The sequence below is a fragment of the Manacus candei genome, unplaced genomic scaffold (genome assembly GCF_025592945.1).
Source record: "Manacus candei isolate 608988 ecotype Guabito, Panama unplaced genomic scaffold, ASM2559294v1 h1tg000002l, whole genome shotgun sequence".
Taxonomy (NCBI): Eukaryota; Metazoa; Chordata; class Aves; order Passeriformes; family Pipridae; genus Manacus; species Manacus candei.
Window position 1 is genome coordinate 6109174 of NW_026138050.1, and position 71461 is coordinate 6180634.

General features: G+C 44.1%; 1 protein-coding gene across 7 annotated transcripts; it reads left to right on the top strand.

Moving 5' to 3' along the window:
- The first annotated feature begins 4455 nt into the window (after positions 1 to 4455).
- PDGFA (platelet derived growth factor subunit A) lies at positions 4456 to 40221 on the top strand. 7 transcript variants are annotated; one of them, XR_007903899.1, is made up of 8 exons: positions 4866 to 5385; positions 6508 to 6604; positions 13889 to 13993; positions 16119 to 16306; positions 23446 to 23572; positions 31468 to 31641; positions 37813 to 38065; positions 38389 to 40221. XR_007903899.1 is itself a non-coding variant. In XM_051783185.1 (7 exons), the coding sequence occupies exons 1-6, from the start codon at positions 5323 to 5325 to the stop codon at positions 31599 to 31601; spliced, it is 714 nt and encodes a 237-aa protein (XP_051639145.1). In that variant the 5' UTR covers positions 4867 to 5322; the 3' UTR covers positions 31602 to 31641; positions 38389 to 40221. The 7 variants fall into 7 exon arrangements, 3 of the variants coding, with proteins under 3 accessions (XP_051639145.1, XP_051639264.1, XP_051639383.1); XR_007903914.1 differs by lacking the exons at positions 31468 to 31641; positions 37813 to 38065; positions 38389 to 40221 and adding exons at positions 25228 to 25310; positions 26303 to 26416; positions 26524 to 29744 and having other exon boundaries at positions 4874 to 5385; XM_051783185.1 differs by lacking the exon at positions 37813 to 38065 and having other exon boundaries at positions 4867 to 5385.
- Positions 40222 to 71461: the final 31240 nt, after the last annotated feature.

The window sequence follows — 71461 nt, forward strand, 5'->3', positions numbered from 1 at the left end:
GGCTGCCAGTTTGTGCTCCAGCCCTGAAGGTGAACTGTGTCACTCAGCAGTGGCTCCAGCAGCAGGGAAGGTCAAACAGCCCCTTGCTTTCGGCTGCGCTGCTGAACTTCCTGGGTAAGAAGCAGCTGGGGAGGGGGGAGAGAAGAGCACATTAACAAGAGCATTACTAACTGTCTTTCTCAGCTATTAGACCAAACCATTTCTCCAGGGAGAGTTGGGTCTAACCCCCTCTGAAGTCAAAAGGGCAGTTTTGGGTGGAGGATCAGCTCTAGAGGGACCCTGCCCCATTCACTGTAGGGCAAAGCATCTTCAGAAATATTGTGGTTTTAAGAGTAAACCCATGTAGGTGGATGTTGGCCATAGCCACCCTCTGTGTTCAGGGAAAGGACATCATAAATCTTTTCCACACCACTTCTGATCACTCCATTTAGCTGAAACCTTGTAGCAGATTTGCATCTCATGACTATTTAAGAAAGTTATCAACCGTGAAAGCATCTGGAAAGCTGCACCAACAAAAGTTTCAAAGACAACAAAGCTCAGCCAGAAGGACAGAGCCAGTGCAAGGATCCAAAAGGAAGAGCTGAGAAAGAAGGAAATCGTGTTTGTAGGTGTACCAGCTGGAATAGCAACTGCCTTGCTTGTTCTTCTTGCAGCTTTCCTTGTTGCTCTTTATGGGCTAAGATTCAGGAAAGGGAATGGTGTGTTTGCCATCAGTGCTTTCTGCATTTGTAATTCCTTGCCTGTATGTCACCTGCACCTGTGCCAGCCTCGTGCCTGTTAATGCAGGTAGGCAGGAACTGAGCTGCAGAGTGGGAAAACAACCTCCCCCCACCATGGCCACATGCCCCTCTGAAGCTACAGGCCAAAGAAATGTTCAAAACCAGAGAGGAACTACCCAAAGTGGGTCAGATTCCTGTCCAGCTTTCTGGATTTTATGTTCTGAACTTTTATCCTGTGTTATACACTGTGTGGCACTGACACAGAACAGTGCAGGTCCAAATCTGAGACCTGAGACCTGGTCCCTTTCCAGAGCCAGGACACTCTTGGCTCCTGGTCCTTTCTCAGCTCTTGTGGTGGGATATATCCTGTAGAACATACCGAGCCACTTTGGCCAGCCACAAACACAATAAAAAACAATAAAAAAAATAAAAAAGCCCCAAACACTACAATAAAAACAGGCCACTCTTCCAACAAAACCCTTCACCCATATTCATTGTTCTGTTAATTTTAACTGGACTATTTATGAGGCAAAATCCCCACTAAAATCAAGTCTGAAAAACACTCAGACAGGTTTCCCAAGACTCCCTCAGTAGGAATGTCATGAAATGCAATGAAATGATTCCTCTTGCAACCTCAAGACTTGTCAGGAGAGCCAAGCAAGTGTGGTTTCAGCCTGACATCTGAAACAGAAGCCAAGGGCTGAAGGTACCATTTTGGAGCCAGCCCAGTGCCCCCCATGGTACTTGACTCCAAGTAACGCAGTGCCCACCTTGCTGCCCATCCCTGCACTGCACTTTTCCCAGTGACCTTTCCACAGCCCCTGTGCATGGCAGCCTGGCACACGTCTGTGAAACATGAGTTGGTCCTGCTACATGGTTTGACCCGAGTTTCTAACAACTGAGCCAGCAGAGATTTAAATGAGCTCTGTAGTGGGTGCTGGAAGCCTGATTTGGGGCACCCTGGCTTCAGGTGACACTGTTCGCAGAAAGCACTGGTGACACTGAAATGGTTTCATTTTGTGTCAAAGAGCTTCTGCATCCCTTCCCCCATGCCAAGTGCTTTGCAAACCCTGGGAATCCTCCCTCTCAACGCTCTGTCATGGTGTAATTCTATTACAATTCCTCACATTTGAGGGACTTCTAACAGTACGTGCTTTAAATTAGACAAGGCAATATCTTGCTTGCTGCTCTCAGATAAATAAAGGAGCGCAAAACCTAATATTCTGGTGCTCTGTTCTTCGTACTGATTTTCTTTTAAACCTATAACTACCATCCTGTCACTCTTTCCTCATGCATGGTTTGTAGGTGTTACATAAAAGATGCTGTTTCATGTCTGGCGCACACGTGTGTGATAGATGTGCAGGCTGCAGGAAGGTGCCACGCTGAAGCAAACATGCACTGGTGTGATGTTTTTCACTCAGCCATACCTTTGTGTGCTTGTAGGGACTTACGGGGCACAAACACATTTTTAGATCAAACAACAGACAAGGACAAAATGTGTTTTGTAAGCAAACACACAACCCAAGTATAAAGTTGTTTGCAGAATCTGTGTGAATTTTATTTACGTTCCTTGGTCTCTGCTCTCTCCTGGGATCTTACATATTTTGCATTATTATCAAATATTTGCAATGATCCCCATAAACAGTCTGATGTTAAAAGCTACTCCAAGTGTAACTTGACCCAGAGGAAAGATGCTTATCTGAGCTCCACAATGACAGATTTAAAAAAGATGCTGATGCAGTAGTCTCTTGTAAAATGAGAGGAAGGTAAGAAAAATCAAAACTGAATAGATTTTTTTTTTATCAATAGATAAAGCAGGAGTTATCTTTGTTGGTTTTCACAGTGGAAGATCACTTGCAAGAGCTACAAATACCCAGCACTTCTGATCCCAAACACTCTAGCCAACCAAGGAAGAAAGGAGAGGAGTAAATGCTCAGCCAGCCGGTACTGTCAGAATCTATTTCACTGTTTGGTAATTATTTTTTTTTATTACTATGACAACACAGAGCATAAGAATTGTTTCTTTAACCCCAGCAAATGATAAGTGCAGATGAGATTTTTTTTTTTTTTAACTGAAGTCATCACTTTTTACTTCTGCCATGTAAGAAAGTGATGGCACTATGAGAGTGCCCTGCCCTGCCCTGCTCTGCCTCCTCCTGCCCTGCATGGATGGCTCTGTTGCAGTGTCAGTGTGGCACTCGGGTCATTTTTTTTATATCAGGAGGCATTTGAGAATGGTTCCACACTGGCTCAGCATTTTCTGTCTCAAAAAAAAAAAAAAAAAAAAAAAAGTAGCAGCATTTTGCTTTTTAAAGTGCTTCCAAATCTTTTACATCTCTTTTCCTTTTCTCTCTTTTCAAACCCCACCTTTTTTTCCCCCCCTTGTGGTCCTGGAGACCACCCTGTAAGCCTACATGACATCATGAGAGAGAATTAAATGTACTTGAAAGGCCACTTCTGTTTTGGTGGGAACTTCTATGCAATTGCAAAGTGCCCATTAAAGCACAGGTTGTTTCCTAGAAGCATGTCCAAGCCAGTAGCGTGCAAACCCCTTCAGGGCTTCTAGAAAGCATTCGCTTTTGAAATGCTGAAGGAAATTCAGAGATGAAAGGATAAGTCTCCCTGGCTGTGCATTTACAGTCTATTGTCTTCCATGAAGGATAGTATCACTCCTCAGTTGTGTTATTGCAGTTAATCCACTTAAATGCTATTGGATTTTCAGATGAGCTGAATTCTTTGCATCTGCTATTAAGAAGCTTTGTTTAGATGAGAAAGGCCTGTTATTTAAATCACAATGAGTTCAGGGAGATGTCAGGGTGCAGCAGGCACCTTGTGCCAATCTGCGCCGGGGAGCAGGGGGCAGTTTTCTCGCCGGGGCAGCGGGGAGGCAGGATGCGGAGGGAACGACAACGGAGCAGCGGGGCCGGACCGGGGCCGGCTGCGGGGTTCGGAGACAGCTCGGCGAGGGTGCGGGGTGCCGGTGCGGTTGCGGGGGGTGGGTCCGGCTGCGGCGGAGCCCCGGGGCGCCGCGTCCCCGCGGCCGCGGCGGGGAGCCCCGCGCCCGCGCTTGCCGCAGCCGGGTGCCGCAGGGCGGAGGGCGCCGCTGCCCCCCGCTCCCCCCCCCCCCCCCGCCTTCGTTCTTTTTGGGGGTGATTTTGTGTTCCTTAAGGGGTGTGTGTGTCTCCGTGTGTGCGTGTTCTCCTTCGCAGTGAAGGCTGCGCCGCAACAGCAACGTTAAAACCCCCACACCACAACCCTCCGCCGCTCTGCTGCCCCTCCCCTTCTGCAAAAGGAAAGCCCCTTAAACCCCCCCCCCCCCCGCTAAAAAATAATAACAACGGTAAGAAAGCGCGCACACACACACACACACACACACACGATCGCTCCGTGGCCATGGCGATCCGCTGTGCCTTATGTAAAGGCAGGGCACACGGCCGATCCCGCCAGGTTACACGCCGGCTGCTGCGCAGCAGCGCCCGCCTCCCCGCCCGGTGCCGCAGAGGGCCGGCGGCGGGGGCTGCCCTGCTCCCCCCGGCCCCTGCCCGCCGCCGGCTCCTTATTTTCCCCTCGCAGTGGGCAGAGCCCCCTCGCCCTCGAGCAGGCGCCGCAGCTGCCGGCACCCCCACGACTTGTTGTTGGTGGGTCTGGTGCCGGAGCACCCGGGAGGAGGGGCGGGGGCGGCGCACGGCGGGGCGGGAGCGGTATATGCTGCTCCTCGCCGGGGCCACCCTCCAGACCGGCCACTGCTCCGGAGCGAGCCCGGAGCCTCTCTCCGCCTGGAGTTGCAGTTCGTCTCCGATCCCCTTGGGATTTAAACCTTCTTGCATATATATATTTTTTTTTCCCCTTCCTCCTCCTCCTCTCTTTTTCTCCCGTGCAAAGTGGAGCAGGAACTGCACCAAGGCAGCCCGCGAGATCCTGCAACACTGCTCCGATTTAATTCCCTGCTATTATTCCTAATTAATTATTATTTTTGACCTCGCCCCCCCCCCCTCCTTCCGCCGGGGAGGGAAGCGGGACCATTCTCGGCAAGAGAAACATTTCGCTCCGTATCTATAATAAAGATTTTTGATTTTTCCCCTTTCCGAGGAGGGGCCGGGTGGAGGGCAGGCACGGCAGGGGGGGGCCGGCCCTCGGTGGAGAGCGCAGCCCCGCGGTCCCGGCGCGGAGCGCGGCCGCGGCGGCGGGGGGAGGCGGCCCCAGCGCCGCCCGCGAGAGGGGGGCAGCCGCCCCAGACAGGTGATGGGCGTTTCGGCTGCGCTCCGGATCGACTCCTTGGGTTTCACTTTGGTCTGATCTAAGCAAATATGCAGAAGTACCGGCTGGTCTAGTCCTAAGAGCCAAGAGGAGCGAGCGAGAGCGGCAGAAGGGAGAGCAGCCACGCTCCCGTAGCGAGGGGAACGTACAAACAGCGGCCGCGCCGTCATTAAGCTACCGCCGCCCCGGGCAGCCCCGACCCACCCCTGGATGCGGAGGACCCCCGAGCCACCCCGCTGCCTTTCCCCTGAGGGATGGTACTGAATTTCTGCGCGGCAGGAGCCGGCCTGCAGCTCCTCTCCATCAGCGTTGCCTTCCCTCCGTGTCTAAAGTGCACTAGACCGCGATGAGGACCTGGGCTTGCGTTTTGCTGATAGGTTTTGGCTACCTGTCCTTTACCTTCTCCGAGGTAGGTGAGAGCGGCTCCCTGCGCTCCTGGTCCCCGGGGCACGGCCGCAGCCGGGGGTCGGGGCGAGCCGGGGCGGAGGGCAGCGGGGAGGGAGCGGGCTGCCCACCTGGGCTCCGCGGGCATCCCCGCGCCCCGGCCCCGCCGGCAGCGCTGCCCTGCCCCGGGCCCTGCGCGGCCGAGGCTTGGGAGCAAGTTGCCATTTCACGCATGGCAGAGGCGAAGGGGAATGACCGTGCATTCCGCTCCCAGGCTACTGGCTGCCTTTAAAAAATTATATATATGTATATAATACATATATTATATATATTATAAATGCATGGTAAAATATCCACGCCCCGCGGGTGCCAGCGGGCTGCGGCTGTGTGGGAGCCGAGGGTGCGCGGAGCCGCCCGGCCCGGCGCGGCCGCCCCCGCGGCGCCCGGCGCTGCACCGCGGGCACAGCCAGTGCCGAGGGCAGAAGTTGGGCGAATCCCCCCCCCCGCCCCAAAACGCCCCTCCCCGGTTTGCGAAGCTCCCCCGGAGCAGCCGAGAGCCAGCCAGCCTGCCCGCCCGCTGGGGACGGAGGGGGCGCGGAGCCGCGTCCTGGGGCTGCTACAGGTGGCCGCGGTCGGGGCGAGCGCGGTGCTCGGCGCTGCTCGGCGGCTGTAACTTTTCCCGGGACCGCGTCTGCTTGGCACTGGGAGCCGCGACGTGGGCGCTGGTAGGATGGCGGCGGCCCCGTGGGACGCGGTCCTCCTCCTCCTCCCCGGGTCGGGGGAGCCCGCGCCCGCGGGGGACTTGGCACCCGCTCGGGCGAACTTCGGCAGCCGCTGCCCGGGGTGGGCTCCAGCCGCCGAGCGGGGCGCGGGGGCACATCGCTGCCGGGCACACGCCGCCCCGGCCGGGCCGTGCGGGATCGAGCCGTGGCGCAGTCGGGCGCGCAGGCGGGGGCGGCGGGAGCGCTCCGTGGAGCGGGGGTGGGTGTGTATGTGCGTGGGTTTTTCTCCCGCTTAGTCCGAACGCGTCCCGCGAACGCCCCGCGCCCTCCCTGAACCCCCAAAGCCCCGCCGCGCCGAGCGCCCGGAGCTGCGGGCGCGCCTGGCGGGGGCTGCGCGGTGACCCGCGGTGTGTGTGTCTTTGAAGGAGGCCGAGATCCCGCAGGAGCTCATCGAGCGGCTGGCGCACAGCGAGATCCACAGCATCCGCGACTTGCAGCGCCTCCTGGAGATTGACTCCGTAGGTAAATTAGTCCCGTCCTCCTTCCTTCCGCGCCGTCGGCCGCCGCCGCCCCGGGGGGAGGCACCGCGGGCGGCCCCGCGCCCCGCTCCGGCCCCCGCACCTCGGGGCGAGACCCGTGCGGGGACCCGGCCTCGGTGCTGGGCTTCTTGTCGGAAGGGAGGCGGCGGCCAAGGGGCCGATCGGGAATTAAAACTTCGGGGGGTTCAGGGTGGAGAGGGACCCAGTGACCCCCCGTGTTTTCAGACCTCTCCGTCTCTCAAGCGGAGAGAGGAATTTCCCTGAGGTTTGTTGTTGGGTCTTGCAATGCTCTGTTATCTTTAAACTACTGTCCTAGAGGTATTTAAAATATTTGAAACAATATTTATGAATGAAGTAATGTCTCTTCAAGCGCTGGGCTTTATTAAAAGGAAAATAAACCGTCCGCGCTGATTTTAAACAGGAACCTGCATATGAAGCTTACCCTGAAAAATACACTTCTTTTTTTCTCTCCAAAAGAAAATAGTGCAGGGTTATTTTCTGCATCATTAGGCATGCAAATGGGTGTAGTGAGAACGTGCAGTTAAACAGATCGTTGCAGCAGTAAATCAGATCTAGAAGCACTGTATTGCTGGGCTTCTTATCATTTGGTTTCACTTGATGCACTTTGTTCCTGATGATTTCTTCCCTCAGTTGAGAGAGAAACCCGGCACCTTTGATATGCCCAAGGGAAACCTGCATCTTGCTGAAGCACAAACATGGAGAAAAATGAATGAGTTCTTGCTTGCATTGGTACTGGGCCATCTCCCTTTAAACCATATGCTGTGTATTTTTGTAAAGTCTGTGCCAGGTTCAATCACCTTCATTCAGTGTTGCAGGATCCTTCTAGAGTTTTAACTCACTGCTTTTTGTACAGTGCTCTATTAATGAGCAGGAATGCATTATTTTGCAGGCATAGCTTTCAATTTTCATGTGATTAGGGAGCAAACGGTTTCCCATTACACTGAAAATGGGAATATTTCTCTAGAAGCACAGACACTTTACCATAGAGGCTAATTACTATTTACCCGATTGGCATCAGTTTAGTATTTTTGGAGAGTGGTGCTTCATCATTGTTGTTTATCACTGCAATTAAAGAAACTTTCACAACAGGGAAGGGGTATGCAGTACATATTTCCCCAGTGAAGGCTGTTTTGGACCAGACAAGTGCACTACTGCTAAAATCTTTCCCAGTGAACTCAGTAGAGTTGGCTGCTGTTGCAGAAGGGCTGGATCTGAGTGCTCACATTTTAAAATAATGCATGCTGCTTCTGCCTTTGAGTCAGGGTTCTGTGGCTACCAGAATACGTTATTTTTTCAAATACCTCAGTGTAAGAAGCACATGCTTCATTTTTAAATACCACTTAGAAGGAGAGCAAAAGTTCACGTGGCTCCATTGCAAGAGAATCAGGCAGACAAGTGGAGCAATGGCAGGAGCTGAACAAATTGGTAGATGGAGCAGAGAAATTTATTTTGGAACATAATTATTTACCTCGTGGCGAATATTAACCAGGGGATGCAAGACCAAAAATGGAAGAGGTCAGCCACGAGTTTACCATTTCATTTTGCTGTTTTCTTGCAATTTGTCAGTTTAGAAACCATTAGAGAAACAAGACACATAAATATTTTACTATTTCAACATGAAACAGTAATTCCTTAAGACATGAACTCAAACAATATTAAAAAATAAAACCAAAATATTCAGCCTTTCACCCGGTTCTTGCTTATGTGAGTGCTCCCTTTGCCCATGTGCTGAGCTGTACTCTGAGCTGCACAGGCACGATTGGGTCTTTTCAGAGTAACCTGTCTTTACTACCAGCATTTGCATTTTCTGGGCACAGTCCCACGGGCTTTACTGTCATGAGTAATTCTTACTAAGGGCTTATCAGAGTGACTAATCAAACATTGAAATTGCCATGCTTTCTTCAGTAAACAGGATCAGGCCTGTTTACTATATTTAGTATTAGCTTCAATTAGCAAATCAAATGCTTTCTGGTTGTCCCTGATAAATTGATATTTATGAAATGCATTTCCTTAGGGCTGCAATTGCCTTTAGGGAAGGGCTAGTTCAGTAAGGGCTTGTACAGTAGGTATATTTCTCTTCTATAGCATATACTCATTTTAAACTGAGGCTCAGAGCAAAATCACTCCAGTGACTGTTCTCTCCCTCATTTTAGTGTATGGTATTGCCAGTCCTTCTGCATGTGAGTAGCCCTGTTTAAACTCTGTGGGTGGACTTGAGAATTAAGAATGATCTTGTAGGCTAAGAGTTTGCAGGATCAGGCATGCATGCAGAAAATGTCTGATATTCCTGAGTAACAAGGCGGAATCTGTGGAAAATGAAGGAAGAACAGTCATTTTCTCTCCTGCAGTGCAAAACATATATTTTTAATTGGAAAAGTAAGTTCTGTAAGTCAGAGTGGGCAGGTTTTTCTTCTATTCTGACAGATTTGGTCTCTATATTGTAGCGCAGAGATGACTGATAACCCCCTTCATAAAATTAGAAACCACACCCCCAGACCATCTGGCATATTACTTAAAGAAAAACACTACCCAACATTGTATTCAAAAAAGAAAATCCAGGCCAGTTTGTCAGAGCCCAGTGCTGCATGTCCAAAGAGGCAACGTGAAAATTCTCTCTTTACATCAGAAAATAGGGGTCTTGTACTGATTTGCTGTGGTTGGGACCCATCGGCAGTGGCAGAATTGCCTTGGCATGAGGGAGAGCAGAACCTGACCCCGTTTGAAGGAGAGACCATGCCCAGCCCAGGAAGTAGGCAGCTCTAGTGTGCAGAGTACAGTTTTACTACGAGCAGACTAAACCACCGAAACGGGGGCATTTCCCATGTTCTGCCTGTGAAGTTCTCTTCGGCTCAGCAGGGTGGTTTTTCTCCTCGCGCTTCACCTCTCCCAGTCTGTCCTGTGGGAGGTAGAGTTCGTTTCATCACCTATTATGTTTGCCTCCCGCTGGGAACAGATTTTTCCCCCAGTCATCTCCCTGCGTGGGGAAAGGCAGGGCTGAGTGTGCTTCTTTGCATGGTTTAAGGGCATCCACCGCAGGGTCCCCTTAGGCCATGTGAATTTAACGGCCTGTGATTAAGAACCAGCAGAGCAGCTTTTGTTAAGTGGAGAAATGTTCTAAATTAGCAGTAATACTTTCATGGAGAAGCCTTAGATTGCTGCAGAGCTCAATCTATTGGAAAATCTGCTGTTGACTTTGTGGCTTTTGGTGTGGTGCTCAGATGGAGGATGTTACAGTGCAGTGTGTTGGCTTTCCTTGCACCTCTTAGACATGATGAGAGGAGGGCATCTGCCATGTGTGTCCTGTGTTTTTCCTGAGACAGATGAGGGAATACTCCTCCTCCTTTACAGATGGTTGATCACATCTAGGTAAAAGAAAAAAAAAAACAACAAAACAGGATCTTGCAGGCTGTTACTTATATTTCCTTCAATAGATCAAAGTTGAAAACTTAATGACATCTATCTCTGCAGTTGGATGTCAGAAGGGTGTATTTTGAATCAGCCAAAAAGATCAAACAAACAGTCTGATGTTGCCTTGGGCTTTCTGGCTCTAGGACCGATTTGTAAGACAGACCATTTCTGTTTATTGTACCTTACATTGAATTCCTGAAAAAAAAAAGAGATAATGAGAATTTCCTAAACTGCTGCTGTTGGTACTAGAAGTCTTGGATCTGTACTTTCTGGATGCACATCAAAGTGACGTCTAGGAGGGTTTGTGTTGAGACTGCATGTATTGGGGGTTGTACCTCACATAAAGTAGTTTGGAAGGAAGATGGTAATGCAGAAGTATAAATTGATAAATATAAAATAGCAGTAATCTTAGGATGCTTTCCACATGCTTCTTCAGGGAGAAAGAGTAATCACGTATTGGCAGCGTCACAGAAACTCTGTGATTTATACTCCATGACCCAGTGGAAAATTGCCAATCTGACAAAAAAGAACAATTTCAGCTACACTAATGGATTGACCAAGGCTAATTGCAAGAGTTTTTATGCCCATCATTGATATGTTGTCAGTACATAAAAGATTACAGAGAAATTTCTTGATCGGCTGCCACGAAAACATTTTTTTATTATTAAAACGTTAAAAGAGAGCTGCATTAATCTGGCTCTGTGCAGCATCCTCCATCTTCACTTGGTGACAAGCAGTGTTCGATTTCTAAACTAAGAACCACCCGTTTCTAGGCTTTCTGCTCTGAGCCTCATTTTGTGAGGCGCTAAGCACCCATAAACTCCCATTTCCTTTGCTAAGAGCTCATCCTTATCCTGCAACTAAATCAGTACATCAGGGAGAAAAAACTGATGCAAATTAGGTATCAGCCTTCCTTAAGTCAAACTAGAGAGTGCTATTTGTAGCATTGTAGTTTAGATGAAATAAAAGTAAGTCTTCTGGCCATACATCCAGGGTCCAGTGTGAGTTTCAAAACTTACTGGGTGATTTTTCAGTCCTGCTTGGGCAAGACTCCTGTTGACTTAGGGATTGCTTGAAGTGCAATGATTTTCCCATTGACTTCACTGGGAAATGGAATTTCTTCCAAATGCCTGTGGGGATCAGGGGGATGCCAAATGCCTTTAGCATTTTAGTGTCTTCTGGCTCCAGCCATGTGCTCTGTAATTCTGTTTATTAAGAAAAACCCAACATGGATGCTGTGTCGATAGAAATAATACAATTTGTGTTGCATAATGCACTGAGGTTTGACTGGAACTTGTTTTGCAGTCTGCTGTGCTGGCTTTGTAGATCTCTTTTTTTTTAACCCTCACAGAAGAGACATGAACTTAGGAAATGATATACATGTTTGAGATATGTAGTGAGACAGTGAGATGCAGTATGAGCCAGGGGCCTTCTTCACCTTAAAAATCATCTTAGAAGCAACACATGGTCCTCAGCGTGTCATTTTGCTTTGTAAACATGACGATGGAGAATGTGGCAAATTGCAGCTGAGTTGAGCAGTTATATATAAGCACATGGCTTAACATATTGGTTAACTGATCATACTAGTCCTTTAGTCTAACCAGTTTCTTTAAACAAGACAGCAAGAAATCCATCATGGTAAAAGGGAGCTATGCCAGCGTGTTGAGTGTGGGATTAGGACCTGTGGCCCAGACCTGCCATACAACTGGCAGCATCCACAGTTTCTCTTTTCAACAAGGATGTGTGTGCCCACCAAGCAGTTGGGATTAGGGGGGTTAGTTTTGCGTTTAATCCCTTTTTAAACACTGTTTGCTTGTGGACAGAGATGCTTCTTGCTCTGAGCCTAGCTTGGATCTTAGGCTGAGCAGAATTCATGCTGCTTTCTTTTGAGTATCACTTCATTGCCTCAGATTGAGGGAGAGGTTATGACAAGTCGAAGCTGCCAAAAAGGAGGTCAGTATGAAGGTGTTGGGTGGCTGAGTGCTAGGAAACAGAAGAGGGCTGGAGACACATCAGAACGGATCCTCATTTTGCATAACACCATTTGGGATCAGGTGGATGGCCTGGTGCCATTGGAATGGGATGTGGGAGACCTGGCTTCACTCCCCAGCTCAGTTGCAAACTTCCTGTGGGATCTCTGGCAAGCCATTTTATTTATCCCACTGATGAGTTTTCTGGAGTATGGGGTACAATAAAAGCAGAAATAAAATCCATTAGTCATTGCTGTGTTACATTACAGGACTGGGACTGCAAATAAGGCCCAATACCAGATAATTGGTCAGGTTCCAAAATTTCCCATCAAAATCTATGGGAAACAGGCACCCTACATAGGAAGTAGGAGCCAGTTTATTTGGGTAAATTGAGACTGGATTTCACAATGACTTATTTCATACAAGGATCTGTTCAGCTGATAAGGAGAATAGGCAGGAGCGGTGGGTGATCCTGGCACTGTCTCTTGGACCTCCCATCATATCTTCTGTTAGCTACCTAAAATAGTATTTTCCAAGAAGTGATGATAAACCCTGAGGCACAGAGCTCTTTCTGAGGTGCTGAAGATACTGCTGTCTTCACATCTTACCTGGCTCTGCAGGTGATTTCACAAGCTCCATGTTCCTTAGGGCACGGTTTCTTGGAGGGAGGAGAAAAGGAGTTGGTTGGCTTGTAGACCAGAGCCTTATGATGTGTGTTCCTAGTAAAGCTGAGAGTAAAACAAGCTCCAGACTCACAGTCATCTGAGTATAGAAAAGGAACTGGAAGCAGTGAGTGTGACAGTGCAGAAGATGGGAGTATAGGATTTTGGTAGCTTGCAGAGAGGGTAGTTGAGTCCTGTGTGATATCCATTTACATTTTTTAGTGCACATCACAGTTTTCTTTGGAGCCAGCAGTGAAACCTTGAAACTCTCCAGTGATGTTACAGAGGACACTCCAAGCAGCAGAGTGCTAAAATCCTTAGTTTTGGTGTACTGGAATCTGTGTGCAGTCCTCTGTTTGCTTACATCTTCCTGATCCTCTGTTTGCAAATTGTGCTGGTCGTTTTCAGAACCCCACTGCATGGGACACGACCTGAACTGCTTCACTTAACAAAACCAAATAGTTGGAGCAGTTATTTTGTTGTTTTTTATGATAAATGAAATGCCAAGTTTTCCATCTTTGCTTTTTCTCATGGCCCTTTAACCCATGTGGTAGGCTTATTTAGGGAACAAGACAAGCCTGGATGCAGTCCCAGAGTCTGCAGTAGCTTCAGATGCCCCTCCAAAGGTTAGGATACTTCACAGGGGATTTGTTCTGCAACAGAGAGGCTAAAAGGAAACCCATGCTAGTTACTTTTTGCTTTTGATTCTGTCCTAGTGCTGCCCTGAAAACCAAGCAAGAGAAAATTTACAGAGGCAGCATTGTTGCTGTTGGGTCTGTAATACCATATTTTCTACTGTAGCCTCATACAAGAACTTCAAAATGCTTGTTAGAAACATTTCACATGCAATATTATTGTTCCTATTTCTACACCTTTCCAGTAAGAAAAGCTGTATTATGCCTTTCACATAAAAATGCAACTGTTTTACTTTAGATGTGGTTCTCTGCCACAGTGTGTGCACTGTTTCAGGGTAAAATGGATATTAGAATTAAATTGTGCATGTTTATACACGACATTTAACTATGTCTGTGTCTTCCCTGCCTTTTGCCCTTGCAATTGCATTAACAAGGGAGTATATTAGACTAATTGCAGTAGGATTTGGTCTTGTGCATATGAACGGCACAGATTTATATGTATGGAACAGCACTGTAGAGACAATGATGCAAATAACATACCTGAGATTTAATATTTTGTTTCCTGTCCTAGGATATGATGATGTTTCAGAAACAAACTTGAGGTCCTATAGTGTTCATTCTGCTAAACATGTGCAAGAGAATCGTCCTGTGCCCATTCGCAGAAAAAGAAGCATTGGTAAGAAACAAGCTGTTTGTACTTTGGGAGTGAAAGCAGAGGGGGTGCTTTTGGTCAGCCAAGCAGGACATTTCACTGGAAAAATGTGACATGCACAAAGGGAAAAAAGGGCATTTCTGGTTTCTGCCTTTCTTTTTGCACAAAATGAGCCGTTGCCTGAGAAGCTGTCTTCTGGAGGATGTCCATAGGAGACAGACAAGCACAAATTCTTTACATTCACTTTCTTGTTGCAGCATGTTCGAAAGCTAGACCTCGGTTAGAAAATGCTGTGATATTCAATGTATAATTCATAGTGTGGGGAACAACTACAGCAGTGTGCCTTAAAAAACATCAACAGTTGGTAGAGTTTTCAGTACAGAAGCTCCACAAAAGGAAACAGCTTGACTCTTTATTCACAAGAAAAATACAGTTTATCCTAAAAATTAAAAACCATTGATGGAAACGCCAGGACATTTGATTTCCATCATTGAGTAGGGCACCAGGCATGTTTACAGGGGATTTTATTTTTATTAAGCGACGATGACGGTGACCCGACAACACCCGAATATAGATTTAAGAGATGCTAGCACAGGGTTTGTATGCGACGCTTGTTCATCTGATTAGGCCTGGGTGTTCTCCCATTGGACTGTGGAAAACATCCATGGTCTTATCTGGGATGGGTAGTTCAGAGCCAGTCTATTTGTGCTCTCAGCTGTGGTGGTACGCAGCGATAGCGCAGCGTGCTGTCAGCGTGGATTGCAGTGTGAATTGGCAGGCGCGCTCGTCACACTGAATGCCTCCGGAGAACAGCGGTTCTGAAACAGTCTGCTACACTTGGCACCTCACCCTGCAAGGTGTTGAATGCCTCCCCATAAAAGTCAGTGGGAACTGGATATGCTCAATAACTTGTGGGAGTTGCCAGCTATCTTGCAGTATTGGATCCGTTAATTTTCTTGAGTTCACGGCGCTGGGGATTGAGAAAAAGAATTTTCACTCTATTTAGTCCATTGAAATGCATCTCTTTCAAAACTGAGCCTAGATTTTCATGTTACAGGCACAGGCCAGGCCTGAACTTCTTGTACTTCAGAAGTAACTGAAGAAGTGCAGGCAGTGTTCCAGTTCCTTGACACATCTAACCCAAAGCTATCACTGCTTCCACTGTAAGGCAAAAAAAAAAAAAAATCCAAGCTGTCTTTGGAGAACTTATCGTCAAACAACTTGTCCCTGCGATTGCTATTTTTTGCTGGACCATTTTGAAATATCAGCTTGACTTCTTAGGCAGTCCCTAGGATGAGAATGATAACATGGTTTGGATCGTGACCGCATTACACAGTAGTACAGAACTATATAATATGTGACTGAAGCTGTGGTTTGCAGGCTCACCTTACCTGAGGCCCAGCAGGATTTGGTTTAGCTGCAGATTTTTTGGTCACGATACTCTTGTGGCTTTGCCTCATTCAAGAAATAATAAATTAAATAAAACCCACAGTGTACAAAGCTTTGATAACTTGAGTAAAAATTGCAATTGCCCTTTGGAATGGTGGATGGACCAGACTGCCTGATGTGGGGATGTTAAGGTTTTGGAAGTGGAAACCCAAATCTCGAAAGGTTCAAGCTGGTGCAGGTTTTCTCCCAGCTGAACCAGTTTGGGTATGACTCAGGTAACATCAGTGGAACCGCTGAGGTGTTACTTGCCAGGTATTGCATGTTTGTGTGATACCATGTGTGTGCAGTGATTGCCACAGTGCTGGAAAACAACAGCCGCTGTTACGCAGTCGCTATGAGGCTGTATTAGAGGGTCATCAAATCTGGAGGAGCCCCTGGCTTACTGTCACTTCTAAAGAGCCAGGATTGTCTTATCTAATGGTATGTGCTCCGAGCTATGTCGGGAGCCAGGCCATTGTAAACCCTCATTTCTGGGCTGGGCTTTTGGGAGTGAGTCAAGCTTCTCCCTCGGGTAGCACACACACAGTTTAGTGGCAGGCAAATAATGCTCAGCACCAACTTGTCCGTAACTGGGGGGAGCTCAGAACACCGTCTCAGCTCACAGCTCAGGGGGTGCCACTTACGGAGGGTGCAAAACATCTGCGTGCTGTGGGGTGAGAGCAGCTGCTCACCTGGAAGTGTGAATTTCTTGTGCCCGCAGAGGAGGCCATCCCGGCTGTCTGCAAGACACGGACGGTCATCTACGAGATACCTCGGAGTCAGATCGATCCCACCTCGGCCAACTTCCTGATATGGCCGCCCTGCGTGGAGGTGAAGCGCTGCACTGGCTGCTGCAACACCAGCAGTGTGAAATGCCAGCCGTCCCGGATACACCACAGAAGTGTCAAGGTGAGCAAATCCTGGCTGCAGAGCCCTCAGAGGGGTCCTCTTCGGTCCGAAAACTCCATATGTATTCTCATGGCTGTGCCGTATGACCCGAATCTTCATTATCCATCCTCCCAGCCCCAGGATCAGATAGAATGCTCCTCTCCGTTTTGAGTGAGCAGATGGCCTTTTCGAGTTACGTGATCCTTGGAAAATCCTGGGTTTGGATTTGATTTTCGCAGGATTCCCTTTAGGTTTTCTTCTTTTGTAATGAAAATAAAGTTGATTGTGTCTTTCCCATGATCTCGCGCAGTACAGATCTTAAAGTTAAGAAGATAAAATGACTCAAGGGGCATTGGACTTAAAAAAATAAATAAATCACAGTATGGAATGCTGTTTTCTTAATTAAATATTATGCAGCCTAAATTGGGCTTTTATATTTGACAACATAACACTTTTGATCTGAAAAAATGTGTTTCAAATTATCTTACCCCAGGGATAGAAGACTCAACAGCTTCATGCTGTATTTACTCATTAGACAAAATCCCTATTGCAACTTTCCAGTAAATATTACGTGAAATATTTATGTTCATTTGGCTTCACTGTGTTCTAGTTTTTATCAGTATTTAAACAAGTACTGTTGATCTACATCTGTGTGTAGGAGATTAGACTTACACTTAGCATTTATATTGTGAAGACTCTAAGTTCTTGTTGTTCTTGTTGCCCTGAGTATTTTAAGAGCAGAATTTAAAAAAAAAAGAAACCACCACACTCTTGAACATAAAATTGCCCAGCACAACACACTGATCACTGTACTTGCAATGGATTTCTTATTTAGAAAAGTACTGTTCACTTAGTGCTGTACGTCCTAGACAGAAAATTTAGGCACCGAAGCCATTTCATTGTTTTTCATATGTGCAGACATGACTCTGAGCAGGATTTCTTTTTCTTTTCTCTTTCTGAATATCTGAAAAATGTTTTCACATCCAAATAAGCCGGAGAAACATCTGAGCAGATTCCCTCGGTGTTTCCAAAAATAATCATACTTTACACTTGCTTTCTGCCTTTCCTTTGTGGGATATGCTTTGCAGAAACAATTAAAAATGAGTTAAAAATTGGGATCAGTAATTATTTGAGGGTTGAGAACAAACTGGGGAAGTTGAATGACTGTAATTGTAAGCCTTTCCAAATAGGAGCTAAACAGCAAAGTGCCTCAGGGTTCAGTGCTGATGCCTTTGGGTTTGATGCAGCTTCCAGTTAGTTTTGTGTAGCAGCTAACACATACAAAGCAGCTGGAAGTGCCCAGCAAAGAGTTGAGATGTGTATTACAAACTTGCTGTTGGTACCTGTGTGTGATACTGCAACCTTGTGCTTCTCTTCCTGCCCCTGCAGTGATGGGGGAGACAACAGATGAGAGAGAGAGATTTGGCTGCCAAAGTCCCCCACTGCTGGGGACACCAAGCGTCCCCTAGAAGCTGCAAACACCCCAACTGGCAGCAGCTTTGCAGGATGTCATTGCTGGGGCTGCTTCCCTCATTCACTTTGCTGATATGGTTGTAGTGCTTTTAGATTTGCATTCATTTTAGTAGGGCACAAGCTAAAAGTAGGCTCAGCTGAGCAGCTGCTTTTCGTGGCTGTGTAAATATATTGCCACCAGCAATATCAATATACGTCAGCCAGCTTTGGAGGACATTTTTTTTTTCCAAGCTCCAAGACTGCTCCAAACGGTCATTAAGTAGCAGGGGAAAAAAAGGACAAGAGGTCAAGCAGGAACAGGATGTTCATTGTAAAGGTTGTAGGCTGACCCCACTGTCACACCAGAACTCTCAGAACACAATCCATATTTATGCCCTCCAGAGTCAGATCCTCTTGTAGCTTTGATGTAATTGATGGTTTTCTGAGCCTTTTGCCAATCCTGTGTTTAGAGCTGAATGTCTGCTCATGCCATTAAGTAGCTGGCCCAGAGTGAGGGTCGCTGGAAAGGTAGGGGGAGCGCTTTTGGAGGGCCTTCTCAGCTGTTCTGCGGTGCAGTTGGAAAGCCGGCTTGTGTTTTCCCCTGATGTCAGACTGCATAAAAGCTCTCTTTTGATTGAACATTGAAAAGGCTTTCCCTGCTTCCTCCTCATTGACAAGGTAGTGAGATCATAGCTGGCCCATTCACACTAGAAAAATGTTCATCCAGAAAGGTCAGCAAAGTAGGTTTGCATCATCCAACAGGCGAAAGCAGAGGGTGTTTTCTTTGTCTTACTGAGGGCCACTGTAGTCAAGGTTAAGAGACGGCTGTGGCAGTGTGGGAGGAGCAGTGGAGGTGCTTGCATTGGGCATTCCGTTCTTGGGACATGAGGCAAGGGCTGGAGGGTTGGGGGATGTCCTTACTTTGCCTTCACTGAGCTCTGGTCAGTGAAGCACCATTAATGGGCTTGTGGAATTGGAGCTGTAGGGAGGCTCCAAGCCAGGGGTGTGGGTGGAAGAGCTTCCCTGAAATGAGTCTTCTAAGATTTCCCTTTCATGGGGTGGGTTAGTGAAAGGTAGGTTTGCCTTGCACCGTAGCAGAGTGAGCCCACGAGAGCACAGCCCCCTGGCCCTAAAGGCATCTCTATATAGCAAGCTGCACTTGCACAGCACTGCAGAAATGAGACTGAAATGAAGAGGCTGGTTGGGAGTTGCTCTTTGATAGGAAGGAAAGGATTGCATTTCTCTCCTGGTAGAGTAATGGTGACAAGAATGGGTGAGTTAGGGGTGTTGGTGTCAGTTACAGAGAGATTTCCTCCTCTATCTGCAAAAGCATTTCAGTAACATCTGCAGATTAGTTGCTTCTGCCCAGTGAGGTCAAGTACTTACCAAGTACCAGACTTGCTTTTTTTTGGTGGGGTTCTGAACAGAGTCTTTTGAAGAGGCTTTTTGTAGTGTTGAGTATGGTGGTGTTCTTGGTGGTTTTTGTCACAGCAGCATAAAATAGTTAATGTTACAGAGCAAATCTTGATTATACTGCTAATTTTAAATAGCCAAGCTGAACATTATGGTTGTTTGCTCATTTTCAAACTAAGAGACAAGAGCTAAATGACTCTATCTACCTTGGCTTTGCCTCAGGTTGGCCTTCAGCCATAGCCCTGCCAGCTTCAGCCATTTCTGCATATTCAGTGTTGAGCTAACCTGAGGAAATTTAACCTAGTATGTTCTTACAGTACAGTAATAGGAGAGAAAGATGCAGAGAAAGGACCTGGAAGGGAGGGAATGCAGGAGCAGCTCCTCAGCTGTCACTGGGGAGTTGTTCAGAGGTTTGAAGAGAGATGGAAAAAAAATGCAGGAATTCAGAGTGAGTTGTTCAGCAAAGCTACCCAGCCTCTGAGGAGGTTAAAAAGGCCTTGCAGAACAAATGGGACATGTAGGTAAAATGGCTGTATGTCATGTTTGCAGGTTTAAGAACATTTTTCTTCAGTGACTTTCTGTCAGGAGGATAAACAGCAGTTTGATTTAGCTGTGGCTTAACTGGCGATTACAGCCAGCACTCGGTGGGACCTGCAGGCAGGACTTGGTATCAAAGGTCAGTTTAGGAATGGGAGAAACAAAGGAAACCCTGACACAGGTGAAGGCGGAAAAGCAGCGATGAGCCCTCAGAGCGTGAGGAGCCCTGGCAGAGGGCAGGGTCTGGCTGCTCTGCTCAGGGACACGGCACACAGAGACCCCACATCAGCCATTCCCTCTGGCAAGGGGTGACGAGTTTGCTTCAGCTGCCCCTGGACCTTGAGGCTTTTCTGAGGCAAGGATTTTGGCAGAGTAGTGGCCTGTAAATGTGTTTTTAGGATGGGTGGGTGCCAGACTCTGAGGCGCTGGGCAGGCACAGCTGGCACAGTGTGCCCTGGAAGGCACCATTCCAGTCCTGCCCTCCTGTCCCAGGAGCAGTGACTTGCCAGGCCCCACAGCAGCCCTGATGCCTCCCCAGTACTTTATTCCCTGTTGACTTATGTCTTCCTTGTAGACAGGTTTTCCCTCCATCATATCAGCATGCATAATACGGAGGCAATATATTCCAAAAGGTATCCTCATTCAGTTGCTTTTAGGGTTTATTTCTCAACCAGTATTTAGCTGTCAACCACATGAGTTCTGCTGTTATGAGGAACTTTCTGTACCTTGCAAGTTCCTGCCCACGATAAGGTTTGGCTTTGTGCTAGAGGTGTTTTGGACATTTCTGCTTGCAGTCTAGTTTTTTTCCTGCTGTCAGTCCCTGATTTCAGCTCTCCCAGAGCAGCTTTAAAAAATGTGTTCCCATGATGTTTCCATTAGGCCATATATTTTTATCAGATTTTATTTTCATTTTTACTTAGCCACCATGCTGTATTGCAGGATGTAGACCTGGAGTCTACACTGATGCAAGGATGGTGCCACTGGTTATACACCATTTAAGTTAGTCAGTCATTTCACTGCCTTTCTCTTGAAAAGTTTTTACATAGTGACATTTCGTGGGTCTGGAGGATCTGAGGATTTTTATTTTTGTTGCATTAGAGACAAGTCAAAGAAGCTTGTTGATTTGTGGAGGACTGACCACCTCAAGGCATTGGGTAATACACTTGAGACTAACTGTACAAGATAAACACTGGGGAGAAAAATACAAAGAAGAAAAAAAGATCTGTACACAAGGCCAGCTCTCATGCTGTTCACAGCTATCCCTGTTTCTACCCACTGAAAATCTGACCTTCATCATTGTAGATCAGTGCTGTGTGTGGCAGCAGCATTGTGTGTGTTAACAGGTGACACAAACGCTGCAACTTGTTTGGTCTGTGCTGCTTCAGTTTGAATATTTGCAACGTCTTACAAAATGACATTGCTTTAACTTGTGTAACATGAAGGAGGGCAGTGTGCTGGATTGTATTTTAACTGCAGCGGTAAAAAACAGCTTTAAATTGCTGCATAAATTAATTATGATCCTCTTCAAAGTATTATCTTTTTTTTTTAAGTGTTGTTTAATACCAAATAGCCACAGGAACTCCATGTATCTTTCAGTTTGGAAAACCAAGCGCAACAAGGGCAGACTTTTAAAAGCTTGATTACAGTTTATTTTTGTTGCGTCTAATTTTCAATGAGACTGGTTTATTCTAACAGCTGTAATAAGCATGGCAGATCTGAAAGCTGTTTCATGATTGCTGGGTCTCCTTCTTTGTCTCTGATGATGGAGGTGTCTTAATTACTGTTTGTTTTCATAAATTTTAAGGATTAGTCATCCTTTGATGCCACATGACTCAGCTGTACCATACATTTTCAAATCTTTGTGTTCAAAGGCTGGATGTAGCTGGGTTCTGATAGGAGATTTTGAAACATACTGCTTCAACCCATAGCTAGTCTTTCACCTGAAGTGTTGTATGTCATGGCTAGCTCCTGATCTGTTTATATGGAGATCTGACAGTTTCGGAATGTACCTTTTAATGTGGATACTTTTTTATTGCATCTGTCTCTGTAAGTTTTGTTTACTGGGTAAATGAAAATCATCTCCAGATCCTGTTGACACAAGGGGCAGTGACTAGAACTGGATCTGAATTCCTTGTTCCATGAAGGAGAAGGCAGATCTCCCACTGGCTTTAAGAAGGCCAGGATTTTGCTCTGGCTTCTGTCACTGTCATTCAGAGGTCCTTGACAGTTGTGTCCAGAGAGCCAGAAGAGTGTTTCTGGGAGCTGGGAATGTGATGGGTTTTTCCAGCCACTGCTCTCATTTTGTGACACTGTTCCAATTTTGGAAGGGCAAGGGAATGATTTTCATAGTGTGAAGGTTGATTTGGAGCATTAAATCCCCGTCAAACACACAAGTAAACCATGACTGGGAGAGTCTAGTGTAATTGTGGATGCTTTATTTGGTAGCAACAGGAGCTTTTGGCTGGACCAGCCTTTATGGCTTTGTCATGTAACTGTTGTAGAGACAACCAGCCTCTCCTGTCCTTCTTCTCCCTCATCTCTCTTATTTATGCATCCATGGGATATGTAGTCATCTTGTTTGCTGGGACAGCCACATTGCAGTGCCCTTTTGTCAAAGGATGAATAGGACTGAGAAGCCATGATTTTATTTCAGTGATTTCCATTTCATGCAATTGATTATCACTTAATCTGCAGTGTTCAACACAAAACTACACATTGGACGCCTTACAAACTCTCTAGGACTCTCTTTGCCCACATAATGCCATATTCCCTTGCACAACCATAACCATCACACCCATTACACTTAGCACAAGTCAGTGCCCAGCATCCCACAAGCCATTTCAGCACCTCAGAACATGAGTGTTCCTGCCCTCTGTGCCATTCCTCCTCTCCTGGCTTCCAACCTGTTGGTCAGGATGTCCTAAGGTTTGGCATCCCCCCCACCAGTGTCCTTCTGTTCTGCATTGGTTCCCTTCAGATGAGAGATCAGCTTGTAGCCAGAGCTGCTCCAGCAGCTCCTCCAACCTCACCTTGCCCTCCAGGCTTTTTTGTTGTAAAGATCCCATAAATGGAGCAGTGCACTTGGAAGCAATTGGAAAGACTGGAGAGGAATAGTGTGCCTGCCAACAATCCACAGTAAGGCCAAAGGCTGTATCCAGTTTGCAAGTGGTAGTTCCCTTAGACCTAAAAACTATTCATGGGAGCTCCTGTAAACAAGTCCTAGGTTGCTGCAGGAAGTGAGAAGGAATGGGATTGCTGCTTTCTGAGGTGGTGCTCAGATCCTGGCTATGTAGAGTTGAGCACTTCACATTCAGAAGGCTCGGAGACACCAATTTGTAAATAATAAAATGAATTACAAACCAGTCTAATGCCTTCACTGTCAGCCTTTAACAACATGTACAGAAGATTGTGCTAAAAGTGGCAGTTCACAAGAGCAACCACTGATTTGCATCCACGTGGAAGTTTACTGTGATATGTGTGAAAACTGAGTTGCTTAAAACTTCAAACCAAAATGAATGGGAAATTGTTTTATCTCTTGGGGGAAAAGCAAATGGTTTCAAACTGCTGAACTTGAGTAAACAAATAGTCTGTGCAATAAATAGCTACACGATGCACAATTAAGATAAAGGATGATTAGTATGCTAACGTTTTGTATGGGTTTGGCTACATTAAAAACAGAGGTGTATAGTTATCTGTCTTCAGTTCTGAACTATAACCATGTTAATGTGTCTCAGTACGTACCTCATCGTATTTTATAGGTGGCAAAAGTGGAATATGTTAGAAAAAAGCCAAAATTAAAAGAAGTTCTGGTGAGATTAGAAGAGCATATGGAATGCACCTGTACATCATCAAATACTAATTCAGATTATAGAGAAGAAGAAACTGGTATGTTTTCCTTTTATTTTTGCATTAATGCTGATTTCATATGGACCTTATATTTTTATTAGTAAAGAATGCAAAGCAAATGTTGCTTCCAGTGAACTCAGTAGAGAAGCTCCCAGCTACTTCTCTGTGTGTTGAGGATGCAAAATTAGGGACAGTTTGTGCTATATAAGGAGTTTGGATTTCAAGTTTAAAGTGTATCAGTTCTCTTTAGGTTAGACTTTAAATAAATGTAAATGCCCAGTAGTATTCAGGTCTTGCTTCACTAAGTTAAAGGTTGTCATGTTGCAGCTTATTGGTGAGCTCTGTTGCCTAATTTCTTTAGACTTTGTGGAGACAGGGCTAAGTCTGAGATTTACTTGACCTTGGGGAAAATATTAATGAAATTAATGTAAAGCACTTCAGAATAAATTCAGTGTTCAAGGGTAAGGAGTTAGTTTTGTAACAACACTGCACATTCCTGTTGTTTTCTTATGTATGTGTGGTCAAGAATTTGTCAGTTTTCACATTAAACCTAAATTTGCCTCATCAAGACAACATTTAAGTTACAATGGGGAAAGATTAATGGGGAAAATGCTTTTTCAATCTGGCTTTCATAAAATCATTCTAAATTGATCTAAAATCATAATCTAAAATCTTTCAGATCTTCTTACTAGGGTGTAATCAATGCAGAGCTTGACACACGTATTAAGGAACCCCACTACAGCAGAAAGGACATCTCCCTTTCTTCTGATACTGGTTGAAGGCAAACTCAAAAGTTTGTTTTGCACCTCTGCAGGAAATTTAAGGGTGCAGTAGATCCAACCCAAAATTAACAGTCAGTGAGGAGCAGGTAAAAATAGGAGGAAAGCTGCCCAAAGGTAGATTTTTTAGGTGTCTGGGTAAGGAAGGGCTTTCTGTACTGTCTCCCTCCAGCATGGAGACATAAACCTGGTCCAAGCAAATGTAAACTTCAGTTGCTATGAACAGAGCAGAAGAATTAGAATTTGTATAAAAGCAAAGTTAGACCTCTGCTGTGATTTTATTGGACATCAATTTATAATCTGAGCTGAGTGTTTAGCTGAAACTATGTGGAGTTATGAGTAGATAAAACCACATTTAAAGTGGTTCTTTTTGATGTCTGTATGGTTTGATATATTTTCTGTGTCTTCTATTTGGAAAAAAAAAAAAGTTTCATTTGATCAGTTTCACTTTTCCAAATTGTCTTTAACTGCCAAAGACTAAAGCAGTTAAGATTTTAAGATGAAAATTTTTCTTTCTGATACGTGTAAAAAATGGGGTAGAATCGTCGTGGAAAAATGTAGATTTCTAGGATTTAATTACTGATAGGAACAAAACTTGCACCAGCAAGTGGATGGTGAGCTGAAAATAGCTTAACTCCAGAGCTGAAAGCAAATGTTGAGTACTGCATGGTAACAGTAATTATAGCTGGATCTTGGAAATGACGTATGCAATGCCAACTTCGTTTATTATTTCTTTACTTTTGTGTAATTACTTTGTAAACCGAATGTCAAATCAGACGTTATGAAGTTATTACTTTAATGCAAAGGATAATGAGATTTCTTTGAAATGTAAACGGTTTGAGTATTTATTACTTCAGTGTTCAACGAAACGCGTTACCTTAGGGCTTTTTACCAGCCCTGCCCTTATGTTAACAGGAAGGCCTAGGGAATCAGGTAAAAAACGGAAACGAAAAAGGTTAAAACCAACATAAAACCTACTGGAACTATTTGATATTCAGGTAGGACCTATATGCTGAACACCCTTAATAGCACAAGTACTGGAAAACTTAATCAAATGCCATCACTTCAACTTAATCACTGTTCAAAATCTTGACACTTGCTACCTCAAGGCTGCGGAGAGATTAGATTTGATTGGCTTTGATAATTCTACTTGCTGGTATTTTCCCTTTAAGCTCCACATCACCATCAGCATCTTACATTCTTTAGCTACTTCCTTTTCTTGCCTTTTTCATTTCTTTTTTATTGGAGGGTGCTAATACTTCAGCTTCTGAAATCTCAAGTTCCATTGCCTCTGCTTGTGTTTCATTTTTATTGATTTCTGAGGTCAAAGCATCACATAATAATGCATGAATGAATTACCAGGTTACAAATTGTTGTGTTCCCAGTCCTTGGCTGTAAAACATTGAGTGTACATACAGCAAATACTATTATATGTGTGACCATCAAACCCGTGTTCTGGCATGAACTGGGATTGATTGTTCATGCATCTGATAATCTGCCTACCTGGCAAGGAAGATGCTTAGAAATACCACTTTTTGTCTTGCAGGACCCTGTGTTATTTACACCAGAAAATTAAGATCTCTTTTTTTTTTTTTTTGGTCTGTTCAGTCCCAGTAGGATGATGACAGTCAGTCATCAAAATTCATGAGGTTTTCAGTGTAGTGAAAAACTAACACCCTCTCAGTGCAAAAATGACTGAAATCCTTTGGCCAACATATTAGCAGTGTATGATGATGGCGATACACATTCCAAATTAAATATGGAATTTCCATTTCTAAATGACTTGAAAGTATGTAAACTGCAGCACTTGCAACTGATTCTAGTATTTGGAGTGGGAATGATTTGGATTTTGCAGTGTATGTGCCTAACGCCTGGATGATGGTGAATTTAATTTCAAGCCCCTGTTTTTGCACATAAACTCCCAATGGCAGTTTTCATTTATACTGATGTACCGTTTCTGAAGAATGCTAAACTTGATATCCTGTTTCAGATTAACAGGTATTTATTGGGAGTAGTATGATAGAAGCAAAGATTTTCTAAAATTCAACTTTAAAAGTGAGCATGTAAACTCAATCAGAACAGCATTTAGAACTTCTTGTCCCAGGTTAGTGACTCTTCATGCAGAACAGTTTTTTTTTTAAGTCATCTGCTTCAAGGACAGGACCTTTGATTCTAATCATAGAGTTATTGTATCTTTTTTCTCTCCTACAGATGTAAGGTGAAAATAAGCTAGAAAAAAAACTTCTCTCTGGGACATGGATGTACATGGTTTGTTACATTCCTGAACCTACTATGTATGGTGCTTATTGACTGTATACTTTATTTGTTCTCCTGTGTGAAAAAACTGGCTCAAAAGAACACTTAATGAGAACAAAGAGACAATGTACATTTGTTTAATGTGACATCAAAGCAAGTATTGTAGCACTCTGTGAAACAATAGGAAGCTTCCCTGTCCAAAAAAGAAAAAAAAAAAATGAAAGAAAGAAAAACAGAAAAGAAAAAAAGACAGTTGAATGAATGGAGGATACCAAAAGTACTCAAAAACATGACAAAAATCTAAGTGAATAGTGGATTTCTGTCAGAGCAGTCAACGGTGCTTTACGTCAAGAAATGTGCCTGCGTTCTTGATGAAGATGGATGGACACTGGTGGACTTCAGGCACAAAAAAAGCAGGAATGTACGAAATGATCAAATGCCACGCAAACACTATAGAACAATACATCCTTGCTTGGTGGTGTTTTAAAAGTCTATACAAAAAAACCTTCTGGGGAGCCTTAAGTGGATTTTTTTTTTTACACCATAAAGTGATTATTAAGTTTTCTTTTTACTCTTTGCCTAGCTTTTTATTATCTCTCGGACTACATTTGCCAATAACACATATAAAAGACTGGTATAACAATAAGCAGAACACAAAACATTATGGTATTTCTCCTAGTGGGATGCAAACTAATGAGATGTATTAAAATAAAAATGGTATACCTATGCATAATTTTCTAGACGTTTCTTGGTTTATGTTCCCCAACCTCCCCCGTAATTTAAAGCATTACATAAAAGAAAAAAAAAGAGAAAAAAAAAAGAGAGATGTGCGTAAACAAATCATAGGCTATCCATGCAAAAATCTTTTTTTTTTTCCTTTAAGACTTATGCCAGTTGCCTACTAGTGATATTGTGTTAGCAATTGTCATTCTTATCAGTATACAGATACTTTTATTTCACATGTTGGAGCTGTGTGAAATGTACAAATTCTTGTATCTGCATTGTATAATGTCATGGTGGCATGGGAACTACCTTGCTGCAAATATTTGAACAAAACCTAAAATTCTTTATTTTTGGTAAAATGTTATGCTTTATGTGTATTCAACAGAAATATGTGTTTTTGTAAAGGTGAAGTTTGTATTTTTATCTAAAAATTAACAGTTTTATATACCTGAGAAAGCCTGCTATGTTTTCTTGAACCAAAAAAAAAAAAAAAAAAAGAAAAAAGAAAAAAAAAGCATTTTGTGGTCATATTTTTGTAGTAGAATAGCCCAAATAACATCAAAATCTATTTTAATTATAGCAGGGCAGATAAAATACTCTGGCAGCAGCTCCTGTTTTTTCAAAGTGCCAAAGGATTAAATGTTCAGTTCCCCTCGGATTGCAGTGGGAGCCACATGGCTAAATCCTTCTGTATTGCTTTGGAAATTTAGGGCTGTGCCAGATATGACATGGCTACTCACTTGGCCAAAATCACTGCCCCACCCCAGTAGTTTGGATTATGTACCCTTTGTTTTATTTGGATTATCACACTGGATATGTAAAATGAACTACTGGATTCTTTTATTGTGAGACATCTACAAAGAGATGAAAGAGTTTTCTTAGTTTGGAACAACAAAAAAGTTTGTCTTGAAGACAGTTTTTCCACTCAAAAATATCTTCAAATGTGAATGAACTGCAGAACCTTAAAACAACAAAAGAGAGCAAGATTTTTAACCTTTCCACTTCTCTAAATATAGTTCAAACATTCCCCTCCTGTTCCTGTAGCTATGTCAAATTTCAACCAAACAAAGCAATGTTAGCTAACAGGCATTATTGGCTTCAGATGCTAATGCAGAGATAGAGTTAGTCACCATTCTATTTTGTGATCATTTTCCCAGTGTATTTGTTGAGCACCAAAACTGGAAATACATTTAACTAAGATTGTCTGTGCTTGTTTTCCACTAAGTGTACTGTTCACAATGTTATGCACATGAATGTATGTGTCTGCGTTTAAAAAAAGTGTATAAAATGTAATTTATATATTTATGTTTCAGTGGGATGCCAGTAATGTTGCTCCGTTCCTTTTTTTTGTCTAAAAGATATCTAATGAAAAAAAAAAAACAAACCAAACATATATCCATTAAAATCATGTAAATGAAAAAGCATTATGTGACCCACTCAGACACTGTGCAGGTGATGAAAGGATGTCAAAGTCACTTAAGTGGAATAATTTGAAAAACAACTCTTTGAGAGTCCTGCACTGGCATAAGAAGGTTGTGTTGGGATCTGTGGGCCAGCTCCCCTGGAATGACTCCATGGAGCATCCTGCAGCTCTGCTGATTTACATCACGAGGGAGTCTGGCCTTAAAGTCTTGAAGACAAAGCCAACCGAGGGGCACGTGTTTTGTTGGTGCCAGCAAATAAACGTGTTATGCCAAATTCAGCAAACCAGGGGAGGATGAAGACTGAATGGAGTCCTTTCCAGTAGTCATTTGTTTGAGACTTGTGGTCTCGAGTTAATTTTGTTACGGGGAATGAAACGCACACGAGTCTTTGTTCTCAAGCACAGTGTTCATGTGGCATGCGGCAGAAAACACAGAAATCTCAGGGCTACATTCTCAGCTACTACAAATTGGCAAAACGTTTCTGACTTCAGCTGCCCCCAACCTAATTTACATCAGATGAGGATCCAGTCCATGCTTTTTAAATTACAAGGAGTAGTGTCATGACATGAGCATCACTTCCTATAGTCCAGCTGAGATCTTACCCGCCACCCTATCCAACGTTGCAGGCTGTGGGGTTAGTCCTTCAGAGTGGCAGATACAACCAGAGGGAAGAGTGACATTACAGGTGGTGACATGGGAGACATTAATTCAAAGTTAAGTTGGACATTTCAAGGGCCATATCCTCAGCTGGTGTAAATCACCATCACTCTGTTGCCTGCAATGGAGCTGTACCAGCTTACACCACTTGAGGGGCTGGTCCCTCATTCTTGCTCATCCCTTCCACTCCTCGGTCCCGCAGGGATCCCGGGTTGTCGTGTACGGTCAGTGTAATCCTGTGTTCTCTAATACTTAAGCACAATAAGTGAATATAAGAATGAGTGTCAGACTTAACTTTGAATGTCCAAGCTCTGAAATGGTTTGTTTCACCATTGTGGCTGTAAATTAAACAGTTCTCTGTGCATTTGTGAATGCCGTGTCCTATCTTCTTCTGCTGTCTACTGGAGGTGGACTCCCTCTGGACTTGTAATGTGCTGCATTTGGAGTGTTACAGGGAAGGGTGTGAGCAGTTGGAGCCACAAGGTGTCTGACTGACAGCTCTGTTATTTGTGGGCTGGGGGGCTTGTAGGGGGCTTAATGGAGCTGAGGATGATAGTTGTCATAAGTCGCGCTTCCATGCGATGCTGTAATGCCTTGTTGGTTTTGTCCTTCCACATTGTAGGTAGTGATTTGGGGATAAAATGTTTTTCTGTCTCACATTCCGCAGCCACTTCCTCTTTCCAGGGATTCAGAACTTGTTGATCTGATTATATTGTTTTTTTTGAGGTCTTGTCTGAACAGAAAATACATAGAGAGAGGACTGCCCCAAACCAACCTCCGTTGTTAAAATATGGTGCATGATCACTGATTATCCAGTCAGTTCATTATGTTTAATTCTGTGCTTCATCTTTCCAGACCTTTCAGTTGCTTTTGTTGAGTGAAATCAAGGATCACGTGCCAGTTTGCTTTCCTTTTTTCCTCTCCTCTGCCCTCCTTGGCATCTGCTTTATTGGACAGTGCACAGTAACTACAGACAGTTGCTCCTCTCCAGCCCTGGAGGTTCCTAGGCAGCTCCACCACTTTGTCTTTGGGCTTAGGCTTTTTAATCTGCTTGGAACAGCATCTGTGGGTCTCCTCCCTCCAATGGGCTTCAGCATTCCAGCTGTGAGGTTCTCTTGCCTGTCCTTCTCAGGTCCATGTTGTCTTTCTGTGGTCTCTTTTCCAGATATTCTCTGCCTGACTTTCCCATCCCTCTGTTTCTGTCTCTCAGAAATTATTTTGCTTTCCTAAGGTGTCTCATCTCTCTTATCTCCTGCCTCACAGAACAGCCTTTGATCTGTTTGTCTCTAGTTCAACTGCTTTATCTGTGTGCCCCAAGATCCTGCATCCCACACCTATAGACCTATAACTGACCCACCCCCACACACATGAAAGACAAATACTGTTGTATAGATGTGTGTTTGTGGAGAGAAAAAGATTCAGCTTTGCATTTGGAAAAATACCCATTACTGAAGACTCTTTGCTAAAGCTCTGTCCAATCACAGCAACATTGTGACTCTGAAAGAATGGCAGTGAAGCTGTTCCAGAGATCTGACAGTTTAATTAAGATCAGTGGCCTCATTTATGATTTAATTTGAAAGTTTCAAATTTTATTTTGAAGTTTCAAAGCTACCTCAGATTTGCATGCTCACATTTTACTGTAAATTGAAGGAAATCATGTTTGTAGGCCTCTTCCATAGCTTTGAAAATCTTACTGAGAATGCTTATCTGACCCTGTCTTGGGCTGGAAATCATGGTTGTTTTAAAACAGACACCATGTGAGGTTTTCAATGAAGTAATTTTCTTGGTGTTTCTAATACACAGCTTCTGGTACTAGCAGATCTCAGGTGAACTCATAAGAATCCCACTTAAATTTCCTTTAATTTCAAGTAACAGAGAAAAGCCTATCAGTGCTGCATTCCTCAAAAATCAGCCTATGTTTTGTATTTATTATTCAATTTAATTACTGTCTGCGTTCCCACATTTTAATAGCAAGGCATTATTCCATGTCTGAGCTTTTCTGTGCTACTCTTTGCTGTAGCATCTCTGCGGCACAGCCTTGAGCTGGTTTGTATTCATATCTCTGAAATAAAGAACTATTGTTGTCCCATTTTAGGCGAGACCGAAGCATGGAGAAAAGACTGTGCAAGGTCATACAGCAAGGCTGTGGCAGAACCAGGGATAGGACTCAGATCTGAGTGCTCATCCAGTGCCCTAAATCACACGACCATCTTCCCTTTCCAAGAGTGAATCCTTGCACCCTTAGAGCTAAATACTGAAAAGATTGAGGGTAAGTCATTTTGCCTAATTACTGTGCATCGGATACATGATCAAAAGCCACTGCTGTATCATCAGAGAACGTAGTGACTGATGAAAATCCATCTTTCTGCCCATGCAATTAAGATGCCTTTTATCCTATCATGAGCTGGTCATTTCCTTCTCAAAGGAGTCAGCCTTTTGTGACTTAGAGTGAAAATTATGCACACAGAACAAGACTCAGATTTTATGGGAATTTACAAAAATTCAGTAGACAATTTTCATTCCTTCCTTTTATGGTGTGGGTAACATTTCCTAAGGGAACTGTTTTTGTCATGGGCCCAATTTTAAATTTTTTTTTTCCCAGACCCTAACGTGGAAAAGCACTTTAGGAGATGCCTCTGTTTGCTCTTGAAACTAAGCATGCTCCTAGCTTTGGACAAACATCCCACTGACTTCAAGCAAATGGAGCAGAGTCGATGCTTTCTTATTTTTTTAAGTAGGGTGTGCCTTCCTGACACAGGATCCCAGTTGTGGGATGGGGGTCTTCATGCTCATAGAGGATTGAAGTATGTTTTAAACAACCTTAAAGTATCCAGACTAGTATATACAACTAGGAAGACAGCTGGGAGAGTTCCACTCTCTTCTGCTCCCATGGAGGCTGCCATTTTGAGCTACATATTTGTTGTTTTGGGGGAAAATACTTTCTTGGCATGGGTGGATTCAGGAGTGCAGTCACTAATGCCAGTGAACCCATTTAAGATTATCTGTTTGGGTACCTCAGAGAATACAATTTGAAAACTCACAGTTGTGCTGATTACAGACAAATCTGAGATGGGAAAAAATTAATGAGAGCAAATTTCATGTGAAATTTGGCAAATTTTAGTTTAGGGAAAAAAATGAATGAGAAGGTAGAACAAACAAGATCAAAAGCTCTATCCTTCTTTTTGCAGTTGTGGCATGTCACCTGTCCCTTTAGTCATTCTAAATATTTACTGCATCAGGCTAAAGTATGTGCTGAAGTAGCTCAGAATCACTACAACATGTAAAAAGTTATGGCTGGTTCTCGTTGAACTGCTGCCTATTATCATGGCATATGACCGTGAGGTGGGGCCTGCAATCACAGTTGTAAATCAAAGAACAAGTCATAGGTTAGGTTCTGTTTTCCTTAGATATTGTCTCTAAGTTTGTTTTCTGTATGTTAGTCTCGAGTGACGTTTGGTGAGCTTTCCAAATAGGTGTAAAGTCACGAATACCTAATTCCCAACCTGAAAGTAAGGAAGTACCAACTCTTGGTCTTCTTCACAATCAATAGATGAAATTCTGGCAACTTCTTGGTGGTAGAATTTCTGTCAGTAAAATTTTCAGTGTCACATTTTCCCAGTGTTAACTTCTTCCCTTAGAGGGGAATGCAATCATTATTATATTTGACTCATTAGCAGGCCATCAAATCTGACTTGGTTTGATTGAGTAACTCAGAGTTTCCATTTGGACTGATACCTGTGCATGCTGGTTGTCTTCCAGGAACTTAGATAAAAATACAGAAAGAAAGGCTCATTTGTGTGCTTCAAAAGAAAAGAAATTCACATATGAAGGCTGGAGTGGTCCCTCAAACCAGGAAATAAGGAGCCAAGTTTTATAACAAGTGTTACATGCTCATCTGCAGATCAGACTTGCTGTTTTGGCCTCTATGTACTATCTTTGATCTTGCATAATGAAGGCAAGTGGTTTTACTGTCCATCTTTGAAACTGAGAGTAGCTGATAAGATCAGGGGTGCCAAAAAGCAGAAGCACCCAGTGATGCAGTTGAGCTCTTTGTGCTTGAAATCCCCTGGGGATTTTGAAAACTTCCTGATTCTGGAAAGCAATCACAAATAAATAGAAGAAAAGCATTTTAAACACTGCTGAAAATCCCACCCTGGATTATTTGGCAGGTGAAAAAAGAATCCAAAAAAGAGACTACTTATAATGATCATTCAGTGACAAAGCAGATATTCATGGAGAATGCTCATGCTTAAATCTCTCAGCAGTTAATTATCATCTTTACAGACCATAATACTGGAATACTTCACTTATCATCAATACTTCAGGACTTGGATGAACTTTGAGACGCATGAAAATGAGACACTCCTTAGGCTCATGGTAGCTCTGTGTTCTAGTAACTGATCAACCCATTACATAATTGGTCAGATCACTAACTTGCATAAATAGATATAACTCCCTTGACTTCACTGGAGGTGACAGTTACCTGAGAATTGACCCGAAACTCTTGCCACAAAGCAGATAATGGTTTCATATTTTGCTGTTTAGTGTTGTAAAAATAGACTCATTTCCTGGAGCAGTTAAAACAAGAAAATAGGGAAAAGCAATTTCCCACAGAGACTCATCCGCACTGGAATTCACCGAAGTCCCCGGATGTGAACATGTGCTGTTAGAAAACATAAAACAGCAACTTTGTTTAGGGAAGCCTCTGACCTGTCAAAAATGCAGAGCATTTCTAACCAGACTTTTCCTTGGCAATTAGTGGGTAGAATTACTCATAGAAATTGTTTTGTTTGCTCACAAGGGGAAAAGTAAGACATAAATTCAAGATAGCCCCCGTTTGACCACAAGAAAAAAGACTGTTCACAGAGGGCCTGTGGGTGAAGTGCTGAGAGGCTTCAGCTCCCTTTGGGGATGAATTCAAATTTTTTGACCTCAGTGAAGTATGAAGAGCCCCTCCAGACTTACTGGGCATCCCTAGCTGTGATTTTTTTCAGCAGTTTAAGGGATTTGGCATCCAGTGTTAATTCATTTTTTATGCGACTTCCAAGAAACCTTTGTTGCCTTCAGAATGTCTCTGTTCTGAAGAGACTAATTTCGACCCAGTGATGTGACCATGCCTTGCATCTCTAGGTAGCAGCACCCAAACCTTAGGTTTGTTTTTTTGTTTGGTGTGTTTCCCAGCAGTGACTCTTCAAGTGCCCCATTCACTGCTGGAGCAGCCTGACAGTTCAGGTGGGAAGTTCCCCCCACTCCAACCACACATCACCTTTTCCTTAGCACTTGGGCTTTACGTGTGTTTTCTGTATAAAGGTGGTGCTGGTTTAACCTGAAGACCAGGGAAGTTTCAAGTGGCCAGATTTTGTGCTATGGGCCCTGTTCTGCTGCTGCTGAGTCTCTTGCCCAGCTGTGTGGGGCCAGAGAAGGAGGGAGAGATGCTCCAGCACTTGGATGAAGTTGGCTGAGGGCTCTATGCTCACACACTTGGAAGTGAAGGCATTTCTTGGTCCAGAGTCACCCACGGTAAAATAATCTGCTCAGAGGTCTCCTTGGAGTCAGGAAGCTACTCAAAAACTTGTTCAGGATCTGAATTCCCCTTGACTGCAATGGGTTTCCACAGCAAAAATGAGAGCAGCAATTTGTCCCAGATAGAGTGGTTCCTTCAACAGGCCATGTAGGAGTTGGACAGGTTAATGGTCAGCTTGTGTACTGTACTGATTGTCCCAAATACTGCTTTTAAATCAAATTTGAACTGTTTTTTCTGGGAGATGTTTCTCATAGATGTGCTTCAGAAGAGCTTGCCTAACAGCTTGTATCCATTTGTTGTGAAGGGCCTGCTGGCCCATCCAAAATGGTCAGCCTATGCCTGCGTGGCTAATAGGGGTTTTGGGACCTTGCAGCTGGGGTTAGCAAGTGCAAATGTTTCCCATTAGCTCCCTGCATACCCTAAGTTGTGATTCATCAAGGGAGACAGTGGAAGGCTGAACTTGAGACATGAGATGTTTCTTTGAAGTTACTCGTGCTTAAAGTTAGGCATGATCTGATCTGGCTTCCTAAGCTGAGCCCCCAACGAACCCACTCTGCTAACACAGTGTAGTTTAGTCTTTTCCTCCTGTGCATTGACCAGAGTGATGCTGTTTCAGAAGGGTTTGAAACCTTTCAGAAAACCATTCCATAGTAACAAGGGAAAACTTGAACTATTCAGTGGCTTTCTACCAGCAAGCTCAGCTACACTAAAGAGCCCATAGCAGTGCTTGCCCTCTCTGGGCCTCTTAAGGTATTTTCCTTCCTTATTTTCTTTAGCATGTTTCTTTTTTAAGTGAGAAAACTATCTTAAAATGGTACTGTAAAAAGGTGGGAAATTAGGTAGATCATATCATCTTGATTCCTTTATCTCACTTAATTAAGGAGAAGTTTGCCCATAGTGATCTGGTATTTCCTAAAACAAGCATACATGAAGAACACTTTGAGGAACTTCAAAAGAATTTTCAGGCTAGATCAGGAAAAGATAAAACCAGAAGTGGAAACTTCTAATACACTTTATAGCTCATTACTTACAGGAAGTACATTGTTACATAGGATACTAATGAATTCTGCAGGATGAGGTTTCCAAAAGAAAAATAAAATGGCACCTTCTCTATCTCAGAGGAAAGGTCTGAGGGCTTTTGCAATTATGACAGATATGCAGTGGATATGTATGGTCATATCACCTGGATAGAGTCTATCTCTGGGAAAAGGCTATTTAGAGTTTCAAGTGTGTACACTATTGAATTTCTGCAGCAACTTCCTGGTCTACCTGTTAAAAGTGATAAAGGTAATGGTAAAAGTCTATCTTGTTTTCAGCTGCTCTGTTCTACACCCCAGAGAGCAGAAGTGCTGCCCTGTGTATAGCTGGCTGTGAGCAGGGTGGCAGGAACACAAATTTGGGTGACTGAGGATGAACATGTAAAGTTGATGCTGATGTTCCCAATCAGGTAGTGAGGCCAGCAAAATGGAAACAGCAAAATGGATACTCAGATTCTTCCAGTGACACTTGTCTGGGAAATTATTATTTGGCAGAGTCTTAATTAACTGAAAATGAGCAAGTAATTCTAAAATCCTGATTATGGAATCCCGAACTACTGGATTTACTGTTAGTGAGTTAATTCTGTCAGAGGTGTTGTGGTACAGGAATATTTCACATCTGTAAAGCACACAGAAATCCTAAGGATAACAGGTAACAGTTTTCTACTGTCTGAAGAGTTCCCTGGTGTAAGGAGGCCCCTCGATGGTGCCTCAAGAGCTGAGGGGTTGTGCCCCAGGCTCAGCTCATGGTTTCAAGTCCAGACGTGCTGTCCCCAAGTCAGCAGCACCTGGAGCTGGGTGCACCTCTGTCACATGCAGTTATTGCACACATGCTGGCTACCTTGTGTTCTCCAACACGGGGGATATGTCCACCTGCCAGCTCCTGTATTTCACTCAGATTGTAAGGATAGCTTTGCTTTATGTATGAGCATATTTTAGGTGGCAAAGCATTTCCATCAGGACTGAAGCACTTGGGCAGTGAAGCTTGAACATTTATTCCCTGTGTACAGGCAGGATATTTAAATATGGGATTAGTTGCTCTTTGTATCTTCAGGGGCCCAGATACTTCTAAACCTGTGGTCACTGGAAGGCTGTCTTGCTGAAAATCCAGAGGCTTTTGCCCTTGTGAAAATTTCTAGTCTTGCTTGAAAGTGAGATTTGGACTCCTGAGTCTCAAAGATGCTTTTGCAAGTGTTGTGTCTGCCTTTCTGCTTTTCTATAAATCAACTTGCTTGGCCTGAACTGAGTGTTTAAATAATAAACAGCTGAAGGACAGTCTGATCACTTCTTTCTGAACGTTTCCCATGGGGAGCGCTTGGGGTCACATGGCATCTGCTCTGACCTTAAGGACCTGCTTTCTGGAGGCTTTTTTACGATGCTGACAAACCTCACATTTTAACTAGCTGTTAAATAAGCCAGTCAGTGGTAACTATTCAGGACAGGGATTAGAAGAGTATTCTTGCTAGGATACAGGATGGCTCTGTCCATGTGCTGGCCAGGGATGAAGGGCTGGAAAACCGTGTGGTGGAAGGGACTATTAATGTGATTTTCCACAACTTTCCTTGCAGCTGCATTTTTGAGAGGAGAGAGAGAGATGGCTAGGCTTGCAGTAACATGTTGTGCCGTCATAAATGCTACAGCCACCATCTGTTTCCAGCCCACGACTTGAAAGAAAACTGAGCAGTAATCTCATAATTCACATGAGCGTTTTACACTTCTGAACCCTTCCCAACCTTTGTCTAATAATGAGGGGAGTGTGTGGTGCTAAGTTTTATATTTTTTCCTGCACTTATTAGTGTTTATTTGTATGTCTCTTTCTCTTTTGTTGTTTCTGGGGGTTTTTTTCCATAAAAAAAAATTTCACTGGGAGGAAAATCAGACCAGTTCCACGGACAAAAGAAACATAATGAAGGCAAAATCCCAATTCCATTGATCTTGCTGACAGAATTCTCCAGGAGGAGGTGCATTTAATATTCCTCACTGTGTCTGCCTTATTTACTTGTTGATTAAAAGAAAGACAGTAGAAAGTGAAGAGGCAGGTTGCTGAACTGCCCTTTCCCTGCAGAAACAGAGCTGCTGGAATAGCTGGACATGCGCATTTTAAACCCAAACCCTCAGAGAGGATGGTAATGGTAGGTTGGATTTTAATGAAAACAAATTCTTCTGCTAATCTTCGCTTGGGGCTGGCCCTCCACAGGATTAAGGATACCACCTGCTGTGCCAAAGACATGCTCAGGTTCGAGGCTGCTGGTGGGTGGGAAGAACACAAACATCTGAGAGCGACTCTGGTGAGCAATCGCAGTCTGTCCTGTTGTAGTGCCCTCAGGGAAGCCAAAGAGTTGAGATCATTTAGTTGATGGAAATACTGCTCCCCTCCAGCCTGCAAAGCAAGGATAGCATCATTAAGGATTTCTTTTTGGCTGTTCTGCAAAATCAAGGGCTGCTCTTTCTCTAGGCCTCCTCTCGTCCTTGGACCCAGTTTGCACATCTCCTCCAGCCACAGCCGGACCGGCTGAATGAACTCCTGCTCTCCTCTGGCCTTAGAAATAATGGCTTTCATCATCCCCACGAGACTGCAGAGCACTTTAAGGATGAAAGGGCTTCTCATTTCATATATCCTACTGCTGCTAGAACTATAAATCATCAATGGACTGAATTTATAGCCAACTGCTACTGCAAGTGAGTGAAATTTATTTTGTGTTGTCATATGTATGGTCAAACTGTCCAAGAAGTTGCCAAACAAAGAACTGAGCTGCTGATGGGCAACCCACTCAATCTATTCTCATTTTATTTAAAAATAATAAATAGCTATCAATCAAAAGAACTTATTTTGACATGTGCTACCTGTTGAGTGTTCCTCAGTATGTCTGGGATATGTCCATAAATGGAAGAAAACTACCAGCTGTTGCCAGGTCCAGCAGATATTACATAGATTTCCACCAAAAAAAGGTTTGTGGGCTCACTAGGGTTGCGGACAGGTTAAGGGCCATCTCCTTTTTTAGCACAACTTGCTGTTCTGAGAGTGTTTGCTCAGGTAGCAGGTGTGCACAGAGGCCACATCCAGCCACACTGACCTCTGCTTGAATCAATGGCAAATCTGCATTGACCTGTATACAGCAGTGGTCCTTCTTCTGTCTCACAGTTTGATGGCAGGTGGATTTTTTGTGGATCTTTGGGGTCTGGAAAGCTGGCCTGTGTCTATTTTGGTGCCTTGTGATGGTGACGAGCTAAAAAGGAGATAGTAGAAACTCTTCAAGTTGCAGGGGTCTGAATCATGCATTTCTGTATGATTTTCTTACAGAGCGAACAAGCCTGAAAGGTCATTTTTGTGTTTTACCCAGGCTCATTAATTAGAACTGGGGGTGTTGGGAGCTGCCTTTCCCTGCTTGCTCCTGTTGTCCTGCCCGATTCAATCCCTGCAGCCTCCCACCCCCTTTATGGCCACATCTGGAGTGTCTCCCTGCACACATGCTGGTAGGAGCCTCCACCCTGCCAGCACACACATTGTGGCTTTTTGGTGTCCGTGGAGTTCTAGGCATCTTTCCCCACACTTGTTTTTGCGTGAGAGGGAAAGAGAGAAGGGGCACGGGAAGGGCAGTGGCAGAGAAGGCCTCTGACATGGAATTCCCAGGAACAGGATTTGCACATTTTATGACCGTTCAGATGGAAATGCAACGGAGCTGAATTATTCCTCCTTAATCCTGCTTTCTCACTTTCCTCCCAGCAGCCTCTTCCCCTCCAGTTTAGGTAATACAGAAGCTTATAAACAAATCTCCCCGCGTGAAAAATAGCAAAGCCGGGGGAAAAAAAGGACCTGGGTTAGGGCTGTGATGGATAGACAGGTGGAAGGCAGGCACCAGAAGGGAGGATGAATGGTAAAAGCCTTTGATGGAAACACTAAAGAGCTATTGAAAATCCAAGGGGTAGGGGGAGGGAGGAGAAAGAATAGCAGGAGGAGGGAAAGCAAGGCAGCCGTGCCCCCGTCCCCCCGCCCTCTTTCTCAGGATGTTGAAAGTATTTGTCCTTCGTTACAAAATGATTGAACTGCCGCCAGGCCAGGCCACCCTTCCAGCCATTGCACTGGGAAACTGGCACTTCTGAAAGCCTCGTCGCCTCTCAAATTTTATAGCTTTCCCTTTTTGTGGGAGTTTTTGTGTTGTGCTGTTTGCAGGATTGTTTTCAGATTTGCCGCATATCAAAGAAACTATATTTTGTTGCTCTGATGAACACAGAATCCAGGTAATGAAAAGAAGAATTTAAAAAATAAAGGCCCATTTTTTTATCAGAATACCCAGCTGTCTGCCTTTCATTGAGTCAGAATTTCATACATTTGGTATTCACTCTGTGAATTTGGTTTACCTCTAGTGCTTTTTGAAGGAGGAATTTCATGCTGTAAGTAAAGCTTCTACTTTACTAATGTCTCTATTTGCACAAAAGTGATGCCTATTCTTCATAGTCAGAGTAGTGAGTATGATCTTCTTGTATCATAATTAAAATAGTTTTTGCATCAGGTACACGTAGACAACAGTGGAAAAAAAATAATCATTTCCATTTTCAGAATGATCCCTGAAGTTCTACAATGTCTTTATCCTGCAGGATCTACAGATGGGAATAACTATTGAAGATCTGCGTACGAGACTGTTCCTGCTGCCAGAGGCTGTATTTTTGTCATGTATTTATATGTGTATGTATTTATATAAGCCTGATGCTTGGAAAGGACTTCAGCCATGTGTTTTCTCAAGAATTAGATTTGGGTGTCTGTAGACGCAGCCTCCACCCAGGCTCTTGTTAAACAGGGGAGGACCCAGGGCCATGGTGTGTCCCTGAAGACAGTCACAGGCCATCCCTGTCAGAGAGGAGCTTGTGGTGCCCTGGCCAGGTGGATGATCAGGGCTGTCCCTGGGCAGGTGCCCACTCTGCATGTGGGGTGGGTGCATCGCCCCCACTGCAGCCCCAAGGGTGCTTCTCCGAGTACACTGTGCAGACAGTCAGCTGTCTGTTGCCTCCAAGATTAGATCCTGGGATTAGGTCTCTGATGGGCTGGCTGTGACATATAATTAAAATAGTCCTAGAAGAGCAGAGAGGCAATGTGCCACCCATACACAGCTGAATACTAGGGGGCTGTGCTTCCTCACAGACCCGCCGCTGAAAACAAATCTCTCCACTACCATAATTTACAATAGCAATTTCCACCTAAACATCTCCAGTGCCTGGTTATGTTTGTTATTGTTTGCAGAGAGAGAGGTAACACTGCCTTTATCCCCACTTCCAAAAGAGGAGAAAGGGTAAGTGGTTCGCTCAAGGTTAGATGGGGAGTCAGTGGAGATGGTGCTCCAGTTTCCTGCCTTCAAAGGAATTTGCTGCAGTGACCAAAGCAAACAGTCCCTGCTGTTACCACGCCGGACTGTGGCGTGTCATTCGCACTTTGTATCTGAGATGCTGTGTCTGGGTAGGTATCACTGTCCTCGTGAACTAACTCTTAGTTCTGGAGCGTGGGTGAACACTTGTCATCATGCCAGGATGACACAAAGTCTAGAAATTATGATGGCAATTCAGGTCATGGGATAACGGGGGAAAAACGCTGTCTCAGAAGTGTCCCTGTCTGGTGTCACCGCTGGCAATTATTTAAGCTGCAGGACATGGCTGTGGCAAAGATCAGGTTGTAGCTGATATGAATCATGCCTTGCAATAACACTTTCCTTCTTACATTGTGAAAATTACAGCGGTATGGGAAGTGAGGGAAAATGGGATTTCCCTGGAGGTTAAAGATTTTCCTTTAATCAGCTTTCATAATGTTAATTAAACGTTTGGAACAATGGTTCAGTCCCGGGATCCGCCCGCTCTTGCATAACCATCTCACAATACCGTTTTCACTTTCATGTTTATTTGCCAGCATGATTCAAAGTGAGAGCTGAGCAAGATCGCCGCACCAAGGAGCTATTTGGGATTTGGGAGAACTCACCTCCCTCTCTTCCCTCACCTAGAGAGAGAAGACCCCGACTCTGCCCTCCCAAGGAGGAGCAGCCCAGAGGGATCAGAGCACTTTGTCTGTCATCATCACCCCATCTGCAAAGGGGGCTAATAAAAACTTACTGGTATTTTGAGGCTGGTACATATAAATATATACCCACCCATATGGAGAAAAGGGTGTGTTTATAGAGATCAGTACATGGATAGATCTATTCCGGGTAGGTAAGATAGATTACAGTGCCACTTGTTCCCTGAATTTTTCACTCTCTCTGTAGCGTAGTTGCTATGTGCCCATGGGACCCATCGTCTCTGGTCCTTTGAGCAGTGGGCTTAATATAACCCAGTCTCATATCACACACACATGGAGCATTCTGGGGAAGATAAAATTTGGGGAATGGTTCACAGGCAGGGGATGACACCGATTACCCCAGGGACCACACACATGGGAATGGGAGTTGTGCCGGGCATGTTTCCTGGGCCTCTTGGTGCCAGACTGGGACGTCTTTCCTGGTGGTCTGAGATGTGTCAGTGTGTCCCAGAGCTGGTCTAGCGACGTGCTTGGAGCTCCCACCAGCCACACACATGCAGGGGGTGCACATGCATCCAGAGGCACAGCCTGGCCACTTTGTTCTTCAAGTTAGAGAAGACCTTTTTCAAAAATAAGGTATTAAAACATACAAATGTCAGACACTATCAGAAAAGAAAAAATGAACCTTTTATATTTTAGGTCAAAGTGTTATCTAGCTCAAGATTTCTAAATATGTGCAAAATGCAGTTTCTGCAGAAGGACCATTAATCAGTCACTGGAAGAACTGCCTTTTTTTAAGCTGCAAAGATGAAAACAGAATGCAGTGAGTGCTGGGGCAGCTCCATTTTCCCATTGTGCGGATGGCGGGTCTTGGAGCAGGAGGGCACCTTTATCCATGAGGGCTCCTGCTTCCCTAGCAACGTGTTAACATCTCTGCAAAAGCTGTTTAAATACACTGAGCCGCTTGCCATGCAAGCTCTACATGGCAGTTTCCCTGTTGACACACGCTTTTGTCTGCTCAGAGGAGGTGCTCTGTAAACACCAGCGTTAGACAGTTTTTATGTTACTTATTTCTGATTCATTGGTTCTAAATTAGTAGCTCGGAGGCACATACCTTTTGTACAGGCAGGGGAAGGGATTGCCTCTTCTCCCCACCTTTGGAAACTTTGACCTGCTAAGATCACAAACTGTAGGAAATCTCAGAGGCGAAGTCCCAGGTATCACCAGCAGTAAAAGCTCGGAGTAAACAGATTAGGTGTGTTTGAAAAACGCTTTAAGGGAGCTTGGACTATCTGGCTCAGTTTCCGTATACCACAAGCAAGATTAATTTCAAGGCTGATTTTGATGGCATGAAGCCTTCCTCCTTAATATAGAAATTGGCTGTGTAATTTATATATATATATATATTTATCTTTTTTCCTGTTTGGCAGTGCAGGACACGAGGAATCGAAACTTCTTCTCCACACCCCTTTGATTAGCACAGGAGTGGCAGGAGGAATTTTTTTTCTCTTAGTCATTCTGGGCAACCTTTGAGCCCAGCTTTTCCACCCTGTTCCCATTAGGAAGCAGCAGAGGCCACTCGAGTGAGTCCCTGGCCAGCTGGGAGCCGTCAGCTGCCTTCAAAGCCTTGGCCAGCCCTTCTGTGATAAATCTGTGGCAAGGTGTGTATGGTATGAGCCCCGTACCCCACACAGTTCCTGTCTCAACTGTGATGAAATTTTAAAAAAAATTAAGAGTACAAAAGGGGTAAACCTATTTCTTGAACTTATAAGTCATTTTATGGAGCAGTCAAGGGTGTTAAGGTTGGATCTTACTCATGTTCAACCGAGGGCTGCTGGCTGTAGGTTTTACCGCCCTTTCACAGGAGTGGGGTGGCAAAACCCTGAAAGCTGAGCTGGTCCCTCCCGAATTCTCCCTTGCAGGTGGCAAAGGACATTGGTAATCTACACAAAAAAGAAATGCAGAATCCTGTCTATATATTTTGGGCTGAGAAAAATGAAAATTTTGTTGTCAGTCTGGCTTGGCATCACCTTTCCAATTCTCTTTTGTTTGGTCTCTCTGTGATTCATCTCTCCATTTCACTTCTCTTTTGTTTGCTCCATAATTGCTGGCTTAACCTGGAGGCATGAGGCTTCCTTGTGGAAACATCACCAGGCTGTCAGTCAGCCATGGAGAGGTGGTACAGCTGGTACAGTCCATCCTCCCTCTCAGGAGTGAGTGAATCATCCCTTGAATATGCAATATCATCCAGGACAGGAGCCAGGATTCTCAACAGGCACATGAATTCCAGCATCTCTGGAAACATTATTTCCACATTTTGGGCAGACTAAGAGACAGTAAGTAAATAAGCAAGCTGTGGCATTTACAATCGCTGTAGTTTTATTTAAAGTGACTGCCTGTGCTCTAAATGCTTGTGTGGGTATTAAAAATACAAAGAGAAAAGCGTGTATCCTTGATCTGATACTGCCCAAGGCAGCTTCACAGCATGGCCCATTTAATGCCATTGAGCAGTCCATTGAACAGTTAAGAACCCACCAGAAACAGTAACTGCCTGCTTTGCTCCTGAAAACTCACATGAACTGACACATCCCAAACCCTCTCTGTTGCTGGCCTCTGGATTTCTCCTTTGAAACAGTGTCTGTGCTGGCTCTTGGTCCTGCATGGAGTTGTTGCCCATCACCCTCGGACAGAAGCAGCGAAGGGCACACAGGCTCCTTCCCACAGCTGGGATCTTGTTCAAAGGTGTCTCCTCTCCAAGGAAAAGGCCAATTTCCCGTGATTGCTCCTGGGCTGTGGGTGGAATGTATCTGGAGAATCAGGGAATATTCACTGCATCATCAGGTAGCCCATGACACAGCATTTTACAACATCAACTGGTTTTCCTGAGCTCTCGTGTGCTCTGCTCATGAATTCAATAAAGCTGCCCCAGAATGAAATACAATTAGATTTCACTGCTGAATGTGTGAGAGAGATACAATGGGAAAGGAACACTGCTCTGACTGAGCTGGAAAATACTGGTCAGCAGGGCTATGATATGGTTTTCCCTAGTCTGTTAGTATTACCAATAGCTAAGACTTTTTCTGCTTTGCTTTTGTGACAAGGTTATAGTTATGTGTTAACCTTCATCAGTCCTTCCGACGATAACAGTGAAAGCAAAGTACCATTAAAATTATCTTCCTATATGTTTAAACCACTCTGGCACTTTTCCAGGCAGTATTTGTGCCCCTGTTTATGCCGCAGACCCTGGTGACCCTGGAATACTTTTATTTACGACAGCATAAGCATCATTTCCATGGCAACATGCTTTTCAAGCTGCAGATTGAAGATTGCAATTTCCTGAGCAATAGAAGAAGCAATGGTGGATTTTTTTTTCCTAATCAGCTAGTAGCAACTTTCATGTGCAAAACGACCAGCCACGACAAATCATTTAAAAGCTACATTATCATCAAGGCAATTTGAAAGCTCAGCATGGTTAGCCTAAAAATAAAAGAGAGTTAGATCCAGTTGTTTAATGGAAATGAAGATCGTGTGATGATATCCTCACTGCTACTCCAGTAAATTGGCTTCAACGTGCTCTGCAATGCTGCCTAATGAGGAGCAGAGCAGTTCCCTTCACTGGAATGACACATTATTTACAGGAAGACTAGGACATAGTTATGATCCTATATGGTTTCAGACAGTGCTTTCCCATATTGAAGGAGATGACAAAGCCTGTTTGAAAACAGCCCAAGCTATCAACAAAGGAATGTTATTAGCAGATATGCTGGTGAGCGGCTCATGTGAAGCTGCACTCAGTGCTTTCTGCCTTCAGAGAGCACTGGGGTGGAGCTGGTCCCCGAGACAGAACGGCCGCCTGTGCACACACAGATGCCAGCACAGCCCTGCCCGGTGCTGTGAACAGAAACACAGAGCTGAGTCTTTGGGGGAGCATCATTTGGCAGTGCCACAGCTTTGCTTCCCTCCCCCAGATCAATTTTCAACAGTGGTTAAGCGTTGTCACTCCACAAATAGGGATGCTAAGGGGAAGAAAGATGCAATGATGTGCCCCAGTTTGCCCCGGCTGACACTCACAGGTGTTCCCTGGAGTCCCAGGACACCATCCTGTCTGCCAGGGGCCATGATCCATCTATCAGAGTAGAGTGTTTGAAGGCTCGAGCTGTCCTCTGCTCAGCCAGCTTGATGCCCAGCACCCTTGGGATCATCACCACTTGCTGGAGGACAGCACTTCTCACAGCTGCTCTTCTCACCATCTCTCACTGGCAGAAAATTTGCACTAAAAATAGTGCTTTAAGGAATTCAGAAAAAGGTGAGTATTTTCTTTCCTGTTAGATTGCCCTTGAGAGCAAAGAAATCTTGCTTCATATCCAGGCAGGATTTGATGCCAATGAGCCTAAGCCCAGGGAACTGCTAGGTACCAGAATGGGTGGACTTAGCAGCACTTATTCACACCTCTCTATATTATCAGTTACTCGTGTCTCTGAGTTCCAAGTTACACTTAGTGGTGAGGGTGTCACTTTAGAATTATCAGAGACAGATTTCCAAGTCATGGTAGAAGTTATTTAAAAGAAAATAGGTTTTACTGCTGGGTTTCTTTTCCCCGGAATTATTTGGTGTGACAGGTAAAGAAACATTAAACTACATTCTGTTATGGTAGAGGTACGCCCTACTTGATAAAAGACTGGTTTGCTTTGGGCCTGCAGTAGTTTTGTGGCAAAACTTTCACTGGTTTTGAAAACATTAGAACAGGAGACGTGGCCTCCAGTTTTAAGGGACCCTCACATCCTGCAAGGTACAGCTGGTCATTAACTCTCCTGGTGGAAGCTGAGGAGATGCTGCTTTTAAACACTGGGTTTTCCATGCCAGGGACAGGGGAAGTTAGTGTTCTGGGGCATTAGATATTGGACCAAGCACACCACAGAGCTCAGCATCAAAAGCTTTCAGGACATCAAGAACTGCAACAAACCGTGGACTAGATGACCTTTAAAGGCACCTTCCAACCCAAATCATTCTGTGATTCTATGACTGAAGTCTCTGCATGCTAATGTGCAATTCCAGCTGTAGCATCCCAGCGTCCCCCTCCCTTTGAGGTCACTTGTCAGACTTGATTTGGAGCCTGGGCACCTGGGATAGAAACTCAGGCAACCACTAAGTGTGTTCTGACCTGGGAAGAGGGCTCACCCTCACGCTGGCTGGTGATGGAAGAGGAGGAAGGTTTTTCAGCCTGTTCTTATGGTTTAGACTTGAACTTGGAACTGTTTGTTTTTGCTACGCCACCCCTTCCGCCCTAGTTAATAGCCAACTTTGAAACCCAGCTTTATGTCCCATGTGTTTGATTTACATTTCAAATGCAGGGCCAGGAGGGCAGGCTGTCTAAATCACTTGTCAGCACAAGGGAAGGAGGTGACACAGTGGGAGGAAAAAAGTGAGATGCGGCTGTGGCCCAGTATAAACTCTCAGGCAGCTGGACAATGCTGTTACTGGGAGAGTCCCCAGCAAGTGACAAATGCTCACCTTGCTCAAAGGTTGGGGTCTAACCCAGGCACCACACAGGGACCAGCTTGTCTCCTTTGATTTACGCTCCATTCCTCCAACTCTACAACCCTGCATCCTGTTTTCCTTCTCCTCTGCAGCTCTATGTGGAGGTGAGGGCTCAAAAAGACCTAGTGAGAGGAGTTTCTTTTGAAACCAAAAATAGCCTGTCATGATTTTACTTTTTTGTTTTTTTTGGTCAGCATGTCACAATCTTAAATTTATCATCGATCTGTAGCTGAATTGGCTTACAGGAAGCCTTTCTAATCGCCAGTTGGAGGGCACAGGGCAGAGCGAGTTCACCGGCCACTCTTGAAAACAGTCTGGCTGGAAATATCATTTTCAGCTGCTCTTTGATGAGGTAACATCAAGGAGCAAAGCGACTGCACACACCACCCGGGCCACTGCCAAATGATTTGCAGGGCCAATCAATGCCACATTGAGGAAAGGGGAAACATTTGCAAAATCGGTCAAAAATGAATTAGATGTGTTTTAAAGCAATTACTTTCCAGACTGTTTACTCTGAATTACACAAATATGGTTGGCCTGTCCTTAGAGACTTTCTCAGGCTTGACCTGATGGATGTGGTGATGCCTAATCCTACCCTGCTGATGCTGCCTGGAGGCGCGTTGTGCGTGTCTCGACAGCTCATCAGCAGAGTCTTGCTGGCTGCCACACGCTGCCCTGATGCGTTTGTACAACAGGACAACCTTTCCCTTTCATCTTTTTAAATGAAACACAAGATCCTCGGGCTGCAGGAGGAACAGTCCCTTGTGGAGGTGGCAGGTGGAGAAGCCAGCGCAGAACCACAGCCCAGCACCATCAGTGGTGTGAGCATCATGCCTCTCCAGTGAGCCACACTTGCTCCAGCTTCCCAAGATTTTACTGGAAATAGCTACCTCTGCTTCTTGCAAGCATGTTAAAAACTACCTGCTGGGTTCAGCCGATGTAAATCCCCATAAATTCATTCAGCAGCCTTATTCCCAGAGAACTGCTGCTTAACTCTCTGTTTCTTCATAGCTGCAATTTCTCTCAGTTTATTTTAACGTGGTGCCTTGCTCTCAGTTTCACCACGCATGTCCTCTGTATTGCCAAAAAGGCACTGGTGAGCATGAGCTGTCTTACCAGAAATCACATTCCTTGGTTCATTTCTCCCTCATTTCCCTTTACCTTCCTATTTTAAGACTGCATGCATGACATACCTGTCAGCTAGATCCACTCAAATATTTATCCAGTAATTTAATCAGTGAATTTCATGGTACATTGCTAACTACATTGATGATTTTCTCCTCATTCACGTAGGTTGTGGTGCGTTCGGGAGCTGGAAGGCTGCAGGTTCACAGGGATGTATGAACTCAACAAAGTTTATAAACCACAAAGAATTTCTCCTTTTTTTTCTTGCAGCCCAGAGGCCTGTGAGGAGCCTTGGCTGTGTGTTGTGCTGAGGGGAAGGGGAAAGTGCCAGAGCTTGCTGAGACTTGGACATCGATGTGACCCCTCATCAGCCTGAGCTGTGGGCCAACTGCCGGCACATGCCGAGGGAAAAGCAAACAGAAAAGGGGCAGAGTCCACTGAAAAAGGCAGTAAGGGATTTTACCTTTAAATTTCAGAGGACACCCTTTTTCCCTCCCCCACCTAATCCCCAGTCATTCAGGAGAGAGAAACTAGTCTTTCATAGGAAACTATTCCCCACAAAGAAAGCCCTCTCTTAAGCCAATCCCAGCTTCCAGGCTAGAACAACTTTAGGGGATACACCAAACCTCCAGACTCTGCTCTTGAAGCCCACTATGCCCCTAGACTGGATCACTTCCAGCCTGCACGAGCTCCCCAGAGCCAGAGACCAAGCCTAAGCACCCCAGAGCCAGGGACCAAGCCTAAGCACCCCAAAGCCACCCTGCTGTGTGCTCCAGGGCTGGTTAACCCTGGGCTCTGGTGGTTTGGCCAGTCAGCCCTTTCCTCACCTCAAAACAGGGCCTCAAAGAAAGGGAGGATGAGAATTAGCACCCTTTTATAGTGTGAGTAACTGCTCTGCAATATGTTCCCTCAGGGCAGGGTATGCTCCACAGCCATGATTTCAAAAGATGTTTGAAAAAAAAAAAACAACAAAGAAGGAATGAGGAACTAACTCAACACACCCTGTAGGTAGGTTCTGGCTTCCCAGGGGAGAATTAGAGTACAAACTTCCAAACAGTGTGCTTAAAATGTTATTAAACAGTTTTTCCTTTTTCTTATTCCCCCTCCCCAAACCTGAAACCCTGTTTCTTCACAGGGTAATGCTCTGCCTTGACGGGATGAGAGAGATGTTGCATATGTGTAGATACAGATACTTTATCATCCATTTCCATTAATAGCTCTTAAGAATAGGGATAGAAGTTATAATCTCCCTCTGTTGTATCCTGTGCCCAGTCTCCAAGAATCCTGTTACTTAATGTTTGAAACATCCTTTGGAGGTAGATGAATATAATCGTCCCCCACTCATTCCTGGCTCTGGAAGCAGCAGCACACCCAGAGCTCACTGCAAGCACTGGATTTGGCCACAGTGGTTCAGGCATTTGCTGAAGGGCTTTGCTGGGCTGGTGTGCTTGATATCTTGCAGGATAGGGTAGAAAGGCAGTGAGAGATTAAGAATTTTATCATGTTCCCAGGAAAGTTCAGTACAGAGTTTCTTTGATTTGTGTAGAAGAGGAGCTGACCCTAATAGTTGGCACAGCCAGGAAAGAGGCCTGGGACATCCCAGTGTCCCATCCTTTCCTCTAACCATTAGACTACACTTCTTGGAGAAATATGGGACATGGGGGGATTTACACTCTCTTGCAGCCATGAAGGTTGCTCCAAAAAGAAGTAATATTCTTATATAATAACTAATAGAAATCTATAATAATTACACAGTCATGTATAATTGCATCAGTGTAGGTACCAGGCTGGACACCATGCCTTTAAGAATACCTTGGCAGTTTTGCCAAAACAGCTGATAAGTGGAGATTGATACAACCTTGTCAGAAGTGTGCATTTTTTTCCCCCTGTAATACCTGCACTTAGCTGAAATTCCAGAGGTGATTGCATTTTACTCAAGTGTATCTCCTACAAAAGTGGCATGAGGTATATTAGGAAATAACTTAAAACTTATTGAAATTCAAAGCATTTTCAGTGTATCAGTAACCTCAAACAGTTCTGGTTAATGGCTGGGGTAACAATGCTGGGGTAACCTCAAACAGTGTTAGCTGATTTTAGCCAAGATCAGAATATGAAAAAGTTCTAGGCTGGAACATCTCTTCTTAAGGCTCTTGTAGATGCAATCAGACTAGGTAGCTCAGCATGCCCTGGTTTTCTCAAAACTCTTTGAAAAACTTATAATAATAATTGCAGTATATTAGTTAGTCCTCAGGGATAGCTCCATTTTCCATGCATGTAACCTTTACTGCTTTGGGATGCAAGCTATTTGTTTTGGCAGCCTGAAACAACCCATAACTTCACCATGATAACCATTTTTAGTTTGGCCTGTAGATGTATTTTTTCCCCCTTTTTCAAATCCATCTGTCCTGAGAAGTCAAATTCCTGATTTTATCTCGCACCACCCACCCTCTTCACTTACAAAGGAGACCTTGGAACAAACCCTCATCCTCTTCCCTTACTCTCTGGTTTTCCCTTGCCTCATTCTCAGAGAGATCCACGTTTCTGTTTCACTATGTCTGGGTTAAATACTTCTGTCCCTGAAATTTCTGGACTCTGAGGTAGAGAGGTTTTGTGTTTATTACCTTGCAATAACATCTGAAATACTTTTGTTGAATTTACAACTATGTTTAAGAACAACAAAAGCAACTCAGAAATACTTTTCCTGCCTTAACAAAGCTGTTGATGATGGGTGCATGCATGAGAAAAGAAACCAGCACTTCCCCCATCCTTTTCTATTTTTTTCAGAGGAAAAAACAGCAAAAACATCTCTGCTAGAAAAATCATTTGGTCTCATTGGCAGTGCTTTGCCATTCACCAGGTTCATTCAGGCTGTTTTCATGGGTGATTCTTTTTTCAGATGTGCAGCATCCAAATATAGCAGATGTGGATGTTTTCTGTCTTTGAAAAGAGAAAAATAGTCATTTTGCTGAAGATAGTGGGACTGATGCAAAGTGCAGACTGAGACCTGAGCGCCTGGTGAGAGCCCTCAGCTGATTTTGATCTTCACATCATCCTGGGGACAGCTGTGGGGAGTCTGTAACTAATTCATAGCAGAACATGGGGCCATTCCACATTGCCATAGGATCGAGTTCAGTCCAGAATCTTCACAAGGTAGGAGGTTTACAGGTCTATCTTTGCCCTGTCCCTTGAGAGTGTGTCCCCCATGAGCTGTGCAGCCTTTGGACCAAGTGCTCTCAGTGCACTCATCAGCTGCCCAAGTGCAGTTAGACCTGAGCAAACTCAGTGATGGAGGGAAGAATTATGCTGAAGAATTGTCTTAGGAGTCCTGTGGAAATGGCAGTGATTTGAGAGACACTGGAAAAAATGCCTCTGGTAACACATGTACTTCTTCACCAGTATTTTTGGCGTAGGAACAAAATGATGTTGAGTGTTTCTTACTTCCCACGAAGTGCAAAGCTGTTCCTTTAGGTTCATCCAAAATCATCCGAGTGACTAATTCCCTCTCGAAGTTAACAGGGAGAGACACGTTGGTCTGTTACATGGAGTTAGTAGGGATTATTTGGTTTATCACCATCAGCTTTCCTACAGCCCAGAGCCACTCTTATTCCCAGCCAGATGTTCAGAGGTGGGCCCAGCATCTGGGCAGTGCTTCACCAGATCCTCTGAGTCTTCGCTGACAAATACCTGCAAAAATACTTTTTATCTGTTTGACTTGTCACAAGTCCACACAAAACAGCCCCACAGGCTGGATTCTGTTACTTGGACTCCCACTTGACCGTCTGTGGGTGGGTAGTCAGGGACTTTTTTGGGTTTTGAGCCTCTGTCTGTTTGGGGAACTCATGTAATTGCCCATTTTGCTGACAATCAGAACTGCTCAACAAACTGCTGCTTTTTGGGAACTAATGCATAGATATTCTTCAGTAACATTAATGAGTTTACCTCTGTGCTTAGGAACAGATGAATCTTAAAATAATTAGCTTTAAGATATTAGTATTAATATATGTAATACTTTAGTATATCAAGATACAAGTATTAATGAGTTAATGATAATTTCTAGATAATTAGCATCAGGTTTCTTTGCTCAGTTGACGAGTGTACAGCTTCTGGAAGTTAGGTTTGATACAGTCTTGCAGGATCAAAACTACTTTTTTTAAATTGTAATTACTATTGTTTTCAACATCCTAGTCTGAAGAGTACTGGACTGATTTCTCCTAGCCATAGCTGAAAGGTGTCCTGTGTCATTCCAAGGAAGGTTACTGGATAAGTACAAACACGCCACATTTATTTAAATCTGTCATTTCCTTTCCCCATAGTTACTCCTAATTCAACACCATGAAGGATTTGCCTCCTTGATGATGTCAGGGAAAAGTCTTTGTTTAAACCTGCTCTGCCAACCCAGTGACATAACCCAAGCTCTCAGATATCTGTTTCCTTGCACACAGGTGTCATTTCTCTGGGTCTTTCCAGTTCTACTGCTAAACTGTATCCCATTTATTCTGGTTATCTAGAAATCCTCCCTTCCCCTCCAGCCCAGTCCACCTTTCATCCCAACCATCTGGAAGACTGCTGTTAGGCAATGCTATCTTAGTCTAATTTGCAAGAAATAATTGATTTATTACTGCTACATACCTTTCCTGATTTTCCTGGGCATGGCAGAAGTAACAGGCTGTTCTAGCCTTAAAGAACTTCATATAAATTGCATTCACACACAACATATCTCAGTGATAAGGGGACCTGAGCTCAAAGGAAGCCGCATCATATCTCAACTCTCTGGAGCTTTGAGAGGTTTATTTTAATAATATCCTGACTTTAGCATATACAATCCGCGGTATTTGCCAAGCTTAAAACAACAGCCACAGGAGGATCCTGTCGTACGTTTTGCAACCGGTTCTCACATCAGCAGAGTGCTGATCCTGCATGGAATTCATTCCACATTTTATTCATTATCTGAACGAGTTATCAAGACAGCTCTCTGCCTGGCTGGAGGTACCAACATAGTGCAGACAGATTTTTTCCCACAGAACTCTCCGAAGCGATACTGTCAGCATGGCTATATTTAATGGGCTCTACCCATGCAGTCAATCTCTCAGTGCAGAAGGAATAGTTTACAGTCTCTGAAACCCTACACTCCCCTCTGCCATGGAGCAGGAAAAAGTAACATCTACCGTCATTCCTTTTGCATGTCGCTGGATCCAGGGGGAAGGGAAAGCTAATAAGACAATGAGGACATTGAAAACAATATTTTAAGAGGCAGAGCAAGGCAAAAAAAAAAAAGAAATCAGTAGTCAGCAGTCAGCATCTGCAAGCAATCTTTGACCACAGCTAAAGACTGCCTTTAAATTCACATATGTCATGCCCTACTTACCTTTACTTTAGGCTTAGTTTGGAAATAACCTGTGATCTTCTTTATATCATTGCTATTGCTGAGTGAAGAGTTAGGACAAAGACTTGCATGCAGAGTGGTTTCCCCCAAGTTAAATACCATTAGGCAGAAAATAACTGACATTTTGGGAAGATAGCATAGGGCAGCATTATCTGCCTCTGAGTTCTCCCTGCCCTAGCCCTGCAGCAGGGCCTGACAGAGCCCTGTGCCACACACATCCAGGTAAAGGTCATTTGTCCAAAAGTGATTCCCATGAAGTAAAATTGCCTGTTTCCCACTTTCAAGGAAAGGTCTAGTTTGTGGATATGGCAGGGAAGTGTTGTTACGTGCTGATCAGGGGGCTGGGGTAAGTGGCAGGGCAGTGGTGTGACCTTCACTTCACATCTGAAATAAAAGCCTCTCGGGGTGTGGAAGAGGGGTCAGTGAGTGATGTCTGTGAAACCTGGGGCCAGGCTATGGGAAGGCTCCACTCTGTGCATGACATAAGCACCATGGGGGGGAAAACCCATCATTTTAGTGAGGTTTGGCAGGATTCAGCATCAGGACTATGACGCTGAGGAAAAATAAAATGACCAGATGAGACAACACAGCTGGATGGCAGGGACAAGAGGGATGGAGAGCACTTTACCTGGGAATGAGCAGTGGCACAGCCGTGTCAGGCAGCTCATCATGATTGGAAATACAACACAGTTGTGGCAGGGAGAAGGCCAGAAACTTATATAAGACATCTTCTGTCTCTCTATGTCCAAAATGCTATTTCCAGGGTCTTATTGTTAGAAGTGTTACTGAGCTGGGAAGTGTGGAGGTCTTGAAATGCAAACATTTGGAAGCTACCTTATAGCTCAAAGCTTTGGGATTGATATTTATCACTTCTTACCATGCTGTATGCAGTATGTGTGTAAAACCCTTTTTCTACATCAATTTTAATTGCCCAGCTCAAGGTTTGCCCTTCTACAAGGCACAGGTATAAAGTTGACTGCTCTTATGACACAGTTTAATTCTCCAGTTAGACAGGAAAAGATCCAGAGTCTTTTTGCCCACTGTGTCCTCCTCCTCCCCCCGTTATAAAAAAAATACCAAATGTGCAGGTTATAAATAACACAAGTTATCTAACATTTCACCATATAAGGAATGAGCAGAACTGGAAATGCTGATTTCTTTTTTGCCTTTAGCATTCAAATTAAATGGACAATGTGGCAAACTGAATATTCCCAGTAAAAATGGTTTATGGGTAGTTCTGGTGTTCTTGTGTCCTGTTCCAGCTTAGTTGGCCCATTTGCTGATGTTTCAACAGCCAAGAACCAGAAGTTTGACGTTATATTCCTGAAACATATTGGTCTCTGAACAATCTGAAAGCAGAGTAAACAGGATTCTCCCTCTCTTGTGTTACATCCCATGTAAGGGTAGGGAACACATAGGAAGGGACTCTTTGTAGCAGCTATTGGGACATGTATGTACTCGCCAAAGACTGTCATGAGCTCAGTAACATCAACTCCATTGCTGTCTTTAGCCAGAGAACTGATATTTTGAGGGCAAGTACAGACAGTTAGATCTGTTGTCATATAGATTAATCCTGAGGTAAGAACTGAAGCTAATCTAGGGCTAAAATTGCATCTGAAGTAACTGGTTGGTTTACACCATTAAATAGTAGGTGTCCTTCCAGACCCCCTATTCCCCATGAACAGGAGCTGATTTGGTTCTGGGAAGCAGTTCCCTTCCCCCTGTGCTTCTCCTCTGGAGCCTACACTGGCCTCCACTTAATTCATATGGAATTACAGAAGAGGTTGAAGGTATGAAGCTGTTCTGAGCCTCTCTCTCTCTCATACAGGGAGATATCAGCTACTGAAAAGCAGTTTTGTATCCCCTGGTAACACCAGGCTCAAGAAACATTTCACAAATAAAGAATCTGGCTACCTGGTTATTAACAGCTCAGTGCTCGCTTCCAGTTATCTCCTACCCTATTTGCTAACAACCAGGTATGAAAACATTTCTGCCAAAAAAATTAAAATAATGGGAAAATTCACTGATTTTGGAGACAAAGTGAGTTAAAGCAGTGAACCGCAGTACATGTTTTTTTATGCATGTACAGCAGCATAAGGAAACTGTGGGAAGCTAATTTGCAAGCCTGTTTACTGAATACCTGGAACAACTCCCATTTCCCATTTAAATTAGCTACAGGAAGCCAAGTGTCTAATTTGCTCCTCCGGTACCTGCTTGTTCCACTCATTTATGTCCTTACCCTCGTGCATTTTAGTAGAGCATCTCTCCTGGCATTTCAGATGTTTATTGCTGCATCTATAGTCTGTGGTAGCCTCTCCTGGGAAAAATAAACGCAGCCTGCTGCAGGCCGGGCTGGCTGGCTCTGTACCTGCCTTGCACTTCATGGGCACAAACAGCTATTTGGAGTCAGGGGAACAGCAGGTCAGGGTTACAACATCCAAAAAATCCCTGGGCCAAACACAGTATGCAGCTCTTGCAAAGGCAGACTGAGGAGCAGGCTCCTCTTTGCGGTCAGCACTAAACCTGTTCCGTATCCGGAGAGGTCTCGTACCCAGTGTTAAAGCAAACGATACCCAAACAGTGTAATAGTGGTATTTAAAGTAATCCTTTCCACACACAACAGCATCTCAAAGCTGCTTTCCAACCTCCTCTGCTCAGAGCTAACCCAAGCTGTGAAGAAAGCCTTATGTGTCATCAGTTTTGTTGTCCCCTTGGAAAAGGAGGGGACACGGCTTTGGCTGTGAGAATTGCTCGTGGAAAACGTCCGAGGTTTAGTCCCTGTGCTCTGGTCTCCAGAGTCTGTGAGCTTGAAAGCTCAGCTGTGCGTCTCTAACCAATTATGGGCTGTGTTAGCATTGCAGCTTGCTTTTCCAGAGGCAGGCTTCTCGCTGGAAAAATGTGAGAAGTGTCAATAGATACTGACAGTTTTGAGAGCACCGGGCCAAGGTTTTGCCTTGCCTGTGGACACAGTTATATAATGGTTCTTCATCATCTGTGGACTTTTCTTAACCAAAAATTGATCTGGAATATGGAGGTAATACAGGCAGTGGAAGGTAAATGCCTCTTGTTTAGCAGCTGAATGCTTTTGTTTACTTGGAGTAAGACTGAACTTTAATGTCCCTTCCAACCCAAACCATTCAATGATTTTATGGTTTTTAATGGCATAAAGCGTGTGGAGCAGCATTTTAAATACCTTCTCCAACTGCTGGTCAGGTTCTTCCACCAGCTTGCCTCTCTGAGTAGAGGTTGACATTTCAATAGTACAGTAAATGCCAGTTCATCTCCTTACATTTTCCGTGTTTGTTTGTTTGCTATTGACAAAGGAAGAAAATTCCTTTTTTCTTTTCTCTTCTCTCCCTCCAGAGAGGTCAGGATTTATCCCTGAATGATTACATGATCTGTTTCATGCTAATTAAATAGAAGGCAAGTAAGAACTATCATTTCTGGAGTCCTTAAGCCCAGAGGTCTTATTTTACATTTCAGAAGGAAATTGAAAACATTATTCCTTAGAGAACTGGGATATAAAAACACTGGGAAATATTCATGTAAGCAGAGCACACAGAAATATCTTTCATTTATGTTCCCATTTGTTAAAACAAAATGGTACTTTTTTAAGCAAATGATGAAAACTGAATACTTTCTTCACAGTAGGAATATCACTGGTATCAGTCTTGTAGCCAGAATGACCATCTCCCCCCGGCCCTGGAAAACATCCTTTATAGTACAGTGGAGTCAGGGTTTGTCCCAGTAGGTGACTTGTCTTGCTAAAGCTGTTGTAATTTGCACTGTGTTCTTCTTTAAAATATTCATTTAAAGAAGGGCTTGAAAAAAGAACTGTCATTCTCTGAGTATCAATGTTTGATTCACTGTTTTGACTTCTTTAAACACTTATCATTATGTCTTCCTCAAATGCCATACATAGTGAGTGAAATGCCTAACCTGTAGTTAAGAACAGCATATTTTTAAATCAATACTGAGGACTAGGTAGTTCAATGGAGTTCTAATAAAGAAAAACCAACCCAAACCCCCAAAAGCTAACAACCTGCAACCTACAGCTGCTTCTTTTGCCTCCTCAGTGACTTAAGATTAATTTTACAGGCTTTATTACATTACATGATCTCACCCTTTTCTTTCTCCAGGTGGATGAAAACATGGTCATTGAAATGATATTCCCATGAAACCACTGAACTCAGTTTGGTGGAGGAAGAATGGGGCATAGGTGGTAAATGTTTCTAGGACTGAATCACCTAAATTAAATTATGGTTCCTATGGAACCTGTCTGGAGAGAACAATTTTAAAGCAAGGCTTATAGTAAGACAGGTAATCAGTGGAAGGAAACCTGGTGATCAATCAAAATAGTGCTGAAGAAGATGAATTATGGAGGGACTTCATCTTTAATTGGCTTTGGATACAGTTATAGTTAAAACCCTCCCCCCTTACCTAAGGTCTTATTTGACATATATGAACAAGGGATTCAGTGGAAGGTGGATGGGGAAGGCAGCAGCAACCCACAAATGCCACACAAAATAGCCAAAGCCATTTATCTTAGTGGCAGTCATTAAGGAAGACTGGTAAGTTCCTTTCTCCAGTGGATGGTCTCAGTGAGCTCTGGGATGTCAGTGCAGTAACCCATATCAGCCCTGCAGAGCAAACTGAGGGTGTTTTCAACAATAACACAGGGGCAAGTGAAGCTATTACTGCAATATTTCACAGAGTCTGGAAAACTAGACTGCGTGAACATCCTTCCTGCAAATGTGGGAAACACTAGCTCTGCCATACTATCCTCCATTGCACCTTCCTGAAGGATTGGGAATGTACCTATCAAAATCCCTTCGATTTCATGGTTTTTCACTGGCTACTGATACCAGTGAAGGGCTTCAGGAATCCTTCCATGCCCAAAGCAGCTGTTTTGCACCTGGTTTTATGGGAAACTGTGAAATGAGATTTTCTCAAGATTTTTGGGGGGTTGAGGGTGGGACCTAAAGAATTTAAAACAATTATATGAAGCTTCATTACTTACTGAAAATCATACATTCTGGAAGAATTCGGTATTAGAAATCTAATGAACTGTTAGGACCTAACATTTCATATTTTCATCTTAAACCGATTTCTGATAAATATTTTCAATCATGAAGGCTGGCTGTGGTGACTAATCTTGGAAAAGTATTTCATACCAAGAGAAAGCCACAAAAGATTTGGTTTCTGTACATAAATAACCCACAGAAAATAAGCATGATACTATAAACTGATTTTCAGTTATACAAAATACTGTACTAAGGCTGCTGGAAATTTTTCCGTCAAGATGGAAACTGTATTGTCAGTTGAACATTTTTATTAGTATTTGCTTTAGTTACATGTCCATTTTCAAGCAGAAAACTGATATTTTTTTGGCTGAAAGTTCTTCCCTCCTCCAGTTCCCAGTGCAAAAATGTCCAACCATTTTCTACTGAACAGGTTTTTGGCTTTCAGGTTTCCAAGAAACAAGGCAAATATATCCACCGTATCCCTTGTCTAAGCCACTTGGTTTTACTACAGCGCTGGGGAGGTTCACAGCTCAGTAGAACAACAGTGTGCAGTGTGTGCCAGCAGATATGCAGGAAAATCATGTCTCTGCCCCCACAGCTTGCAGTGTTCAGGGAAGAGAGGGAGAGGAAAGAGAAAGAGGAAAGATGTGCCTGAGCAGAGATTTAACTGTATTTTACAAGCCCGGTCATTCTTTCCTTCCTAAGAGTTCCAGTGAGACCATATGCCTTGGGGTGAAATTTGGAAGAGGATGTTACGAGTGAGGTAGGAGGGAAGAATGATGGAAAAATAATAGTGGAAAGGAGAGAAGGAATGTGTGAAGTGGGAAAAAAATGATATAGAGAGGGAAGAGATCAGAAAAGAGGGGGAAAAAAACCACAATAGAGGACAGTGGTGGTTGGTAGGGGACCTGAAGAGATAGGAAGGAGCAGGACAGAGGGGACCCCACAGCCAGGGTCACTGCAGGTGAGGAGAGCAAAGCCTGGAGTCTCAGAGCTGAGGAGGTGGCGGGGGCCCAGAGTGATGCCTCTCCCCATGGCTGCTGCTCTTCTGTGTGTGGGTCACTCAGTTCTGTGTCCTGGCCAGGGTCCTCTAGGAGGGGAAGGTAAGAACTGTACAAGGGGTAATGGCTTTAAACTGTCAGAGGGCAGATTTAGATTAAAGGTTAGGAAGAAATTCTTCCCTGTGAGGGTGGTGAGGCCCTGGCACAGGCTACCCAGAGAAGCTGTGGCTGCCCCATCCCTGGAAGCGCTCGTGGCTGACTTGGACAGGACTCTGAGCAACCTGGTCTAGTGGAAGGTGTCCTTGCTTATGGCAGTGGGGTTAAAACTAGATAATCTTTATGAACCCTTCCAACCCAAATCATTCTGTGATTTTATGACTTCTCACCCTTCCCATCTGCTGCTGGGACAGTGTTGATCCCAGGGCTTTTGCCCCCGTGGCAGATCAGCAATGGGGTGGCTGGGAGCTCTCAGTGGGGAGCAGAGCACAGTGTACAGTGTGATTAGAGCGGTGGCTGCAGAAAAAAGTATTTACCACAGTGGAAAAGGATACACACAGATGCATTTCATTCTCCTACTCTTAAATCGGTAACAGGCAGCACGGCTGAGCGAGCCAGGCGATCCTATTACATTTCAAAAGGTAGCCCTAAGAATTCATCTTCCCCACACTCTGTGCTCCCATATGTTGTGTGAAGGAGATGGCTTTACTGGAGCTACTATCTCCTGTTGGCACGATGGGTATATTCCAGGAAAGCTATTAAGTGAAACATCTAAGTCTGGTGCCGATGGTATTTTTCCTCCCCCTGAGCAAACTTTCTTTCTTATCTCTGGCTGTCTCATGTATTAGCACACATGAAAATTTCACTGATACGAATTATATAAATCCACTGGAGAGGCTGCAGAACAGGGAGGCTCTATTGTAAAACCACAAAAAGCACCTCATGGATGAATGAATATAACAGAACAAGAGAAAATCATTAACAGTCCACAGGCCAGCTAAGTGTGCTGACCATAATTTATTCGTATTTGCTTAGGTTTCTCTTCTGATTCTGACTAGACATACATTATAAAACCTGTTCAACCATATCATGATCTCAGGGACAAGTGTACCTTAAAAACTGATGGCAGAAGTGGCTTCTTTTCAGCAATCCTCACAGCCTTCAGGAGGGTAACAGACATCTTTTGGTGAATTGCATCCAAGTAGTGTAAAATGTCACCACCTCCCTGGTAGCAGAAGATAACACTCAAGGTCAAGTAGTCCCCAAGCCTCCAGTGGCCTCTTTCATCACCTTGGTCTTCCATATATGGTTTGGACATGGTGGAGCAGTGGAGTGAGGAAGAAAAGACAGTGAGGGGAAGACCCTCACATTTCACAGAATATTCTGAGTTGGATGGGACCCACAAGGATCGTGGAGTCCAACTCTTAAGTGAATGGCCCATACAGGGACTGCACCCACAACCTTGGTGTTAATAGCACCATGCTCTAACCAACTGAGCTAATCTCAGGGTCATGGCAGCAAATTGGGTGCTCCAGGTCTAGAGGCCAAGGCCCAAATCCCCTGCTGGCAGAGCACAGACAGCCTGAGAAGACCTGTCACAAGCAATGGTGGAGGAAAGCCTCATTCCAGGCAGGTGCTTGGACAGGGTGCTCTGGTGCTCCCTGCACACCCAGCCTGCCGGAGGAAACAGAAATGCCAGGAATGTTCCTCGGAGCAGTGATGAGCAAAGTAGTGGAAACACCTGTTTTTAAGCTATCTCCCTGAAACAGTTTATGGAGAAAGAAGCAGCCCTGGTTCTCTCCAACACTACCTGGTAAGTTGTTGAATCTCTCTGTAGCTGTCCCTAAGTCATGTTCACTCAAACACCACTTAGAGACACCACTAAGGTCTGTTCCTCAATAAACATTTCCCTCTTTGGGAGGAGACAGAGCCCACCCAAGTTTGGCCAGACAGTGAAAATTTGCTTTGTGTTTGACCATCTGAGTCAGAGACAAGAAAACAATCACTGTATCCATGAAAGTCCTTTCTATCTTGTGTGGGGGCGTGGGGGACCCTACCAGCATTTTGATGATCTTTTCTGTTTCCTTGCTGAAGTTCTCATGTCTGTGCCCTGCTCTATTGAAAGGCTGGGGACACTTCTGAGAAGCCTCATGTGGAGTCAGTCCCATTCACTTCCTGCAGCATGGCAAGGCACAGGGGAAGTCTTTGCAGAAGATCTCTTGGTCGCAAGGGATTTGAGATTTGGTTCCCAGTCTGGCTAAAACAACTGACACCAACACCTCTTCCACCAAAAGAGAGAGCAAAGGTGGCACTGGATCACAGAGCTCCACAGGGGAAGAAGGTGCATTTCATATTCATAGTCATTCCCCATGCAGGAGGACAGCTCTGACATTTGAGTGATAACCGTGTTGTCAGTCCTGGGTCATGAAAATCAAAATGCAAATCTACTTTCTCTGAATGAAGAGTGCCTTCCCAGGGTTTTTTTTATATTCACTGGACACTTCAGTTAGTTGGGTAATACCACTGAGGAGAACCTGGCTGGTATTTTAGGTGAAGATACTGCCATAAAATCCTTTGAAATTAACAAGCCTGTGGCATCTTCTAACTTTCTAACTGAGGCTCCTTGATGCCGACTGAAGGAAACAAGAGGGGAAGGACAGAAGTGAAATCTGAACTAAGTTACAGAAGGGTTGCATGGTCATCTTCCCCTTGACTGAGGATATGAGTTCCTATAAATGTATTTTTAGTTATGCAGATGGCTAGGTCAGCCTCCTTCTCTATCAGCAAACCAATAACAACAGAGGAACAGCCAACCTGAGATGTTTTCAGAGCCACCTTCGGGGACAGAAGGAGAGGATTCCCCAGAGGGTGCAGGTCGACAGCTGCCTCTGCAGCTGAGGCAGGATGAGACCAAGGCAAGGAAATAAGAGATGCTGCTGGGACAAAACTTGGATGATGAGGTTGCTTTGGGGATAACTGGCATGTAGGGTCCTAATTGCTTTAGGTGCCTGATGACATGGTTTGGAGTGGCACAGGTAGTCATCAGCCTGGTTCTCACGGACTTTGAAATCTGAGCCACGGCACAAAGAGTTGGGCTGTTCTCAGCTGCTGATCGTCCTGTCAGCAAGGCAGTCCTGATTTCCAGCCCTCTTTTGAAAATAGGTCTTGAGATATGAGATTAACATTTCCCAAGATATCTAAATAACTTAGGGGCCTATTATCTGGTATTAACATTTTTAAGCAACAATAGTTGTAGCTTGGATGATAGATTATTTTTAATAATTAAGAAATTACCTAGGTAAGTCCTCCAAAATGCTGTGCAGCTACATCTGGGTTTCCAAGGGATTCTGCTTCTTTATCTTCTGTGTGGGATCTGTGATTCTCCATCCCCAGGGAACAGGCAACCACACATCTTTTCTTGATGGCTACATGGATAAGGTCCCAAATTTTTCTCTCTTGAAGTATGGGATTATGGCAAAGAAGAGGCTGACAACCACTGGTCTATATTTATAATTTCCTATTTTGTACCAATCCTGTTATCATTCTCCTACTATACTGCACTTTTAATCTTCCCAGGGATCTAGTTTCTTTGAAATATTTTCTTGGGGCTTTTTTTTATGCTTCGCATTTTTGTACTGAGATCATCTGATTGAAAGTAAACTTTTTTATTTTGTTTTATATAGCACTGGCATTTTTGAAGAAAGATATTGCTACATTTCCTAGGACTTTATTGTATTTAGGGCTAATTGCTCTTTATTTAAAATCCGTGGCTAAACTCCTGTTGACCCAATAAAAGCAAGTTCTATAGAGAAAAATATATTTATAGGATTATGAAAAGAATGGATTATTGCATAAGCTTTTCGTGAAAGCAGTAATTAACCAATTGAACTGTGTTTGCATGGCCTATTTGTCTATCAGGTATTGTCAGTGCTTCTATACATTTCCTTTATTCATTTCTAATTCCCTGCTGAGCCAATAACATTTCCAAAAATACTTAGGCAGAGGGTGAATTCATGGCTGCCCTAGTAAATGGTAGCTTGTCTATATTTTTGTGACCCAGTCACAGCAGGAAGGTAAGCAATGTTTGAAAAAAAAAAATAAAAAAAAATGCTGCAACCTATGTAATTGTTCTGCAATATCTGGGGCAGGGAGTGCAAATCACATGTTGCAGAAACCTCTCCTGGGAGAGGCAGGTGGAGGAGCAGGAATCCAAAGAGCAGCAGTGCTGTGCTGTGCTGATAATGACAATCGCTGCAAGGACCTCTGACATCACCAGTCGCTGCCAAGCAGGTGGTTAATAAATATCCATGATGGAATTATTGCTGAGTCACTGTAGGAATGCATCCCTTTTGGCCTCACCAGGGCAAGCGAGAGCCGATCTCTGCCACGCAGAGGTTGGTCTAAACCAGTTTGCCATTAAGCAGGTTGCCACGAATGAGTTCATGGTGGAAGGGCACTCGGGGACAAATTTTGGCTTCAATGACTGTGTCAGACATTAACTGTGTGGCTGTAGGTGCAGCCAGCTGGTTTGCTACCTGGTAACCAGAGTGGGATTAGAGGTAGTTAAAAAAAAACTTTGGAAAATGTCTAGAGAGGCAATAAGCACCAATTTTCCATTACAGAATAATTAGTTAGGACACAATGATAAATTCTTTCTCTCTCCCACTTTACTTGTCATTCAGGCTTGTTCTTGGGGTGAAGAGCTGTCACCTTCAAGGCAAGGTGGGTCCCTGCCTTTTGTGCCTGGTCTCTGCGAGCTTCCCTGACACAAGTAGTTAATAGTGAGACCAGTGAGCAGACTTCAAATGGTTGCAGCCCAAAATACATCCCTTGCATCAGAGACCCTGTGTTGCAAAGGGGATACCACATTGCTCAATGTCCTCAGTGACTGTCAGCTTTTAGAAAGCTGGAGCAATAATCTGTTTGGAGGCCTGGGCTCACAGCTGGACTGAGCTCTGATTTACCCTTCCCATGTGTGGGGATAGGTCTGCCTGTGTCTTTTGTTCTAAATTTCCGTTTTTCTCTGGTAATGTCAGCTACATTTGGATTGCCAGGACACAACATGATGGTGTAGCCCTAAGGACAGAGCTGCTTCTGACTCAGGGCTGAACACTTCTGCTTTTATTTTATTTCATCCAGGAATGATGTTGTAGGAAAGTAACATTAAGCAAAGTCATGTCACTGGTTTGCTGCATTCTCAGTAAGTCCTGGGCTTTGTCAGTTCCTCGTGGAGGTGCTCACACACAGGACCATTAAGTTTCGAGATGCCAACACTGAATTTTTTCCCAAGCATCTGTAGATAGACCATCCTTTTGTTCTCCTCCCTTCTCCCACCCATCACCATTCCTTAAGCCTCCAGAGAAATGATGCAGTGAAAGTTTGCATGGAAAACAAGGAAGGAGCTGTAGACACTGCTTTCACCTGCTGTGATATGCACAATAGCTGGACGCTGAAAAGACCCTTTTCATTCTTCTAAGAGGAGAGTCTCATGTGAGCTCTCAAAATAGGACTTTAGCAAGCCAGAGCTGAATTTCATCCAGCCCCATTCTCTGCTGGAGAAGGAAAAACTTGATATTATTAACGTAAGAGGTGAGGTTAGCTCAGGAATCTGTGCCAGAAGAGGCTGAAATCCCTGCTGTACGCTTTGGAGAGCTGGAGTGTGATGGTTACAGGATGGGGTAGGTGCCCAGTTCTGTGGAGTTTCAGCTGGAACCGAATGGCTGATGTGCCCTTGAAAATCCCAGCCTGCAATTCCTCCCCACTGCAGTTACAACAGCACAAAGACAATGTGGTAATGTCTGCTGCGTTACAGAATCTCTTTATCTGGGAAAAAAAAAGTCCTGTCAGACTAATCAGAGAATTAGCAGTATTACAAAAGTGCTCCTCACAAATGCTAAAATGCAGACATGACTCAGATTAATTTTCAGATCAGGAAACTTATCTTTCTAGTGTGCAGCACTGGCCTGTGTGAGAGGATTCTGGCTTTAATACGGATTTGTTTGGTGGCACTTGGCAGAGAAACAGAGAGCTTTTTTTTTTTTTTTTTAAATTATTATTATTTCAAAATCTACTGGAAAGGATTTAGCAGCCTTTTGGAAACATTACATTTTCTCTATTTTGGGGAGATTTTTGACCTTTCCTAAAGACTTTAATTGTCCAGGATTGTCACATCTGATTTCTTTAAATACCCATAAGAGGAAAAACTCACAAAGCAAATGAAAGGTTAGTGAACTTTGCTTTATTTTGCTCACAATGCGAACTTTCAAACGATTGGAAAATAATTTCCTTCTATTTTGAATGATACAAGTTAAAGATAGGAATGACCTATTAGATCACTGCGAGCATTTCCTTGACAATGTGGTTCTGTTTCATTAACTGGAAGAGAGGAACACAAATTTCTAAAATCAGGGGCCAACAGTGGCGTGTGGAGACCCTCATCGTGAGGAAGACCTGAGCCAACTCAGCAGGGACCGGATGCTTTCACCACCCGGCTTCTGTTTGGTGGCCTTATGAAATGAATGAGTTGCGTCTGTCCGATGTGGAGTGACCGGGGATGAATAGCACAAAAAGCACAACTATGACTGCTCCATTTATTGGCTGTTTTGGCAGCATGGCTGAATAGCAAATGGATGTGGAAAACTGCTCAGAAGCTCCCAAACAGGGACCCAGCTATGTGGAGGAACCTGCACTTCCTTCAACCTTTGACATTTTATTATTAACTACTGATTTTTCAATCCATAGCCCATTTGAAGGGCACGAAGAGAGGCAGCTTAGAACAACAATCATCTTGTTGGTTAAAAGCACCAGTCTGTGCTCCGGTGCTCACATGACAAAATTTGTTTTCCACAATGTTTCCTGGGCACTGCTTAACTGCAGGGTAAGTTTTTATTGGGTTCTTTTTTTTTTTTCCTTTCTTTCCTTAAACCAGTATTACAGTGGTCGAATGTATTTCAGATGGCAGGAAAAGACTTGTCCTTGTCCGGTTTGGAAGTAATCATGGAAAAGTCTCTGAGTATATCTCAAATGGAACAAATTGTTTGGATCTCCTGCCCGCTGGCTCTGCAGTAGCTCCTTGGGACAATCTTATTCAGTTCGAGGATTTTCCATGGCCAGTCTGCCCTGGAGTTTAAAGGTCCTTGAGCAGTGTCAGAGGGTTTTGCTTTCAGAGGGTGACAGACACAATTACTGCTGTTCCAGTTGAAATTTATCTTGAGCCTTCATGGCACTTTATTGACTTTGGCTGAGGCTGGCTCAGAGCTCCTGTGCAGCAGGATGATGGATAAGGCACATATTGCAGGCTGTCAGTCCCATGCACTCCTGAAGCTACAATGGCACCTCCCAGCAAGCTGAGAGCTGGGTATTCAAACACTATGATCTTCAGAAAGCTGATCTGTACCCCATCAGCAGAGACCTACCTCTTCTTATGGATCCATAATAAAATCCTCCTGCTTTTAGGAGATGGGAGAGGAGTTGGATACTCTCCCAAGGGTGCTAAGGGTAGGGAGAATGTAGTGGGAGCCAAACTGTCATAATGTCCTGGTTACAACCAAAGGCAAGAGCTGAAGAAGCAGCTGTTTCCTTATCAGAGACTTGAGTGTGATATGCAGAGTTTGGATATGTAATACAGCTGTAGAGGTTTGCATCTGGAATGGAGTCAGATCTAAAGAGACTGAGGTTGTTCGGGCATCATTTTGTCCCTGGGAATGTCCTGTCAGGTTAAATCCAGACCTGTGGTCCACACTGCATCTGCAAGAACTGTGGAGTGAGATGGAAAAGAGGAGAAAGTCTGCTGAGGGATGGGCAAAGAGGAGGGTGGTTGTCCAACTGCAGGGCAGTGTCCTCATTCAAGTGGCCCACCAGACAGGACCAGTACACGCTGGCTCCACACATCCCTCACATGGCCTCTGCCACGGGGCTTTCTCTTTTTAAAAGTGCTCTTTCCTTCCTGGCTCCAAGTGGGGCAGTTCCCTGTGCTGTAGAAGATGCAGCTGCTGTAGAGCTTTTGCATGTCCCAGGTTCTCCTTCACGGAGGCCAAATCCAGGTCACAGTTGAAAGATGAAACAGATCCACATTTGCTGAGCCCTGTGAGAACTACAAAGCTACAGGAATTGAGAAGCACAGTGCTGGGAAGTCCAGCCTCCTGCTCTCTCAGGTATCAGACCCAGTAGTCCTCCACTGATTTTAGAAATTAATTTCTCTCTGTCCCCTCTGTCTCTCTGGAGGGTGGCACCAGAGAAATACACACAGATGCTGCTACAAGGCAGGGAGCTGAGTCCCTCTGAAGCTCCATGTCCTGTGGGGTGTCAGTCCAGATTTGTCTTGAGGCTGGGAAGACAAGTCCACACGTTACCTGGTACACCTGACACTCTTGTTGTGGGGTAAATGCCACACAGATGAAGATTTATTTCCATTTGTGTAATGCCTCCTTAAAAGACTGAGATGGAAGAAACAAACAGAATGGCAGAACAAACCCTGTTAATCTGTGTGTGCCCGTTCATGTGCCTGAATAGAAGTGCCCAGCGACTTTTGAGATGCCTTTGGAAACTTTGGCCAAACTCTTTCCTTATAAAGAACTCAATTGGATTTGGTTTTCCCAGCGTGGTCTCAGCTGCAGAGCATTTAATTCTCTTGAAATAGGTAGACTTTGTTTAGTCCTTCCGTATTTGTGGAATTTTGCATATCCTGGAGAAACCGCTTTATCTCCTAGGTTTTGAGAACATTATTCTCTAATAGATTTGAACTGTATTTATCTCATCATTTATATTTTCTCCTTGTTATTCTTTGCCCTGACATAAATTACTTTGGGATGGATTGGCCCTTTGAGCTCTCTTGCTTTCCCTCTGTTTTCCAGTATTTCTTTTGAAATGATATACAAGAACACACATTTCACCTTGGCATTTGGCAGACCCTTCCCCTCTTATCTTGTATTCATGAGCTTTTAGACATGTCCTGCAGTAGCCTTGTCTGACTGCTGGGTGTCTAAGGCTTTTAATAGTTCTGCTAAGTTTAATTGTACTTGATTTTGCTGCTTCGTTTTTATACGCATGCCAGACAGCTCATCCCCTCAGGAATGTCCTGAAGGCATCCTCTGCCATAATAAATAACAGAAGTGATAGCTAAAGTATACATATATAAATAAAGTTTGCTCTAGTGTGTGAGTTTGCCTGGCAAATATGAAAATGTGACCGAGGGCCTGCACCTCTGCATTCAAATCCTCGCTGTACAGTGAAATGAACTGGAATGTGCTACAGCGATTTTCTTTGATAATGTCTGGTTTATAATTTACTTTTGGCTGAAGCAATCAGTGAGGGAAATCCATTTGAATAGCTTTGTAAGAACGCTTTCTTTTTCTGGTGCTGCAGGCTGCAACTTTCACACTCTGAGACTAAATCCCTTTCGCATCGTCCAGGTCCTGGGGAGAGACATTTATTTAAAAGTAGCTGAAATGAAGCACAGAAACAAACTGTAAGTGATTTTTGGCATTACAAGTGCAGTGACTGTAAAGCAGTGGCTCGGCTCCATAGTTTAATAGGCTTTAACGTATCAATTATAGTGCTGAGTAGTAATTAGGGCAATACAGCAAAATGCAGAGTGACCTCTAAACTGTTCCAAAGTTGTGGGAACTGGTGGGAAGGGGGATTTGGGAGCAGGCTGAATTCTGGTAATCATACCACAGGGTAAAAAAGAGAAAATGTGACTATTAATAGTTGAATTTAGTTTCAGCAACTCAGGCAAGCCTTGTGGGAAGAAGGTGAATCTTCCCAAAGCATGGAGGTAAGTAAATGGGTTAAGCAGTGGATAACACTTCTGGGACCACAAGCAACAGTGTGCTGGTCCTGCCAGCCTGCCCACTCCATCACATGAAATGTGTCTAAAAGCCCTGCACTCGACTGTACTCAGCTGCTCGGGAGCCTCTCGGGAGGAGGGTGAAAGCTGAGAGCTGGGGAATTCTGCTTCTCCTTTCAGCATGGCCTAATGACACCCCCAAAAATTCCATGGTACAAAGGGATGCTGGGCCTCCAGAAACGCTCCTTCCACCCTGCACTCAGCTGGTGAAAATGCACTCATCCTGGCTTAGAAAGGGTACTCCAAAAATTTTGGGGGACAGAGGCACTGCATCCCCTTCATGATAATAATAATAATGTTAAGAGTGATACAAACCACAAAATTACAAGGTTTCTTCTCTTAATGATTGTTTTCTGCTCAAATTGCCCTGGAGACAGAGTGAAATGTCCGGTGGTACTGTGTATGTTTAGTTGTAGGGATGGCAACATATATCCATGTGTACCCTGAAAGAGCCAAGACCCAAACTCTTGTTTTCAGGGTGGAGTCAGAGCCCTGAAATGCTTCTCCAATGTTTGTAGCCAGTGATCAGTTCTAAGCTAAAGAAATATTTATTTTAAAGCGTAAACTGAGCAGTGTGATTTTTTTTTTTTTTGCCCAGGATATTCCTCTTGATGTTACTATTTTGATATGCCTAAGTTCATTGATATAAATAGGGTACAGTTGTCATCACATTTAACTATAAAAAGCCCTCCTCAGCTGACAGCATAGGTATCATAAAGTCACATCACCCCCTACTAAGCAATTTTCACTAGAGCCATATGCAAGCCTCTGAATGACAATCCTGCCTTTCTGGCCTTGGCTGGCATATAATTTAGGAGCAAGGGAAGAAGCAAAGATTTGTAGGCTTGACACAGAGCACCAATGAATCATATACTTGAAAACTTTATCCACCATAGCTGAAAACAAAAATCACATACAAGCCAAAAATGCAAAGTGGGCCCCCTGGATGTGACATGGCTTGGCTCACCTCCAGGAGGCTTCAGCAATCTTCTAGCATGGTTGGAAATGTGCCAAGAAGTGTCCTTCACGAGGGTGGAGGGAATGAAATGCTCACAAGAGCTAATTTCTTCATGTGAGATTTCACAGAGAGAAGTGGCTGTACTATCCTCGTGAAAAGCGAGATGAAAGTTTATCCCATTTTAGGATTCGGTCTTGTCTATCCAGCAAAGTACTTATATGGGCCCCATACTGCCCTGCCTGAGCGAGTTGTGGTCTTTAACACATTCATTTTTGTGTGTAGGAAGGACTGATATTTGTGCTTCAGCTGGTGAAGGCATGAATGGGAATGCAGCATTACACCCCACACTGAGAGAATGGAAATTAGCATTGCTTGTCTCAGCAGCAGAGCAAGTCAGGAGGAGCTTTACTTGAGTGTATCTGAGCATAAAAAAAGTAAAGGAGAAGAGAGTCAGTCTGAGCAAAGGTAGGGAGAACTGCCAAGACTCAACTGGATAAGTAACACGTAGTAAATGCTTAGAGTCACCTTGCCAGACAAATATTTGCCTTTCACTTTGAATGAAGACCAAATCATGTTCTAACTAGTAGGACCAAGAAATTCCACACATTTTAGTAAGTTGAGTGTCCTGCAGAAACTCCCATGGTAAGTGTATGAGGG

What these genes read in the sequence shown, in the direction of transcription:
- PDGFA (XM_051783185.1), top strand. Translation starts at nt 5,323, where the DNA reads ATGAGGACCTGGGCTTGCGTTTTGCTGATAGGTTTTGGCTACCTGTCC. An exon ending in TGTCCTTTACCTTCTCCGAG is followed by an intron (nt 5,386 to 6,507) that starts GTAGGTGAGAGC and finishes GTGTCTTTGAAG; the next exon opens with GAGGCCGAGATCCCGCAGGA. An exon ending in TTATAGAGAAGAAGAAACTG is followed by an intron (nt 23,573 to 31,467) that starts GTATGTTTTCCT and finishes GTCCCATTTTAG; the next exon opens with GCGAGACCGAAGCATGGAGA.